The sequence below is a fragment of the Centroberyx affinis genome, unplaced genomic scaffold (genome assembly GCF_046629955.1).
Source record: "Centroberyx affinis isolate AG114_WGS23_722 - 3 ecotype Tasmania unplaced genomic scaffold, CSIRO-AGI_Caff_v1 ptg003379l_1, whole genome shotgun sequence".
In the NCBI taxonomy this organism is placed as follows: Eukaryota; Metazoa; Chordata; class Actinopteri; order Beryciformes; family Berycidae; genus Centroberyx; species Centroberyx affinis.
In genome coordinates, this window is record NW_027281368.1 from 113277 (window position 1) to 174224 (window position 60948).

Genomic DNA, 60948 nt, shown 5'->3' on the forward strand with positions numbered 1-60948 from the left:
CAGTTTGAGATTACTAGTCTGAATGTAAAAGCAAAAGCTGATATCTAGAGCTGCAAGCAGGAGATTTATTTGCATTCCAACACAACAAAAATAGATTTCAGTATTTCCATGACATTTAATGAATCCACAGCAATACACGCAACATTACTCTAATAACAGAACATTTTGGGAATCCCCCTGGACAATAAAAACATCTAAAGCAATTATGTTTCAGGTGTGTTTCGTAGAGTCTTGTGACAGTAAGTCCACTGGAACCCATTACCTGTCTAAATCAATGAAGCACACACACCAAAGGTGCGAAAGAGAGGGAAAATTTCTCTCTCCTCAGACTCAGTGCTACAAACAGATGGAGACAGAGCAGCTCCTGGATCTCTGACAAACAAAATGCACATCCCCATTCTCCAGTCCCCACTGGCCAGCTGCATGAAGCAGGGGCCAGAAAGCCGGAAAAAAAACACCTCACCATCCATTTTAACAAACACTCTTGGTCAAGCCGCCACAGACCTCATGCATCCAGACTAGCTCCTCTTTTAGTGATGGTTTGATGTTCACTTGGAGGAGTGGCACTTTAAATAACAGTGCTGACAGCATGTTCAGCGTCATAAGAGAAACAGCATCCAAGAGGTTTTCTTTTTCCTTTTCATTATTTCACAGGAAAATAACTGAGCCATGTGGGGAAAGTGCCACTAAAAGCTTTCACAGTTAAATAGAGCCACAGAGCAGCAGTATAACTTGCCTTACCATCCTCTTTTGTCTTTATTCTGAACACACAACAGTTCTCACTTCAGGATGAAAGTAGCAGTCTTCTCCCACTGGATAGCACACAGCAGCAGCAGCAGCAGACATTAAAGAGCGTTTCTAAACACTGGGGGTCTGAAGGGACCTGAGTGGAGACAAGTATCACAGACAGATTAAGGCTGTGAAACCCAGGAGGTGGTCGAAAGGATATGGGTTAAGGCGCTACACACCAACAGACATGGGATATAAACCCCAAGAGGCTGTCTGAGAGGACAGACACACAAACACTTTAGCAGAGGATCTAGCCGAGCCTACACTGGGGGTATGCTTTCAGTACAGGCGAAGTGTGCACAGCATACATGATGGACTGTGTCATTTCAGTCACAACACTTGACATAATACATTAATAATAAAAGAGTCTTTCAGTTCCATCAATACAAACATTGCTTGTCAAAGAGACATCCTTGGAACTTAGGATTTCCTTTCATTTAGACTTAGTAGAAGGATTTTCAACAAAAACCAAACCCACAGTGTATTAGCTGGTATTCATTTATCAACATATGGATAATATTTTCTAGACAACCTAATGAATTCCTTTTGTAATCAAACTGTCATCACATAAACACAACAAAGTAATGCATATTAGGTTTTGACAAATATCATTTTTTAAAGGTCAACAGCAATATTTTTTTAGACGGACCCTAATGGATAAATGATATGCAAATACAGTCATAAGTCTGGATCAAGTTCGCCAATGTTTAAAGCCATTGCTATGGTTTTACAATAACATAAAGGTTTCCTCTGGAATTGAATCAGAATAGACAGAGTTCTACTGGAGCAAACCAGAGCTGAACAAGGTTCTCTGCGTCTCTAGGAGAGCTGCCGTGTCCCCCTCAAGCTGGACTTTGGACAGGCTTTGGCTCAGCCTGCGATACCACCTCACATCCACCAGGGGGCTCAACCTCATCCTACTCCTCTCCAAGTCCCTCTGCCACTCCTCTCTACACCACTGGAGCCCCTCTACAGAACCTGGCTCTGGGGTCTCCTGTTGTCTCACTCCAGTGCTGCTCCTCCTCTCCCCATCCACCTTCTCTCCACAGAGCAGCGATGACAATCCCTCTTTGAGTGACAGCACCTCTTTCTCCAAGGTCCGAGAAAATGTCTGAGCTGCACCCCGTCTCCCTGTCTCTCTGAGGGCCTGGATGGAGCAGGAAGCAGGAAGGTAATCCAACAAAGAGTCCAGGAACTGGAGCGTCTGTAATTGGCTGCAAGGGAACAATAGTTCCAGTATGTAAATGTTCTTACTTAAAGTATGCGGTATTAAATGAAAATATCACTGTTGCTAAGTTGTTTTTTTCATCTCTTATCATTTGTCCGCTACTTCACACCCACCTCGCCTGTTGTTGAATGCATGCAGTGTGTTTGTGAAATTTGTAATTCCAAGTCATGTAACGTTCCGCTTGCCAGAGGATCCTATTCACTTTGATATTCCATCAAATATCTCACTGACACGCATCCTTGTCAACTTCAAAGCCTTGTCAACCTCAAACCATCAATATAAACTGAGCAGCGCCCACTTCCATTTGCAGAACTATGAATGTGATTACTAGTAGCAAGTCCCCAGTAGTGTTTGAATCAATGCACAGAGCAGCAGCAATACAGTTTGCAATGGAATGGAAAACCTCTCAATTGGTTAACTCATCCTTGGCTTTTCTAACTTAACTTCTAAATTAGCATCATATTACCTTTCTAATAATGCCAATTAAAGGGATTTTTCCATAAAAAGCCATACAATTGGCATTCAGACTATATAAAAAAAAAGGTGTGATGAGGAAAATGAGCCAAAAGATTAAAAAAAACAGATCCCTTTCTAGTTCATTTTGACATAGTTCTCCATCAAACAGTAATGATCAAAACTCAATTTGATCCAAAACATCAACACTAGTACTAGTACACTCAAGTACAACTCTAACATCAATAAAACAGCAACCTTGCCTTGTATCTGTAAATAAAAACAAAATACCTGGAGTGGACAGACAGTTCCCCCTGGAAAGGGGTTGTCTGATGCCAGTGAAGCAGCATGGGAGCAGATGATCCTGAAGAGTTGAACAGTAGATACTGAGGGCTGACCTCTATCCTCTCACACCCCACTGTTCTCTGGATCCAGCCATCTACATCCCCTAAGCTGTAATCAGGAGAGTCTATGTGGAAGACCCAGCGATCCAGCACTGCCAACAGACTCAGCAAATCCTCTCTGACCTCATCTGGCCACAAAGAGAAGACAAAAGTTGTAGATATAACATCCATGCGTCAGCATAGCTCAGCTGCTGATGGTTGATTAAAAAAAAATGAAAAACTCAGGTCTAGGAGTCTTAGTGATTTTAAGTACACCCACTTTACCTGTTTTGAGTTTAGAGTTGTTCAACAGTTGGGTGTGGTTGTTGCTCTGGATGTCTACAGGAACAGGACCACAATGGAGGACCACCGGTGTTGAGTTGTTCACAAGGGCAGAAGACTCCTGTCTCTGGATGTAATGGAGCATGACAGGGCACTTGACACAGCCAGAGTTCAACAGAGGTGTCAGCCTGGTCACTGCAGTCACTGCCAGTCTGCATGTGTTGACATCATCGGGTCTACCGGCATTGTGCCGCTTGCTTCTTTTGGCCGCAGGCTCTGGGAGCGCGGAGGGAGAGGAGGGGGACGAGGGGCCAGGCGTGGGGAGCCAGAACACTTGGCTCTGGGTCTGGATGACTGCAGGCGTTGATCTCTGGCCCGTCTCTGTCAGGATGGATAAACTCACACTGTCCACTGGTCTGGAACAAAAATAAAACACATCACTAACAATCACATATCACATGGACAGTAGGCGATCACATTGGGAATCAATTACAAAGAGATGGAGAGAGTGAATATGAATGAATGGGTGAGTGTGTGAGTGAATGAGTGATTGTGTGAAATGATTAACAGAGATATCCCCAGGTGGTAAATTACATCAGCTCTGCCAGTGCTACAATAAAAACCCACAGCAATACAGAGGCCCTTGAGGCAATTCTGCCAGAAGGAGCTTTCCTCCATATGTGCCCAAATTGAAACCAGAACAGGTGGATGGAGTAACGAGGAATCTGATTGCTTCTCGTTCCCACAAAAAGAGCTTGGAGGGTTATTTCAAAACGTGTTGCCATGGTGACCACCTAGCCACCAAGCGGCTGCTGTGGTGAAATTCATATAAGTCGGGAGAAATCAAAGAAGACAGAAGAGAGACTGACATTCTTATTCACTTAACGCTATTGAAACGGAGAAGGGAACATTATTTAATGGCCCCAACGGCATCACACTTGTGAGAGTACTCTAGTCTTTGACAGAGTTAGAAGTTACATTTGTTTACAACACTGCCTCATCCATGTAGTCATGAGAAACAACTCTCAGGAGTTACTCAGAGATAAACTGCTAGGGAGGGGATTTTACCTTACAGTTGTGATTCACTCTACAGGATCTGGGGGCTAATATCCTAACCGTGGCTCTATTATGTTTCAGTAGTTAAAAATCTAATCAGGCAGCAATGGTAGGAGCTGACAGCTGGAAAGTAGCTCTCACTGGGAACCAACGCTTGACTGGACATCATTAATACATGGAGTAGTAGCATATTAACATTGCTTGTATCATTACCATACACACATGGCTCCACTTGACCAGATGAAGATAGCAACTCATTATGCCTGGCATGATATCAAGTGAGTGAGCATTTTCAAAAATCATTACTGACAAGTGTTAAGATGATGTGATGTTCAATGGGCCGGATTTGGTAAAGCTGATGCCTCAGATGCAGCATTCCATAAGGCTCACAAACTGTTTACTTTACACAGTAAAATATACAATCCACTTAAATAAAAATCACATTTACATAGAGCTGTCAGTAGTTAGCATCACGCCCACAACCAATCGGTCCTCAATGATGCGATGCCACAGCTTGTCAACTTGAGGTGAACACACTGCTGGCATGTCTTGCATCTTGTCATCCAAGGCCTCATCCTTTGACTCATCATCCCCGTCCCACAGAGCAATAAGGCCTTCCTGTACAGAAAGTGCAAAGACTATAATCAACAATGACAGTGTGACAGCATTGACAGCAATGGCAGTTATGTCAGTCATTTCCATTTGAACTGCCACCCATGAGGTACACCAATAGTGGAGTTTTTTTTTATGCAATTAAAAAATAGTGCGTTATAGAGATAATTTCTGTCAAAATATAATTGTATCTACATTTTACAGTATCTGCATTCTGTCAAAATTGCAACATTGACATCATATCATATTGCAAGGTCTACCAATACTCAGTCAGGACTATGAGAAAGGTAAAGGTTCCAGGTTAATAACATTACTATTATACTATTATAACACAACAATTACAGTGGGTTAGCAAGCTGGCTAACGAGGCCTATTAGGGGAAGGGTTGCTGGTTTGATTCCCAGTTCTGACGTGTCCAAAGCTACCGAAATGCTTCTGAACAACGACACCTGTAAGTACCAACCTGCTCTAGCACAGATACACTAAGTAAATACTGTAATACAACACAACAGGCAATGGTTTGCAGTACATTGTTGTAGCTGTACATCTCATAATGCATAAATATACATATTCAGTACCTGCTCATACTGGGTGACAACAGGCTCTCTTTCTGAGACGACATCAGTAAGGGCTTGGACTGACTGCAACAGAACCCTTTCCTTCACCCTTACGTCTCTGTGAAGCTCCTGCAGCATCGTCAAGCCACTCTACATACAAATGGACAGACAGATAACATTTGATTGACATGAGAACACACTGAGTGACTGATAGGGTGAATGATTGATTTGTTCCTTTCAAGACGTCATTCATCTCATAAGAATAACATCATCAGATCACTGATTACACAACATAAAGATAAAGACCACTTCAACAATACTTTGCAGATCATGTCTACCTGTAGTCTGGACTCTAAAGCTTGAAGAGTGAGGAGATAGTTCTCCTGTGGAGGATGAGACGTCTTTCGTGCTCCATTCTCCTGGCCACACTAAAAACAAGTATTTTCCATTAGTCATGATGACCTGCTTCACATTTGCACTTTATCCAGGCAAAATACCCTTCAAAAGCAGGTTGCTTCTTAACTGTCAAGCAGTATTGCCCATGAAAAGGAAAAAATGTCTTACAGAGTATGTAGTGCCACAGAGGTCAGTGATGAGGAAATTATCCAATGGCTGTCCTGCTGCACCTTGATCCTCAAAAAACAGCAGCAGCTGGTCTGTTCCATATCCCAGGAAGTCATCAACATGAACAGAGCTGACACCTGACCAGTGGGAGGCTATCTGTGGGAGACAGTTTAACAACGTGGGATGGTAAAAATTGGCAACTGAATGAAACTATATTAAACATGGATAAGGCATGGATCTCACATGGATAAAACCACACATTTGCATACCTGAAATGTTTCCTTCCATATAGCACAGACATGTCCCTGGTCAAAGGATATGATAAATAGACAGCCATTTCTTCCTGTGTTCATCACTCGAATATCTTCAGGCCCCTCGAAGGGGAGCTGGCATACCTCTTTCAGAATTCCATTCTCAAAATAAACTAGCTGCCTTTTAGAAGTTGCTGCAACCACGGAGGATTTCAACACACCGTCCACATGTTCAGCTGAGAGCACCAAGATGCACTGTGTAATGCAGCTATAGGGATGAGGTAAAATCATAGTGCCATCAAACACCTGTCCACTCTCTACAAAATACCCCAGGGTGTGGCTCCTGACTGAACTGCTGGACTGGTCTCTCAAGCCTTCTTTAGAGGAGTTGTGCAGTCCTAGGATGAACACCTGTCCTTTGTGAAGGGGGAGTTCTCCAATAAGACTGTGGGAGAACTGTATGGGTATTTGTCTCACTTCACCTGCCTGCAGAGATGTGTAGAAGACATCACCAGCATGACTCCACAACACTGTGGGGCCCTGGAGAATGGACACACTCTCTCTCATTTGATAAGGGAGTTTAAATTCCATGTGGGGCTCCAGTGTGTTTGAGCTGCTCAGCGTGAGAAGACTGTACTTGAAGCTCTCCCCTTTGTTGCTCTTTGTCACTAAAATGCATGGCGTGTTGACTCTCTTTTCAACATCCAAGGCACATTTACATTTTACAATATCCACGTGTGCTGAACTTTTTCGGTTGATGATAGACACTCCATCATCATTTGCCTTGAGGAAAGTGTTGTCTTCCCGTTTAAATGAAAGGCTGCTGAATATTAACTCAGACGCGTTTCTTTCACTTTCCCTGTGGGCTGAAGCACGTTTGCACTGAAATAAAATTACTCTTCCACAGAGAGATAGCCGATGGGGTTTTCGATCCCAGTCTTCTACGTGCATTCTCTCCATCATGCAAAACAGAGGGTACGAGTGTCATCCAGGTTTGTCCCTTCTTTGTCGGGGGGTAAAGGTTACCGTTAGATAACACAAGGAACTGTCACTCGCATGACAGTTGTGCTACCAGCTGTTAATGACACCTAGCAACAAGTGTACGAGTAGTTTTTGCTGAAGCTAAGTTAGTTGTGAAACTAACTGCCTAACACTGTCGCCGCAAACAGTCAAATCGTTACGCCCAGAGAGTGCATGTACGTGCTAAATAAATATAGATGTAACTTAAATTGTGAGAAACAGCAACGCAGATTAACTGTTTTAACAAAGTGTATACTCATCTCTCTCATACTCGGGCACTGCTCTGCTAGCGCGCCAACAGAAATTGAACGCTTCCTGTGATACCGATCCAAGTGCATTGTGGGTAATAGTTGGTAAACAGTTAGCGTTAGCTGAAGTGCTTAGCTAATCCTATCTAAAAGGAAGCAGCTGTATGGATAATTGCTTAAACGCTTTACTTGTTATCTCGAATATAATTCAACACTATCTCTATCAAATCAAATACATCTGAAGTAAACAATGAAACGGCCACAGGAAGGAGAGGTGTGGCCATACTAGAGCCGAAATGGCAGTGACAGGAGGTCAGTTTCACAGTTCGCACTGATTCATCAACGTTTGCTAGTCAACAAGGAACTACCAGCGAGAAGTAAGCCGGAGACTTGATCATGGCTGAACTTGACCAACACGAACCGGACCAGGTATCGTTACAGAACACTATCTTTTCTCGCCAGTTTCTTTTGTACCCAGTAACGTAGCTAACATGAGCTCCCTGTTGACAGGAGATGGTGAAAAAGATTGAGGAGACGAGACAGAGATTCAAGAATGAGTACCTCCAAGGTAACAGTTACGTTACAGTGGATAAACTGACATTAACTTGCTCATTGGCTAACCAGTAGCTTTGGCATGAATTGTGGTAATCGCCATCTGTTACTGTACAACAAGTTGGCAAAATATGCTAGGTTAACTGTTTACTACTTTACTTCATGTGTGACCTGATTGATCATGTACTCAGAGCAGACAGATAGCTTGCTCTATAGTTATTGTAGTTTAGTCTAGATAGATAACTTATGACTATATGGTCCCCTGGTGGGATTTACACATTGTATTTACTATACAACTCCATGAGCATTATTTGCCAAGTAACATTATTGTTCTGTATTTGTTAGATAAGTTGCAAAGACTGTCTGTTTAAAAGTGAAAGTATGTGTTTGACCTCTATAAATTCGCTAGTCATGTGACTTGCCCTTTGTGTTATGTTTACAGATTCATCAGAGAAATATGACTCCAGAGATGTGGACAGACTTGAGAAAGATGATGCTCTGGTGGAGGGGTACCTGACATGGAGAATATATGTTGTTGACGATGCCCTGAAAATGATCGATGAAAGTTTTCAGTGGAGGAAAGAATATGGATTGAATGGTAGGAAGATATGTTGGTTTTGTTGTAATATCTTGTTGTGCACATCATCTAAAGTTAGAAATGTGGTACATATTTAGATGTTTGTGAGCCAGGCACATAGATGAGTGGTTGTCTTTGTGCTCCTCTGGGATGGATCCAGACAGAGTGTTATTGTGTGTTGAGCACCCATATCTCTATGTGTTCCCTCCTAGAACAATCCCTCCTGTTTCTGTTTTCTGAAGAATTACTCAGAATTGCTGTTTGTTACTCAAGAAATTGCTGGCCTTTTAAGCCAGCAAATTCTATTTGTCAAAAATTTGTTTTTCTGAAATTAGATTTATATAAGTCATTAGTATCCAATTTTCACATGTCAGGTAATCTAAATGCATTATCACATGTTGGACATATTTTTGTTATTTTTATTTGGGAAAGGTTGGTGACAAAGTGTGTTATTTTCTATAAACTTAAGCCATGTTCTGCTCAAATTTGGAAGGAAATGTATTGTTGTTAAGCCTTGACTCACATATGGCCATACATTTATAGTTGCTGTAGACCCATTTCAGCTGTATTTTGTTGTTGTGAAGACTAATCTCCTACGAAAGAAAGAGACAACCTTGTTGAGTATTGTCCAGGCAATAAATGAGAGCACCAGCAAAAAAAATTTTTTGTGCCTTCAAATCATGAAATTGAGGTATGGGAAAGTTTGTAGGAACCTTGTAAACACATTTGCTGTTTGTTACAATGCCATGTTCTGTTCAGCTACAGTTGGTCTAAAGCCTTGAAATTTTAAGCACCAGCTCTAATGAAAGGTTTGCCAATACTATCTGTATATATCTACCTATGTGTTTCAGATCTCTCTGAGAGCAGCATTCCCAAATGGATGTTTGAGACTGGTGCTGTCTACCTCCATGGCTATGACAAAGAGGGCAACAAGCTCTGTATGTACATCAGGTTTTATTACAGACCTACTTACTCCTTAGATTTTTGGCACACACAAGATAACTACACACCTAGAAGTGTATAATCTTAGCCTAAATCCACTCATATCTCATTCATTGCTGTCAATAATGTGAACTGTATTTTTTTTCTAACTTTAGTCTGGTTCAAAGTAAAGCTACACATCAAGGATGCCAAAACCATCGTGGACAAGAAGAAGTATGTTGCTTTTTGGCTGGAACGGTATTCGAAGAGAGAGCCTGGGATGCCACTCACTGTTGTGTTTGACATGTCAGAATCTGGCCTCAGCAATATTGTAAGTCCATGATGATTAAAAAATGCTCGAAAATGTGAATCTTTTTGGTTTTTCAGAAAATTAGCTTTTTGTAATTTGTTTAACTTATTTATTTTTATTTTTTTAATTGATATGCCCTGCATTAATCTGAGTATGAATTGCACTCCTGTCTTCCAAGTTAAAATCCAGATCTTGGAGAGGAATGTTTTTTGAATTTTCATTCCCTCCATATTAAACATGCTTGGCTCTTATTTAAATAAGAGCAGTTCTTTGCTATGAGTGTCATTGAAGCCATGGTGAGCATCCTAATATTTCTCGCTGTTTGAGCCGTAGTCATGGAGGGATTGATATTCTTCAATGGTTTAACACTTTGGAGATTAAAGTGACCTTTAAATCCGGTTGGTCAATCCAAGTGGACTGGCTAATCCATAGACTGACTTTGTCCCAGACTCTCTGGCATCAAGCGCGTTTCATGGGCCAAACTCTCTCCTGGAGAAATGTCTCAATTAAACACACATAAACCAACACATGCAAGGCAGAAAGGATAAATAGCTGTGCAACCCAAATATGAAATTAGCGGATTAGGAGACGGGTTTGGAAACCAGCCTGATTAAGGTTTGGTGAACCACAGTACAGGCTGGAGTAGGCCTAGCCAGTGTGATCTCATTAACGCTCAGCAGTGTGCCTGCTGCATAGCAATGAGACGTGCAGCCAATAATGGAGCCCAGCCAGGCTATAGGGGCTGCTTCCATTGACAGATCTGCAGTTTGTCTGATGGTGATAATTAACCTATTGCTATAACACACACATTTATCACGTTCACCTGAAAGAGAGATTTCAAGCGTGGCAAAAATCTTTCACCAGAATACACGCTTTCTAGATGAGTTTTACAGTATGTTGCTTATTTGTTAGCAATGATATGATTTGATTTTACTATGCTGTGCTTGCTGAAAGGTAGATGAGATTTGTCTATTTGAATTAGACCCCTATATTCGTTCTCATTTGCACATGGGGGGAAAAGCATTTGAGTTTAAGCCATTTAACTCTCCCTAGTTTTGTATGGAAATTGTGCAAAATCTCCTAGAAGGGATCAAGTTAGTTCAATCAAAACGTAAACATCACAAGCTTAAATAATTGTCTATTTTGCAGACGAATGACCATTAGTCACCATTTTTCTGTAGGCTAGTGACATCCTCATCATTATTTCCCTGTAGTTGAAAATTGGATGGGTTGAGAGACTGTTCAGAGAAACTTGTGACAAATTTTCATATGCCAAATTTCATTTGCCATGAACTGTGTCATTGCAGATCCAGACACTGTTAAGAGGGAACAAGCATTCTCCTTATTGAAATCCATGAAACATCTATTATAGTTGAAGCCCTCTGTAAGGTTCCATATAATGTATTAAGTCACACTTTTTGTTTCAGGACATGGACTTTGTGAAGTACATCATTAATTGCTTCAAAGTATATTACCCAAAGTTTTTATGTAAGTAACAAATAAGTTGTAATAAAAATGCAATAAATGTGTAACCTCATTCCCATATGTTACGTTTACTCGTTTACTAATAGAGATTTACAACTAATTTCAAGTCAAACCTGGGTACATTAGAAATTTATGTTATTTAAAATTAATTTATTTTTCTTTTTTGCCCTGTCAGCCAAAATGATCATCGTGGATATGCCTTGGATCATGAATGGTGAGACTCGAACCTACCTTTTCCTTTAAGTTCACACAAGCTTGTATATTTCTATGCCCATCAGAAATGGATCACAATGATGATCTAATCTAATACATCTATTTTCTTTCCATTGTAGCTGCATGGAAGATTGTGAAGACGTGGTTGGGTCCTGAAGCGATCAGCAAGCTCAAGTTTGCATCCAAATCTGAGATCCAGACATTCATAGGCCCCGAATACCTGCCACCTCACATGGGTGGAACGGTATGTCATTAAGTCTCTCTATATGTAGAAGTGTTCTGAATTTACAAATAGCCCTTCTTTACGTCACTCAATTTAGAAACATCCAGTAGTTATGTGATTCTCTGTACTTATCGAGGATATGTGACCACCATAATTTACATTTAGAATTTACACTCATGTAAAAACATACTTGTATTGATATAACTTATTTGGCTACATTCCAGGACCCCTTCAAGTACAGCTACCCTCCCCTTCCTGATGACGACTTCCAAACGCCCATCTGTGACAATGGACCTATTGTCAGCGAGGACGATACAGAGAGTAAAGAGGGTGAATCGGAGGGCAAAGAGACCCTCGAGTCCAGCTTCAACTCTGACGTTGCGGTAAAGCCCAAAAAGGTACAAAATGTTTCAAGTTTATTTGTAGTTATTTTCAGTCCTTTCAGCATGTGGAGAAGCTCTGAAAGACAGCTGAAAAAAGCATGGTGTATCTTATTCCTTTATTTTATTTAATTTAAGGCAAAAGAGCCCCCTGTGTCAAGCCTTGACTTTGTTAACAAGCGCAGTCTGTGTGTGTGTATGTGTGTGTGTGTGTGTGTGTGTGTGTGTGGGGGGGGGGGTCTTAGTTTAGATCACATCTTCTATAAGTCCAACTCTCATAGCTGAATCTGGATCAGTAAGTATTCAACTTTTGGATAGAAATGCTAAATTGAATCAATAAATACTGTTTCTGTTCAAGTGAAGGTTGGGAGCAGGACCGATGTTTCCATGGTTATAAAATGTGGCGTAATCAGTCTTGAGTTGTTCTGTGTAACCTCTCTCATTCAATCTAACAACAATGGAAGGCTTTACTCATTAACACTAACACTGTAATGGTGTGAGCTGAGACTGATTGAGTCACAATTAACTCTGCATCTGGCTTTTTCAGGCAGTAGAGTCCATCTCTCTCAGATATGCAGCGGTATCCTGTTCCTAGATGTACTGTAGTCAGACATTCATTTTCGCTTTGATGTGTTCCTTCACTCACATCAGTCTTTAGTTGTTGTTGTTTTTTTAAGTTGAGTCTGAGATTACAGCATGTAATCGGGGCCCCTCTGCCGAGACAACTGTGAATTAAGTGGCAGTAATGCCCTGATTTGGCAGCCGTTAAGCTCCTGCTCATTGTCTCTGTGAAGGTGACTCCTAATGTCTTCGGCTGCGGTTTAATCCTGCCAACAATGCTCAGACATCACAGCCAACCTCACTCAGTGCCTTGCTTCTTTCATCTTCTGAGCTGCTATTAGGGTACACAGAGTGTGTCAAGTCTGTTACTGAAGCCGCTCCCTGCTGTAGCTGGATTGCCTTTTTCGCCACACATCCACCTCACTTCAACACTGGGCTCTTTCAGAAATGTTCACAGAACGGGTCCCCATTGGGTGTTTCTTTTTGTTCTGACTAATGGCTTTGTGTTTGACCTCGTTGGAGACTGGAGTGATGCGGCGGTCATGACAGCCTGTCCCGTGCTTATGGGCTAGCTGGCATGCAGCCCTAATGCAACCCCATCAAAGAGATGCTCACAGCTTTTAGCTTGAATACGTCCATGCAGCCACCGTCCACCTCCCTCTCGCTCTGGTGTCACCAAACTGCACCATAGTTGCGGTCAGATCATCGCTATATGCTACACATCCCCTTTACTCCCTACAGGACTATCCAGCCCTCACCTCATAATCTATTTAGTTTATTTTCTAGCTAGCGGCATGCAAACCAAGCCTGCATGGAAATAGATGGAGGGTGTTAAGGAGGTCATCTCAGATGTCTGGTGTGAGATTTTTGGTCTTGTGCAGTGTTGTGTCCAACCATGATTGTTTATTCAGTTTGTGTTGTTATTTAGTTTTGCAGTTCTTATTTGCTGTTATTTTTGTTGTTTTTTGTTGTTATTTTGCCTTTTTCAGTCTTAGGAGACTGCATAACTGTGCTGTAGTATATAACAGCTGTATGCTAGGCAAACCCCTGTTGAGCTTTTAAGCTATTTGCGTAACCTGCTGCCCATAGGAGACTCCTCTGTATTCACTGGAGACCCGTCAGTGCTGCGTCACCCAAAGCTGCTCCCATGAGCCAACTAAGCCCCAGCAAACAAACAGCAATGCTTCCATTGTAAATTAATACCACATTAGTCATGCACAACAGATTTAGATTTACAAAACAGAGATATGCAAATCAGTCAGTTGGTAGCCTCAACAGTAATCCACAGTCATCAGTTTGAAAGGCATGCTGATGGTCTTACTGTAAGATACAAGCATGGAATCACCTTGCACTCCTTCTTGGGCCTATTTATGGCAAGCGTGGGTCAACCTGCCTTGCATAACCCCAAAGAAAATGGTATGGTAGTGGGGCTCATTGTTGGTACAATATTTAATTCGTCACCAGGGATTGAAACCTATAGCTGTGGTATAACAAGCACTGTAATCCTCTGAGCTCTGATGTTTGGAAATCAAGCATTTTTTACTTATGAGCCGGGTCCATGGGAAACAAGAATATATTTCTTTTTCAGGTTAGCCAGAGAGGCTGGAGACCAAGTGTATGAATATGACTCTGTGTGAATGGTCTCTGAGTGAAGCAGGTTGATAAGCCCCTAATGAGCTAGGCCTTATTTCTGAGTGTGTTAGCCTGCGCTGTGACTAAAACTGAGGCATTGTGTTAATACCAGTGAGAGTGTTTGTAAACACTTCAAGCCTGTCTGAACGCATTCCACAGCCTTTTGCTCAATGCCCTCTTCTCATCCTCCTTGCCTATATAAACAAGAGATATCCCCACTCTCCGGACCTGAATACCTCTGGGTTCCAGCACTGCGTTGATAACTGATCGCTCCGGGAAGCTAATTGCCTTTCTCTCTGTTTTGAAACAAGGGCTGGAGGTGGTAAGGCAGTGTAGGATCACACCCACACAAGGAGCTCAGAGTCCGGGAGATTTCTACAGACTGGAAAGGCAGGTGTACTCATGTGTCTAGTGTTATTTGTGAGTACACCTCCCTCACCATCAACTGACGTCATCACCACTGTGGACTTGTTCGCCCCTTGACCTGTCCTGGACCACCTTTTTAAATTTAACCCACTAAAATGCGTTGCACTTGTGAAACTTCAAAAGTTTGGATTTTGGACTTTTTTTATGAAGGGATCCAACAGTGTAGGCTAATTGGCTGATAAGCTACCTTCTACACAACATCATGTAAACATGGAGCCAAGCCAGTCACTCCTTTCACAATATAATTAGCACAGTAGAGAGAAAAGGTGGTACATTTGTGCCCAGAATCACTAACAACTTCACTATATTTGCAATAACTCCTAACCTTAGATTCTAAACTGTTTGAGTAAATACTGTTGTAGAGAAAGTAGAGAAAGTTACTAACACTCAGCACTAAATTGTTTATCCTTCCGTTTTTATTGTGTCATATTTTTAGCATCAATGATCTTTGCAAAAATGCTTTATTTTTTACTAACAACTGCCATTCAGGCAAATTGTTAACAAACGCTACCTCTGTGCCTTGACCTCTAACACTTTTTTGCAGTCCTGTGACTCTGGAGAGTGCTGATCGCATAGAGAACCCTGTTTTTGCCTTAGTGTCATAATATGTATAATTGATAGACACTCCACATCATTAGAAATTTACTAAGCTTGCAGCTTAAGATGATGTAAAATTATAAACCTTAATTATTTCTTTGTCTTTCATTTAATACCTTACACAATGTGTGTATAAACCATGTTAAAGTTATTTCTTGTTTGGAAGTAAGCTGTGGTCCATTTTATTTCTGATTCTGATCATTTCATTTTATTAATTGATTTTTAAACAATGAATCTGTTTCTCAAAATAAATCAACAATTATTTTCATCTTTGTAAATCTATACTGGATTTAGATAATGTGATTTAATGCCGATAATAATTCCAATGATATTTCTAACACAGTCCTTGACTTTTAAGTCTAATATTTGGTTAGCAGTTGAATTGCTTAAAAACACTCAATTTTCCAACGTCCAGGTACCTTTTAATTTCATTTCAGTATGTTTTGCTTTTTCTATCACATAAGTGCCTGACTGTATTAGACCTGATTTTTTTTAAATGATAAATAAATGGAGACATTTCAGAAGCAGCTAAGCATCTCTTGATATCTTCATTCTGGCAGTAGCGTGGCAGTCAGCCATTGAATTAAGATGACATTGTGTTTGGGTGCTTATCACAGCAGAGGACACACTTCCCTTCTGAGTCATAAATGTTCCCATCACAGGGAGAACCCACTCACCTTTCCCCTGCCCTCCCATCCTCGCCTGATGCGCTCACTCTCCCATCTGTCTCACACAATCTGTGGTCCCAACAACACAGTGAAAAAAGCCCAGTGATTCAAGCATTCACTTCCCCAACTGACCTTCATCTATAATTTCCAACCTTTATGCAAACGCTGCACAATTTCTGTTCTGTCAGCTGTTGTATGGTCTCGTGCTATATGTGTGGCTGATTTGGATGTAGAGGAGAGTTTATGGGTGTTTTGTTGAACTGAAAGTGACAATGTATGAATGATGCATCACCACCTCTGGCCTAGTTGAACTAGTTTCGGTCAGGGGAATCTGTGTTGTCAAAGGTCATGTGTTCTGCATTCACAAATGGACACATTGTTTGTGCTTCTGTGCCTCCACTGGAGGTTACTAGGAATAAGGGTCAGTTGTTGTCATGAGGGTTTCTCTTTAAAAGCAAATAACTTTTGAAGATGGCTTCCATTATGATAACAGATAACACTTCACACCATTATTTCAGATGGACCAGTAATTAATCATTACAGATGACTGTCAAGGCCTTCATTAACTGATAGCTTTCTCAGTATGACCGAGGTCAAGGGGCAAACACTGCATTTTCAGAGAAAGTGCCAGATAACAGTCACATGCTTAAGTTATCAGTGTCCTAAGCCCCTTTCTAATTAAGTGGTCTTTGTTGTTTCAGGTGAATTTCCTGGAAGACAGTCTGAGGTCAGAGGACAATGATAAAGGAGACACAGCCAATAGGACCAAAGGAGTCAGGAAGCCACTGACCACCTTCAAAGGACCTCTACTACATGTTAGGTACATCTGCCTATACGTCACCTTACAGCCAATCATAGTGGCACCATGACTAGAAGCCATTTGTGTCAACACCAAGACACCAAGGTGTAGATGATTGACTTATTGACTCATAGGCTAAAGCCATTTATCGATGTGTTTGTACCTTTATAGCTCAATTGATCTAGTCAAATGTGGGCAGAAATTAAGGATGCCACCCAATCAATTGTTCACTGGATAGAAATTGGTTGGTGTAGTTAATTATTACTGTGCTGCAGTAATCAATGAGAAACATTGACCAATGACCAATTAATCTTTAACCAAGGAGCACTCGTCACTTTTGCCCATATCGTCATACATATCAAATGTGCAAATGAGGGGTCATTAAATTGCAAAGGGTACTGTTCACCTCAACAGGATATTAAAGTCAATGGTGAAGTACAAAGGTTTATAGCAATCACACAATGATGTAATCGGATATTGTTGGTTAATTTTATACTCCACATAAGCTAATGTAAAAACTTCTTAATTTACCAATACAATAATTTTATCATTGTGGTTGGCCTCGTCATTGAGATTAGATTGATTGGGTTTTGGGTAAATACTCAGCCATTTGCATTTGCATTCAGATACTGTATGACGTTACTCCTCATTTTCATAAATAATGTCCATTGAGTTGTGGTTTTACAGAGTAAGGTCTTTGATCTGAGGTTTTTGACAGCTCCGGGCTAAGTATTAAAGTGATAAACAGATTTATATGAGCCTTAAATGCAATTATGTTTCGGAGCTGTTAGCCCTGATTCGAGACTGGGGGGCTTTAGAAGTGGGAGGGGGAGGAAGGCTTTGATCTTCAGTATGTGTTTGTCAAAGGTTTCCGGAGCCTAGAGAGTCATTCTGGGCTCAAGGGAGCACCAGTCTCCACAGCTGTTTTACTGGAGAAAAGAACACAAGAGGACATGGAAAAACAAAAAATATCTTTGTTCTTAACTGTTCCAGTCCATGGAATGTAGCCTAGCTGCACCAAGGAGAAACCTTATAAATACTGAACAGAAATTCTAATATTTTTGCTAATTTGAAAATGAGGCCTATTGGCAGATTAACGGTGTATCGCTGAGGCTGAATTCATCTAATCACAAACTAGTTAGAGCTTAGTGAGATGGTTTGGGACTTGGTTAGAGGGAAACATTGGGTGTGCGCACAGATTGAGTGTCAGAGAGTGAAGCAAAGTGCCTCATGGCTAGTTTGTAGGCCATGGATGTGCTTATGCTCCAGATTTCACAGCTTTGATGCACCATCAGGGCTTTTTTCTGCTTAAACCTGATAATAATGGGGTGTAATTCCTCATGTTCCCTGTGAAGGGGCTCAGATACGGCTGCCCCAGCCACCCGAAGCCCTGACAGCTCCATATGGGTCAGGGATAAATGCAGCACATCAGAGACTGTGAGAATGGCCCGAAGAATTGTAGTTAGGAGCTACGTTACTTGGAAATGTCTCTATGGAAACTATGCAAACAATAGGATGTTGACTCTACTGGTGCTTTCTTTTTTTGATACGAGTCCATATCTAAATTAATGTGCACACACAGGCAGAAACCCTCTATTTGAAAGTATGCGTTTTGATTATTTTGATTTGCACAAAGGCCGGAAAACGTTGCTGCTCACAGCACCATTCTTGAGTCAAGATTTCATAAAGCAGATTGTTTAGCTGATGTGCAGCAGGAAAAGCTAGCAGTCCCTGGATAATCACACCTCACAGACTGCAAGGCCTTCATCTAAGCACAGGAAGCTTAGCAGCCCAATCAATATTGCTAAGATACCACAGAGAAGAACAACAAAGCATGCTGTAAAGCAAATGGAAACTCCTGTCTGCATCTACCAGTTATTTCAGTGTCGGAGTGCCCAAATAGACACTTTATGGCAAAGAATTATTTATTGAGACCTGAGCCTCTGCTTTCCACCCAGACAGCCCATTAATGTGGTTCCTGTTCAAAGATATGTGTTTTTCTCTCTCTCTCCCTGCAGCCCCGCAGAGGAGCTCAGCTTTGGTTCAAAAGAGACAGAGAAGAAATGCCTCATTATCCTGAACAATGTTACCAAAAATCAAGTGGCCTTCAAGGTGTGTGCGTGTGTGCTTGCATTCATGCTTGTGTGCTTACTTATGTGCTTAAGTTTGTGAGCATGAGTGGACAAAAAAACGCTATATGCTGCTATAGTGCAGACTTTCTGTTTGTGTGTGTGTGTGCATGGTCTCTATTCAAGCTGCCTCTGATGTGTCCACAGGTACGAACCACAGCACCTGAGAAGTACAGAGTGAAGCCCAGTAGCAGCTGTTGTGAACCAGGTGCATCGGTTGATATAGTCGTGTCCCTACATGGAGGTACTGCACTTTAACTCTGCACTCTACTCCACTCAGGGCGGATGTTCCCAAATATTCTCCTGAAGTTAAGAATAATTAAGTGGTCCAGTCTATTACCTACCGACAAAGTGCTGACAAAGTGCCGCTTTCTTTTTCTGACATACATATTTCAAGAGTGATAAAAGAATCATCTCTCATCTCCCCAAAACAAACCTTCAGAAACCAAACGTAACGGGACTTGAATGTTGTGTGAGTTAAAATGTTTTGTGGCCTTCACGCACTGAAATGTCAGATGGGGCTTACGATGTGCTGCACATGGCCCAGAAGAATCAGATGATTTTTTCTGGCTTTTAACATGAGGGGTTTTATTATTGCTGTGTGTCTCTAGCACTGAGTTTTATGAAAAAGGCTCTTCTGTTTATGAATCTGAACAATGTTGACCAAGTCAGCTGTCAGCTGGTTATTCCACTTGACTATTTAAACAGTAAGTGACCTAAATTACCCCTCCACATTTAATGAAGAAAGATAACCCTTCCCCCTCGTGTCTTTCGTGTAATTTGATTCAGAGATAACAAAAATATATTCCTACATCAAAACCACAAAGAGCAATGGCCTTATTGTTAAAATTGTTTTCGCAGTCACATGAAATTTTCTTTTTGGTGTAATCTTGTCCTGGCTGTGTTTGTGCAGGTTATCAGGCCTCTCTGCAGGACCGCTTTCTGGTCATGGCTGCTGAGATGGACAACGCTGGAACACAAGAACTTGCACAGTTCTGGAAAGAAGTACCGAAAACCAAGGTCATGGAACATAGGTATAAGACTGCGGTCCTTATTCAGCCATGTCACTTTATTAGCAAAAGAGATTGTAAGACAAGAAGTGACAACAAGTCATGCCTTTTGCAAAGCCATCTTTGGTTTCACAGTCTGGGCCTCAAGTCAGCTTGTTTACTTAATTCGCCATGGTGTCTTGCCACACAGATTTTCACACTACAGTCATGGCACTGGACTTGTAGGCTGCTAATGCCCTCTGCTCTTTCCTGTAGATTACGCTGTCACGTCCTGGAGAGCATTAAACCAACACTGAGCCTTCTTGGGGACGGCCCTGTGGAGCCAGGAACCAATGGGCATCAGGATCTTAACATAGCGGTGAGCTCTGATTGGAGGAGAGGCCTTCATCCACCAGAATGCTTATTATGTTTTTGTTACAATTTATTTGCTACATTTGTTCACTGTAATACTTTTGACTGCCCTTATACATTTTTTTAGAATGACATCTTAGTAGTATTGTTACTAATTTCAGTGTTAATTAACTTAAATTATCTCTTGACTAATCCTGTACAACCAGACACTGGATGATGACTTATATTTTTCCCCAGTAAGTATAATGTGTAGGTTAAATATAGGTTTATTGAGTAGTTCCCCTATTAAAGTCTAGTACAGCACACAGTCATCAATCAGCTCCCTGGATAATCATTACATTCCTAATTTACTGTACATTTTTAATGGTTTGATGTTTTTTTTCCCATGACTTTCATTATGAATGAACTGAACCAAATCTTTTCCCACCAGCTCATGCGAGTCGTTGCCTGCAACGCAAGGTTGGAGCAGAAGCTGGATGGGTGTCTGTGGGTCCAGAAGCTTCTCATTGGGCTGGTGTTGGTCTTGATGGTGCTCAACCTCCAGTGTCTCTACCTATTGGGCACGGCCCGGCGGCCATCCTGACCCGCCTCAGCAGCCTGCTCCTGCATTATCTACCATAGACACACAGACATCCAGTGGGTCTGTGGTTAACCATCTGAGGGATGTCGGTCGTCCTGAGCTCACCAATGAAACCTGAGCGGACCTTCCCCTCTCCTCTCCCCTCCCACTCCCTCCCTCCCTCCCTCCCCATGGGCTGTTGTCATGGAGAGGAGGAGTATTCTCTGGCAGCAGTGAATTTAGGGACGTGAATTTGTAGTAGCAGCGACTCTTTAACCATGTGAGATGAAATCAGTGTATTTTTATGACTGATCATGGCATAATAAATGAAGAGTCTATTTATTGCAAAAGTGACAACATGCAGAAAAATGTAGTTGATTATTTTGTATTTGATTATATTTCTGATTATAATGTACAATATTCTTTAAAATATTATACATATCTATATAAGAATAAACGGGCACTTTTTTGTTTATCTGCTTCTCTCATTTCTTTTATCATTATGTTTGTGCAGTCAGGTATTTACTGAGGCAGAGATAAGAAAAAGGAAGAGTGAACTTGTGTAGTTACAAAGAACAACTACATACCCAGCTATATAAATGTCTCAGCCACTTAGCAGTAACAGCACTGCAACTTCTCTTTCCCCCGTTTTGCATAAATATCCACACTGTTGCCATGCATCTCTTTAATAAAAGCCTCATCAGTGCAGAGGTGTCTAATTGAAAACATTGCAGTGTGTGACCTCACTAAACCTCTCCTCACTTATCCCCAGGAGCCAGGGGAGATCTCTGTCTCTGCTATCTCCTCTATTTGTTTTAATTACCCCGACACTGGCAAACTAAAAATACCAAAGCAATTACTGGTGAGTACAAGGACGTGGCAGAACCCACTCTCGTAGCTCGGTGGGAAGGCTAGATATCTATAACAAGATCCAGCTCAGAGCAATCAGACTACAAGCCGCTGCACAGGGGGAGATCATGCTTTGGTTATTATATACATGCTCTTGGACTTGTCTGGCATCAACATTTGCATCTGGTTTGCAGTACGTGGTTGCTGCTTGCATTTGAATAACGATTAGAATGAGTCAAGCAACAGGGAGTAAACCAACTGAAAAACACTGAGTTTCATCATACGCACTCGGCTATGCTTTGCCTCCACAAAAGCTGAACTCCCTGGAGATCACATTCTGCAATTTGTTTCGTAACTCCTTCTATTTTGGTGGTTACCATTCACATGGTTTCCTGTTTTCCTCCTCTTGCCACGCGATTGTAAAACCTCTTTCTGCAGTAATGGCTGTTTGTTGAAGGAATTGGATAGTTTTAGGAGAACGTGCGCTGGATGTAAAACTTGTATTATGTGTTTTACTTCAACCCTCAGTAAGAAATGCATTCGCCGCTATTTGGGTAGTAAGTGCATGTGCATTAAGAAAAGGAAAATAGAGTGCTTGCCTCTCTAGAGAATAAATGTAAAAGCTTTGGCATCACACGTAGGTGGGCTGACTCTTAAGTGCGTCTGTGCACCTCACAGTACCTGACCCAACCCAGAGTCATTCAGGAGATACACCCTCCAGGTTATTTAAGGGTCATGAATACAAATGTATAAAGCCATGTATAAAGCCATAAAGTTGTAAGACCTTATCAATACTATGGATAAGGGCAAAATATTACACCATTACCAGAGATGATAGTCGCTGTAGTAGTGAAAGCAGTCATGTGACAGTCATTCCCTCAGACAGATTCCTCCCTCCTGATTCTCTAGATGTCACTAATTACAGGGGTCTGGTAGGTCTTTCCAGGGAGTCTCAGAAGTCAGAACTCCTCCACAGTATTGATTTAACATTAAACAGCAGTAAATCGAAACCAGGCTCAATGTGCGGCTGGCCCCAGGTACTCATGCAACGTTTGAGGGGACAATGATTTACTTCAAGTGGCAAATTGGGACAGGGGATCGATGTAAAGTTAATGAGTATTGCAAGTAACAAGAAGCTGTGGGTGAGTTGAGCAACTGTTGCTCTCATCACCATGGAGAGGATCTTGATGTTCATGGCAAACTACCTTGTGTTTTCTATTGAAATAAAGGGTTCTAACAAAATGGTGATCAACATTACTCAGTCCCCATGACAATGGTTTTATTACTTTCATAATGAGGGCTGATATCTCACCTTTTTCTCAACTATACCAGACATCAGTGGGGTGTGCAAGACAGCTAGATGTGAAGGCCACACTCCAACATTGTACCATTGTTATCAATTTCTTCATAGACCAAAATCTCCCTATTCATTGCTGAATACTATAATATAATCCAGTGTGCAGTGACGCAAAAGGACAGGCTGATGCCCAATGAGCAGAAACCTTATTGAAAGGGTTTATTATCCATACAGCAGAAACATTTTCTGCCTCATCACTGTCTTCCTTACCTTTCCATCTATCCTAAACCTTTTTTCTGCTTTCCTTCCCTATATGGTATGTTGGCTCTCTGAGGAGCTTTATGCACAGACAGATACAGAGAGGTCAGAGGACAGAGAGGGTATTTTTTTAGACGTGGAGAGAAGGCATGAACAGCTTTCTTCTACCTCAGAAACTTCTCCAGACTCCGTCCATCCCTCACACTCTCTATAGCTGAAACACTCATACATGCCTTTGTTACATCCAGGCTGGACTACTATAACTCTGTTCTCCTTGGAGTACAGTATGTCTGAAACTCAGCAGCCAGAGGTCTCACCTGATCCAGACCTTGGGAACACACCGCTCTCACCCTCCAGCACTCACATTGTCTCCCAGTCCAAATCACAAACAGTACAAGATCCTCCTGCTCGTCTTCAAGTCCCTCCAGGGTCTTGCCCTTCCCTTTCTCACTGACCTCCTCCATCCCAACACTCTTCTCCTCTCGGTCCCCACTTCTAAAGCTCTGCTCTATAGGTGATAGGGCCATAGGTTTGCTGGCCCCAAGCTGTGGAACACTTTGCCCCAGGATCTTTGTGCCGCCACCTCCGTTACTTCATTCAAGTCTCGTCGTCAAACTTCTCTTTTAAAACTTGCCTTCCCTCTGTCTTCTTAAAGTGTGAGCTTTTTGCTTTGATCATTGTTTTGCTGCTGTTTTGTTGTGTCTGTTTTGTTATCGTCAGTGTACTCAAATCCTTTACTTAAATAAAAGTAGCAATACCATAATGGAAAAATACTTCATTAAAAGTAAAAGTTCGGCATTCAAAAGTATAGAAATATTAGCAGTAAAATGTACTCAAGTATCAAGTCCTAATTCTGAAGAACGGTCCCTTTCATTGTATTAAATTACTGATGCATTAACCTGTAAGGAGTATTTTAATGTTGTAGGTAAAACCACTCCATATACTGCTGGGTCTTTTAAACTCTAACAATGTAACATATTCTATGAGCTCATTGTATGTTTTGGTTGTAAAATATTATTCTACAAAGTAACTTGTAACTACAGCCATCAGATAAATGTAGTGGAGTAAAAAGTACAATATTTCCCTCTGAATTGTAGTGAAGTCTCACAAAGTAAAGTGCCAGTACCTCAAAATTGAACTTAAGTACAGTACTTGAGTAAATGTACTTAGTTACTTTCCACCTCTGGTTATTGTACATTTTAATGTCTTGAATTTTGTGCAGTATCTTTGGATACCAGGAAAGGTGCTTAAAAACAAAATGTAATGTATTGCTAGGAGCTTTTGGGACATTAAGAACACTCACACTGTGCTTTCATTATCAGTCATATTTATGGGACTTGTGTGGACAAAATTATTCAGAGCATCAAGAGCAAGAGAACGTTGTATATCACATGAGATGTTGCTGCTTCAGGCAGAGGACAAACAAATGATTATCATAAAATCAGCCACCACAGTGTAAATGCTAAATTTGGGGGGGGAGTGGTGACCTAAATCTGAGATCTTATTCCTAGGCTTGACTCACAGGTTCCTACCATCTGAATTAATAGGAATCAGAGATGAATAGTTCACTACTCCACACTGACATCGCATCACGTTTATTACCTTGATGCATGCGAGACCCCAGGCCAGTGTCTTCATGGCTTGTCTTGAATGAACTGTGGTTTTTAAGGAAGAATTAAACAGCCAGGGTGTAATTGTATTAAAATGTATTCATTCCTATGATGGAATACTTCAGTGGCATTGTTCTATATGATGTGTGCTGTTTTTATCTTTTTTTTTTCTGTATGTTGCATACTGAATGTTTTTTGTCCCTGTGTTGTGCATCATAAATAGCCATAGATCACACACTGTAGGTACAAATAACTTGATATCAATTTTTAATCATGTTTCAAAGGTGCTTTGAAAAAGCAAAGCAAAGCAAAGCAAACATAAAACATCAACTAAAACATAAAACATAAAGTTCCTTGTTCCAAGATTTTGAAGTCCCTATATAAGTCCAATGTGAACTTGACAATCAGTTAACACTCTAATTTCATATCAATTAGTTTACAGCAGTCTATCATAAATGAGAAACCTTATCACCACCATTATAACCATACAGTACATGAACTATGAAGTCCTCTTCCATCAAGATGATGCAAGTACACCCCCTATTGACCTACAACTGAAATGCATAAAATTTGAAGTAGAAAGGTTTTGAAACAGACAAAAATTTCAATGCCCCCCCTGGTCTGATTGGTAGAGAAGATACTTTTTCAGTTCTGTGGGGAGGTGAAGGTCATGAATCCCACCCAGTCTCTCCTTGCCCACAATTTTCCTGATGTATAGCCGGCACAGCTGCATTAGACGGGACTCTCCTGAGAAGGCATCGAGGGCGGGAGAAGCGGGAGCCATGACAGAGAGATGTTTTGATTATTAGCTACAGTTCGGCCACGGAAAGCTCCACAGTCAGACTATTTGATTAGTTTTGAAGGAATACCTCCTGCTTCTCCCAGCAGCCTCTCTGCCAGGCTGTTGGGAGGCGCGAGGTCCAGTGGCTGTTTGCCCTCTGTGTTCCTGAGGGAGCGATCTGCCCCGTGGTCCAGCAGGACAGACACCAGCTCAGGACTGGACAGGCGGGCAGCAATGTGCAGCGGGGAGTCACCGGACACACTGCTGTTCACACTGGCACCTGAAGGAGAGCAGAACCCAACAAATGCGACTTTAATGCCATGCCACACACTCACTACACTGAGGTTTGATGTTCTTATATTTTGTAAGTGGGAAATTCAAATTGGTAAAGAATATGAGTTCTGTAAATGGTCTCCTTTTAGACTGAAATTAGATTTTGATTATCATTATTCTAGCACCACTTTAACCTCTTTTAATATTTGCATAAAACATTTTGGGAGCATTTCCTTCACTCTTAGTTTGATAGGAGGCATTTACTTAGGTCGTGAATATTCAAATCAAGATATCCAAAAGAATGATTTCATTTAAGTACACACAGCATAAATTTCATGCAAGCAGAACCCCATGAGAAACAGAGTGCGGTTTGTTTTCCTGTTACTGTGGCAATATTATTTGATTTGTCTGACTTAAAGAAAATGTGAGACTTATCTTTTGTAAATCATTTATAACAGTTGAAGTACTAGCCCACTCTTCAACCTGAAAGGTGCAGGGGGGGGGGGTGACATGCGACATTGCATTTACAAAACCACTGAGTTACCAGGACGCCCCCCCCCCCCATGTATTTCTTTCTAAAGTAAAGATAAATTGAAAATAATTCATACCGAGCTGAAGCAATTTCCTCGCAGTACTCAGATGCTGATTGGAGCAGGCCATGTGGAGAGGGGAACCTGATTGGTCAATATGCTGATCCACATCTGCACCGTGCTGAACGAGCGTCTCAATGCACTCTGGGTGACCTGGACAAGAGATACCAGAATCATCAGAATGAGACGTGGTGCACATGAAAGGATCTGCTTAGAAAACTGCTTGCATTTGGCATCCTGGGCAAGAACCTGCTATTCTTTTACTTTGTATCCCACAACAACACGCACTTTTTTATATCTTTCACACAGCTTGTCTGATGTTTTAGCATTCTCTGCGTATTTTGTAGAGACTGAGTAAACTGCTTCAGCGTAGATTATGTGTGTACACGCTGAGGAATGCGACATCTAACCTTTGGCTGCAGCCCTGTGCATTGGAGAACTGGACTGGCTGGTTCCCATGGGAGTGGCTCCATGCTGAAGGAGCAGCGACACACAGGTCACATGACCCCGGGCACAAGCCTCCGACAGGGCCGTCTTTCCATCCACCGTCGGAGAGTTCACCTGGTGTGGACCAGCAGACGGGTTTGAGACAAATCTCCAGACATTCTCCGCACAAATCATTCAAATCAAAATTTCCATAATGAACAAGCCATGGAAAAGTAATGACACAAGGGGAAATTAATGTTTTACTTTGTCACATGCAGACTCTGACATATTAATATTGTGCATGTCAGAATTCTGTGTGATAGTAATATCGAGTTACAAATAATATTAAGATGTTAAAGCTAAAATCCTCCATTGATTATTATATACATATATAGCACACTTAGATTAGCTATCAAACATGTGACTTCGTATCCAGTGCACTGTAGTTGTTTAACAATAGCAGTATTTTTGTCTGCAGATTTGTGCTTGTTAATGTGTGACTGTGTGTCTGTGGCTGCATGTGTATGCATGGGGGCGTGTGCATCTGTGTTTTTTCGTGTGTGTGTGTGTGTGTGTGTGTGTGTGTGTGTGTGTGTGTGTGTGTGCGTGTGTGTTCGGTTAATCTCCTACTAATATTCACCCCACACACAGTTAAATCCAGCAATAATTGATATGGTTTCCTTCTCACCAGAACATCATAAAGTCTTTCGAGGGAAATATAGTGGTGATGATAGACCACAAAGCACACTATCTTGATTTGGGGTTGCCTTAAATTCAGTCATGTTCACAAATCACACACTATAATGCCTTACTGACATTTGCCCCGTTTTCCACCAGAAGCTTGGTGCAAGCCACATGGCCTTGTATACATGCTCCATGCAGGGGAGAGACCTGGTCCAGAGTGCTCAGATTCACACAGGTGCCCTGTGAACATTACACAGCACACCTAGATTTATTTGAATAGATGCATATTGACTTGACCTGAACTACAAAATCCCACAAGGCTTTACCTGAGCAATGAGGCTCCGCAGAGTGAGGATACGTCCGTTAAAGGCTGCATCGTGAATTGGAGACCAATCTGATTCAATGTCTTAGTATAGACATTATAGATAAAACATATGGTCAACTTAAACAGTATCATACATTCACATAATGTAAATGGCATCATAATTTACAATGACATGTTGAAACTTTCTGTGTACAGCAGTATATATTCCAGCTGCAGCCAAAGTGCTACTCACCACTCATCAAAGGTTTAGAGAAAAAAACAGCAGGTCCAGTTTGACATGTATTGTCTCGCGGATTCTCTTTGTGCCCGGCAGACATAGTTCACAATAGAGTTCCGAAAACTGTTTTATGGCCTGGGTGTTTCACCCCATAGATTTTGTAGAGGCTGAACTGTGACTTTGTGTCAAAACACATCTGAAATGCGTCTTGTCCTCATCTGTTTTCAGTGTGTTTGGCATCTCAGGTCACAGCACTGTGATGTCATTTCCCTTTAGACAGAGTGTCTGCCATGCAGGAAGCAGGGTGTTTGAGTATAGTGGTTGGTTCTCAACCAGTGAAGGTGCAGAGAGCGAGAGAGAGAGCCAGGGCCTGTTGGGCAGGTCTGTAATTTGACACCGTTAACACATACCATCCACACCCATCCCCTCCAGCTGGAGAGAGATGGGCGGTGTTGGGGGTGGGCATTGGTTGAGGTTGAGTGGAAAGAAGGGAAATGAAGTGGAAGAAAGGGGTGGGGCTCATAAATTCTTCATCTGGTGCATCTGCATTTTCATAATTTGTATGTGAGATGCATGTCATGCATTATGGGTTTAAAAACTGGGTGGGCTATGGTTGAGCTTGATGATTGTTTATCCTTTTCCATTTTGTTTCCTGTTTCATCAAAAATGCATGTCTGCAGAGTCCACTTACAACCACAACAGTAGAACTTTTACATTTGCTAGGCCCTTCTTAAGGTCTGCTATATAAACCAGAAAATCCACTAATATTTTAGGACAACCCAAACGTTTGAGATTTATGTATGTATTAAGTATGATTTTGGGGGAGGTAGGGTGGCCTAGTGATTCAACTGTATGGGTTCAAGCCCCCATGTCAGCAAGCAGCCGCCCTGCTGAAGTGTCCTTGAGCAAGACACACATGTGATTATTAATTTAGGCTACTGTTAGTGCAACAGCAGCAGACGGCTCTCTCCGATCACACTTACAGTTCTTCCCATGGAAATACAAACAAGTGCCTGCACGCCCATCCTGTTCCATGAGAGGCATAATCCTCTGTGATCCATGGGAAAACATTTTGAAGAGCCGTGCCGACCAGCAGATGGCAGCAACAGAGAGCAGACGTGCAAAGACAGCAGAGAACAGCAGGTCAATATTCTAATTGTATTCCTTATGGAGTAGTTAATCCCTGGCAGCAGGCTACAAGCTTACCATACAATTGACTTTGTGCCTTGTCAGAGAAGGTGCATATGGATTAGAATGCCATTGTACAAACCCAATGAATGTCCTCTCTGTACTGAATAATGAAAGCCCTTGATGCTTTGTTTCCCAAATAAATCTGCCTCAAATGTTCACCCATTTTCTTAGATCTCAGTCCAAACGAGCATATCCAGCAGCTGCTGTGACCTCTCCTGTATCTAGAGGTACTACATGTCTGATTGGCTGCAAAGCAGAGGTGAAATTAAGCTAAATAACAAATTCAAATATAGGCTTAATCATGGTGCAAGCCGCTGCAAAACCATTCATCTCATTCATCTAGAAAGCAAAGTGTACCAGAAAAGATTTTAAACTTTTTCCTTATTGTCATGAATCTAAGGAGGGGGCTATGCCTAACGTATTGACAGGCTTCCCATCCCTATGCAGGCACAAAAAATATGTAATTTTTAACCCTATGTAGCACAGATCTGACATTTTCATGGCCATCTAAACAGAAAGAAAACGTAAAATTGGATCTTCCCCTGTTTAGACAGCAATTAAAAAAGCTTCTTTCCCAAAAACGAGATTTTGTGTTAATGCATAAATCAATTCCTAAATTAGCTTTTTACAACATTTTGAGTGTTGTCTATACACTAGGAATTGATAGATGAGGTAAATCAACCTCTTTTACTTCTACATCTGTGTTGCTACCACATACAGTCACTGCATTTAGCAATACACAGGATGTGATGTAACAGTTCTTTGTGCCTGAATCCAGGGTGAGCATTCATACAGACGCCCAATTCAGATATTCCATGAATGAGGTACTAACGCACAAATGGTGACCTTAGAGAACATCAGGCTACGCTGTTATACATCTACAAGAGCATCAGACAGGCAGCACCATTCACCAGCCACCTAATCTAAATGTTACAGTGTTGACTGTGTGTTCAGATTCAGAAAGCTTTACTGTCCATCACAAGCATGACAGACAATTGTCTTTGACATGCTTCATAAAAAAGACATACCACATAAGAACAATAACCAGACATAAGGGTTAAAAACATACATAAGATTAGAGGTAAGTGTGAAACTGAACTGCACCAACAATCAGGCTACGGGACGGGAAACTCTTCTGGCTTGAAACGGCCTGCTGAGCAGTTCAGAAACCAAATTGTATCAGAAAACAGTAAGGTTTTTTGTGCAAGACAGTTATATCAAGAGCTAAGAATGGATCCCAGCTGATACTACTAAGAACAATATATCAGCAAGCACGCTACAAACAAGCAAATGTTAATATATCAACAACAACAAATCGGAAACTGGATACATATTTCCATAAACTGGAAATATGGTTTCAAATAGTGGAAAGACAAGCCCAAACTAGTGTCGATGTGGCTTATACTTTGTAGAAAATATATATCAGGTCATAATTCAGAGTGCTTTTGTAGCCTACTTCTGTGACTTACCCAAAGACTAAGGCTTGGATTAAACAAAGACGTCTCATGTGAATAGACATAATGATATGACTATAGCAACTGAAAACTTATTATAAGCATTTTCTCAGGTGTGAGTCCAAGCAAGCATATCCAGTAGCTGCTGTGGCCTCTTCTGCAGGATATCTAGAGGTAGTACATGTCTGCAAATTAGAGGAGAAACTACGCTTAATCACAAATTGAAGTCTTCATCAGTGTGTAAACCAAAGCAAAACATCTCATACATCTAGAAATCAAAGTGTACCAGACAAGATGAATCTAATAAATGACATAATTCTACACTCCTTCCTTAGTTTCACAAATCTAAGTAGGGTGCCAGGTCTAACTTATTCATAGGCTTCCCATCCTAAAGCAAAATCACTAGTAATCCAAGCCTAGGGATAGTGTGTCTGTGGTAATGAATAGTTTGTAGTGACTTTATCGTACTTTATAGTATTTTTTATCTCATAGAGTCTCATCATAATATACCGGGACGTACAGTATTACTGTGTCTAGTATCCTCCTATAAGCCTGCCAATGCCAACTTTAATGATGATGATTTTATTTATTTTTCGTAAGGGATAGGCACACCATTTCATTCTGAAATAACTAATTAAAAGTATGACTCGCTGCACTAGCCTAATTAAATACCTTCAATAGCAGTTACACTCACTACTCTCGCGTCACACAACAGTCTTTTGTCGGTTTCTTCTGGTGTGGCACAGTTAAGCCACGGCTGGAGGGATTAAATGGAAGCACATGATGATTCAACCCCGTGATTTCTGTGAGAGTTAGGCCCTGGACTCAATGATTTTACCCCCTCCTTTTCTTTTCTTTTCCCTTTTTCTCCTGACACCGTAGCCTACTTCTCCTAACAGTCCACGATGGCATCCCCACGGCTGGAGACTTTCTGCTGTCCGAACCGAGACGCAGCGACAGAGTTTGTGGTCACCTTCCAGCCCGTCCTGTTTGGGGCATTAAGTATCGGCAGCGCAACGTTGAGTCTCATATTTTCTATTATACAAATTTTGCCAAAACGCAAGGGCTACAGAAGACTTGGACAATATCCTCTGCCAAAGCCTGCGTCCTCGTCACGAATACTGTTCATCATCAGTGTATGTGACATATTGGGATGCACAGGTAAATAAACTAACATTGCTGACATACTTTATAAAAAAAAAGAGGGAGAAGGTTTACGAGCGACTCTGCGCCCACTTCACAACATCCTATCGCTAGATTTACGCAGGCACGCAACTATTTTATTTTTAACCCCTTGTGGCACCTGTCTGACCTTTCATGTCCAAACAGAGAGGAAACATGACATTCCATCTTTCATGTTTAGACAGCCATGAACAATCTGATTTATTTGCGAAAAATTATAGTTCATGTTTGTAAATCGAGCCTAAGTGAGATTTTTGGAACATTTTGAGTATTGGTGACTCTTGGAATTGATGAATGAGGATTTTAAGTCAGTCAACGTTGTGACTTCTATGTGTCACTGTGATAATGAATTTCATTTCAGCTGGAAACGAGGTTTCAAACTGTAGAAAGGCAAGTCCATGCTAGTGTTGCTGAGGTGTTGATGTAGCTCCCTGCTTTGTAGAAAATAGGTCTATATTAGGTTGTAATTCAGAGTGCCGGTGTAGCCTCTGTCTTATTACAAAACTAAAAATTTGATCAAAGACCTCTCATGTGAGTAGACATAATGAAATGACTCATAGCTACTGAAAGCCTAAAATGAGCATTTTCTCTGTTGGTCTATATGATGATAATGCAGGCTGCAGCACTATGAAGGAACTCATATGTATTCAGTGAATGACATACACAAGGCTGTCTGTTATTTTAATATTGTTGCACTACTTATGAAAAGAGGTGATACATGAACTGTTCATTCATCACTTTGCTTTTACACTTGGTGATAGAGAAGACAAATGCACTGGTGTATTTTTATGCAGGCTACTTTATGATTCATTTACCTCTGCAAGCGAAAGCACTTAAAAACACTTTAAGCATACCCATGACACAATTTAAAATGAAATACACAGCACTGCATCACATAAAGTTCCTGAGAGAACTCGCACTTTTCCAAGCCTCTCTGCGGTGAAGCTGGAGAGCTTGATGTAGGAAATGGAAAGACCCTTATAAAACACACCTGGAGGCTTTTCATATTTCCATTACACACAACTACAATTAAAAGGATTCCATGACAGAGTCAAATTAACAAAGCACATAATAATACAGAATGAGAAAGAACTTTGTTGTGCTTTCTGCTTTAATTGAAACCAGACTCTTTTTTTTGAATGCACCCATTGCCCATGCAATGTAATGACTTTTCTCTTTAGTGTTTGCATTTGTTCACCACCTCCTCTGGTTGCATTGGGTGTGAGTGGCGAGTATTATTTTGAGACCATGTGGTTGTTTTCCTGTTCCAGGTATCATTGTAAGGTCATCCATCTGGCTGGGCCTGCCAAACATCATCGACCGCATCTCAGTGGCCAACAGCAGCGAGGCTTGGCCAGAGGTCTTCTGTGTTGGCAGTGCAGTACGTATGGTGCTTGTTGATAATGCTGGACAGTTAAACGGTCCAGGGTTAAGGCTTTATCTGTGAGCTAAGCAAATGTACAATGCAGGGAAATGCAGGCCATATTAATTTATTTGATTAACTAAAGCTTTATGCATGATAGATGACAGTAAAAGGACTGAAGTGGAACAGTAAACAAGTCATTTCTAGTTCAAGGAGATTCAGCAGCTTGTGAGCATTTCTTCATTTCTAGACCATGTGAAGATCCTTCAAAATCCCAATTCCATAGATGAAACTACACAGAGCATTTTAGGTCACAAATTGATTTATTTGGTCTTATGTACGCTGACTGAAACACGTGCACAGCAGGTCATACAAGACCAGTGACATCACATCTTACTTCAAGCTGTAAAAGCCCAGAAAATCAGTTTATCTGATAAACAAAACATTTGCCCTATAAGACTTCTCATTATCAAAGAGATTTTTTTTTATTATTACTGATGTCTCTGTTTCTTCATGGTCTGTATAGTACGGCATGTTGTAATAAATGTAATATATGTGCTGCAGATGTGGATCCAGCTGTTCTTCAGCGCTTCTTTCTGGTGGACCTTCTGTTACGCTGTTGACGTCTTCCTGGTGGTGAAAACATCTGCAGGAATCAGGTGCCTTCCACCTTGTCCTCCTTTTACCACCACTTATTATCACTTCACCGTCACTGCCTGTTATAGAAAGGAACACTAACATTTCACTAACATTAGGCAGAATGTATGAAAGTTCTGTCTCTCCCCTTTCTCTCTCACTTTGCTTCGCTGTCTGTCTAACGTAGAATTAATGCCTCTACTTTCACTACTCTATTTGCAGATGCTCTGAAACACATTTGAGCTGTGGGGGGTTCAGAAAATAATACGTTTACTGAAGTTGCACCAAATAGTTTGAGGTTGCTATACCTTGAGGAGAAGAGTCAAGTAGTTTAATATGCTGCTTCTTGTGTTTAAATAGGTTAACAATATATTCCGACTCAGCTGGTGCAGCGCATTGTTTTGTTTGTCTGCAGTGAGAAACAAGCGGCGCTACAGTGTGGTGAGAGCTCATGTCTCATGACACGTTTCTCTCCCCATCAGCACCATCATCCTTTACCACATGATTACATGGGGTCTGGCTGTGTTGCTGTGTGTTGAGGGTGTGGCCATGCTGTACTACCCATCCATCTCCAAGTAAGAGACTCACACCCTGGACTTACACCAAGCCGATGTTGTCCTTTAGATATTGATTACAACTGTTGTCCTGGGATACACAAAGATCATGAATTTATTTGTTTGTTAGATTGACTGTTCTCCTGCAGGAACATGAGAGCATCAGAAATGACTTTGCTCCAGCTTTGCAGCTATACAAGCCGATATAGCCCTACCTAAACTATTTTGTCAGTATTATCTCCATAGAAAAACCACTGTTTAATCCATGTCTGTGAAACTGGTGATGACTGTTGTCACACTGAGTGTTATCCCTGATGTTTGACCACACTGTGCTACTATGATTTTACATTGTCAGAGGGCAATAGCTTTTTTGGATGTAGAGGCGTTTTGCATACAAGAAAGACTTACAAGTCTCAGTATCTAGTTTACATGGTAGTGTACTTGTGTGATTTCCAATGCTGCTGTCACTGTGTTCCCATTTTTGTGCAGTTGTGAGAACGGCCTGCAGCATGCCATACCTCACTACGTCACCACATACGCCCCCATGCTGCTGGTCCTCATAGCCAACCCTGTGTTCTTCATTCGTACCACATCTGCAGGTCAGTTCCCTGCCCTCTTCTTGCACAGAATAGTCTGTCATACATTCATATGGACACAAATAATCACCACACTCATCTTTTCTATTTAGTGACATCTTTACTAAAAGGACGGCAAGGAATCTACACAGAAAACGAGAGGCGCCTGGCCACTGAGATTAAAATACGCTTCTTTAAAATAATGCTGGTGTTCTTTATTTGGTATGTCACTTTCTTTTAACAGAAGGGATAATGCAAAAAAATTATTCATGGGATGTAAAGTGAGCTTTACAGTTCTTTTTGTGTTTCACATTTTCATAATTGCATTGTATAATGCATGTGGAGAGATTCCATAAAATGTGAACTGCATGTGAAATTTGTTCATTATGGAGCCATCTTGCTGTGGTGTGTAGTAATACACGCCTTCCAGTAATGTGACTTACACAAGGCAAACTTATGAAAAGTCACATGTGCTAGCCTCAGTAAGAGGTCAACCTAATAAACCTATTTATCCACAGTAATTTCAGGATATTAGAGATGGATATCAGCTGCATATATGTATGTTGAAAAGAAGAATACATTTGGACCTTTTTTTTGCTGGTGAATATAAAATAGAATGTGAAATAATTATTTTGCTTTTACGTGTTTAAAATGCCGCCTCACTCACAGAGAGTAGAGAAAAGCTAATGAGATATTTCCTCCTGGCCCTGGTGTTTCAGCTGGGTGCCCAACATCATCAATGAGAGCCTCCTGTTCTTCCTGGAGATGCAGGCAGATATTAAAGACAATAGTCTGAGGAACGTCAGGAATGCAGCCCTCATCACATGGTTTATCATGGTGGGTTACAGCACATAAACACACAGTATATGTAAAGTATACAGCAGTTTTACCACAATGACTTGCATTGTAGGCCCTTTTGAGCATTCTGTGTTTTTACTCTTCCAGGGCATCCTGAACCCCATGCAGGGTTTCCTCAACACCCTGGCTTTTCATGGCTGGACAGGATTCGATGTGGACCTCAGCCTGCAGCGGAGGAGGGAGTTGGCCTGGGACTCGGTTTCCACCTCGGTGCCCAATACGGGCGGCTACAACCCCATGGTGGGCACCACTCTGCTGTACCAGAGTCATGTCCAGGAAGCCAAGAAGAACATGACCGGCAACGGGCAGCAGCCCTCCGACGCCATCAGTGTCCTCTCAGAAGGTAATGGAGCCGGCAAGGGCAGTGACAATTACAGCTCCCCAGTATATCAGGGCTGGTGAAGCCTAAACCTGACACACTGCTCATCAGCATCCTCCAGGCTGCATGGTGTCCCCTGAAGCTGTGGCAGGACCGCCTCCCCTTAATATGAAGTATGTTTTCTTTAGATGAGATTATTATGGCGTGATTTCATCCACCGAGGAATCTGCTCCTTCCATCAGAAAACAGGATTTATCTAGTAGAGCAGGTTTTAATTGTTGCAATTAAATTATGTTTGATGGTATAGATTAGGAAACATTGGCCCAGGATATGTAGTTGTATTTGCGTAGTTAACAGTGTAATTATTACAGTGTAGATTACTTACGTGGAATTTTTCATCATGCTGCTAAAACAATATGCACAGAGCAATGGCAATGCTATTAAATAGGTCGATGAACCAGGTAAAAGATATTGAGGTACACAACATTGATATGGATTTATTGTATCAAAATGCAAATATTTATACTCTCATTCTAGCAACAATGAGGGCAAAATATTGAATGTATTTTGGGATGATTTTCTTAAGTTTTTATAGTATTTTCTACTATCTAATAGTTGTGATATGTTCCTGTGCATCGTCTAGATAATGTTCAAATACTATTCACTGTTTTGTTTCAGCGTTCAGGGTCCCTGACATGATAAATCCTAAGAAATAAAGTTAAACTTTTTAAGGCATTTATGTTTTTTATTCATGAATGTAGTCCTGAATCTGTTTCTCACAAAGTCAAATGCAAATTTAGATCATATCTTCCACCTATCTTGGTAGTGAAAATGTATTAAATTACAAATTTTTCAACTAAAAACAAACAAAAAAAAAGGAATTGCATTGTCAGGATATTTGTCACTCATATTCCCAAAATACATTTGTGAGTCAAATGTATTGATGAATGGATACATAATAAAACACGAATATCTCGACGGGTAAGCAGCGACTGTCGAGATGTTTTTATGTGTAGAGAAAGAGATGGACTCTACCACACACACCAGTAATCTCCCCCTATTTTGTCCCCCCCTATTTAGGTTCAGAGTCTAGTACAGTTGAAATCCACATTTCCAGCGAGCTTCGAGACTATGAGGATGTAGACGCTGATGGAGAATCCTTGGAGAACTCTGTGAGACACTAGCTGGGGTCACCAACTACCTGCCTCCCTCTCCCTTGTTCTGTGTGATCATATTTCTCTTTCAGTTATATTTTTGTTTTAGACGTTTGCTCTTAGCTGCTCCTAAATCATGAAAACACCTGGGCCATTTTCTTTTCTGTAGCCTGTCTTCCAGTTTCCTATGGAGATTTTCCAGCAATCAGATGGTTTTGATAGTTCATTAGTTGACATGACAGAATAAGTCTGCCTCTTGATTCCAAGCATTTCATTTCTTCCTAGCACTAAGCCCTTTTAATCAGTCTGCAAAACAGTGTGGTGTTACATTATTGACCCATCAACTGTACTTGAATGGTCCCACTGGTACTCCACTGTCTCATGTAGCAGTCAGATAGTCAATAGAACAAACCTGACGTTTTCTTATTGATGAATAGAGGCTGACCTATAAATTTGCCTTAATTACTTGAAGATACAATTCTTCAAGAAAATGCAGTCAGTACGATGCACGCTGGTTTTGTGTTATGCACTCGTAGTATTAAGCTTCCTAAGCACAGGATCATGTAATAAGCTAATGAGTGTCTTTTTTTTAAAAAGAAGTGTAATTGTGTTTCGACTTTCCAAAGTTCCAGCTGTCCATCTTGTATTTTTACTCATATCTATTTTATACAATATTAAATATCAAGAATGTTTCTTAAGGTTTTGTTGGTGACAGCGTTCTTTGATGTCTTTTGAGTGATTGCAGAAGACTTGTGCCATTCCCAACCCTTCTTTGGTCCTTCCCACATTAGATATTACCACCTCAGTTACTTGAGCTAAGGAAATCAAACAAGAAACAGACTCCGCCAAGTTTTCCGATATCAAAATAGAGTGATTTATTTGAGACATTGAGTGACTTCATCGTTTTGTCTTGAAACAGATGAGCGCACCCTGGACTAGGGTGCGAGAGAGATAGTAGCTGTCACAGCACTTATTCCACACTGGGCTCCTTAGCATGCCAAGATGGCCACCAGCCACAGCCCAATTCTCAGTCTGACACAGACAATAATGGCTCTCAGCAAATAAACAAGTTAGACAACAGTGAGCCATCCATCAACGTCCAATTCTGACGTAAAGAAAAAAAAAACATAAAAGAAAAAAATAAAACCCTGGCCCTTCACTTTCAGCAAAATCCAAACATTTGCTGAACCCACCATCAGAAAAAGTGCACTTCACATTGCTCTAACAGAGTTTGACTGAAAGGGAAAGGGACCAGCAAAAAAGGCATATCAAAGTGGTGGCATGTTAGTGAAGACAGTTTTTACATTAGACCCCAGTAAGCAGAAACAGACATACTGCACACTGTTAAAGCTCAGCCCACCATACAGGCATTTCCAATCAGAAGTCACATCTGACCAAATCTGATCAGCTGGCAGCATTATGTGGGACCTAAACTTAACTGGACCAATCATAACCTTTTTAGCAACAGCAGAACTTTTGCTTGACCAACCACTTTCTAGTCATAATGTGCGCTGAATTTTCAGTAGACTGATCAGGGGAAAGTGCCAAACGGAAACCATGGTAATGTTACTTATGCAGCAGTTTTTCCCCCAGACAGGTGGGTATGATGCCCTCACAGGTATGCTTTAACAGGATCTGTGCTGTCCTGCTCCACACAAAATGTCAAATTAAAGCAACAAGCCAAGCAGAAGACGATGATGACAGTTACATCCCCATATTTAGCTCGTTCACCAAATAATTCCACTGAACGAGGAGCAGATCTCTTCCATGGCTTGCGACGGAACAGCGATCAATAGAGGAGAGAAAAAAAGTTGTTTACCTCATCTGTCTCAATGCCACCAGTGACTCACTGGACAAACTAACTTGATGTATTGTATACGACTGGCCAAGCCGAACATACTCTGTGACAAAAGAAACTGGTCTGACATGCACTTAATTTTAAAAAGGTCTTGTAACGGAATACCAGCAAAGAAAAGATGTGAGAGCTCTAGCCAGTAATGAGCCCCTACATGATGGCATTAAAGTGTACTGTATATAAACATATATACACAGTATATAAGTCTGTGTATTCATCTAATTTACATATCTTTACATTCATTAAATTTACATCCAAAAGGGAGAAAATTCTCTTTATAAACCACACTTTTCACATCATGTAGACTCGTCCACAAAATTACATTTCCTAATCCCCCGAGTGAATCAAACAGGTCATTTTAAGAGGTTAGTTCTTGGCAGTTTTTCTTTCGTTGACCTTGATGTTAACAAACATGAGCTAAGAACTACCTTGTAGCGGCACATTTCATTTTGTCCTTTTGTGGAAAAAAAAAAAAAGATCAGCAAGAAGTACTCTTGAAACAAACTATTCTCCGTTGAGGAGAAGTTAAGCACCCTGTCAACAGAGAATGCCAGTGCTTCACTAATAATGTCACCTTCATCATGTCTCCAATCTGTTAATTTGGACATGAAGCAACATTTGCGCAGAGGAACTCTAAAACCTTTCTTTCATAATTTGTTGCCCAACACAGCCGAACACTGGTGTGCCTCATTCACACCTTTCTCTATATACAAACTCATCTGTGTGTTTCCATCCTTCGCCATATAACAGCTGGACCAGTGGCCTGGAGGGATCATAGCACTTCCTCTTTAGAAACCTTTTAAAACGTGGATGCACCCAGGGAGTTGGATTTAGTCCAGTCTTGGGGATTTCTGAGACTTCCGTTGTGGTCTCCAGTAGGCATGCGTATTATAAAACACACATCCACAAACTGTGAGGCTCACTGGATTTAGTTGGTTTTGGTTTCTTAGAGGCTGCTGCAGTCACGTGGTTTTCGTCCCGTGAGGGTTTTGTTCCACTCCACCTTACAGCCCTTCTTGAGCAATGAGTGTGTCCGCTGATGTCAGTAGAAGGCAATTTGCTGCACATTCCAGAATTCATCTTCAAAGTCTCAACCGGCTATTTTCGGAGATCAAGAACGCATACCTGGAGGGTAAAGATTACAGGATTAATGATTTTGAATATCATTTTCTTTTTTAAATCACTGTTCTCCAAGTGCTAGTCATGGGACTTTTCAATCAATGTTATTTTATCAAACAGAAGCACTGAGTAAATAAAAGAGCTGCACATGCAAATAACAAACCATTACAAATCTGAAAAAAGTAATCAAAATGTCCATGGCTTACCGAGCCGTCTGATGCACTTGCACCAACTTTGTCCCCGGTGCTGTTCCAGCAAACCTCGAAAATACCACCTGTTCCCCTGTAGCTGTGCACCAAGGCTCCAGTCTGAAACCACAGAGCAACCGATAAATGACCGACTCCACCGAGTGACTGCAATCAATAAATCTTCTCTTCTGCTGGTTGCAACAGCTTGAGTCGTAGTCGGACACTTACCATGGTGTTCCAGATGTGGACGCACTTATCGAAGGAGCCGCTCGCCAGGTGCTTGCCATCAGGGCTGAAGGCCACACTGTAAACTGGCTCCTGGTGCTTGGTCAGCGTGTGAATACACACGCCCCGCTCCACATCCCACAGTCGCACCGTCGAGTCGAAAGAGGCGCTGCGGGTGTGGGAGAGACAACAAATTTAAGGGTCATGTTTTCTTTCAACCGCACACATTGGATAGAACAGCAGCATCAGAGATTCTTAATCCTGTTTTTTTTGTTTTACTTAAAAGATGATCCATTTAGGCAATTCTTAAAATATCCTTGTCAGATGAATTACAATAATGGCATATTGTATAGCTCCTGTGAGCTGCTCCCTAATAGCACATTTCATTCATTTCCTTATTTCATTCATTTCCTTATTTCCTCTCCCTGGTCCTTTTGACGCGTAACTTGGCAGTCTACTGGGAAGGATTTTTATGATGCAGCAAATCAAGCCCCAGAACTCCCAAACTGAACCAAATGAAAGCAGAAAGCACATCTTTAGGGGCTACAGTTTGTCACGGCAACAATCATGTTTTTACTAGCATCAGAATGTCTTGTCCCAAGGAATTTCACAGCGTTACATTAACCCCACCATCCTACGCATGGCACACTGGAAACATGCCTGGTACAGAGGCAGCAAAAGTCGTACTTTGACGGCATACAAACAAAATAAGATGTGTGAACTTTTCAAAGTGAGACACTGTGAACATCTGTCACCCTGAAACTGAGACACTGTTGAAAGCAAGTGATAATGAAAAAAAACTGGCTGACTTCCATTAACACATCTTCATCACCGAGATATTAATAGGCAAGCCTAATCTGCTACGGGTGCCCTTGGCAACAATTGAAAGTGAGCTCAGAAGGATTTTATGGAAGGAGCGAAATTGAAGTCAATTAAAAATGTATGGCACACATTCAGCGGTGGCATTTACTTAAGATTACCAAGTTCCTTACAAGCTGTGCCGACAATGGCAGTTTTTCATCCAGAGTGAAATATATGCACGTACGCTGGGATGTCAACGAGGCCTGTAAATGCCTGTGGTATTTGAACTAGAACATTTATACATGCATGCACGTCTGGGTCAGGGCGTAAGGCTGTGGGCCACTGACAATTACTAGCACTGGGACTTTGCCTGGGACACGGTTTCCTTTTGAGCGCCAGGGCCTGACAGGCATCTCCTTCACAGGCACACAAACGGACACAGGCGCGCGCACACACACACACACACACACACAAACACTGTCTGTTCTGAGCACACAAACCTGAACATTGTCTCAGAATTGAACAAACTTGGGTGGTGCCCTGTGGGATACTGTATGGGGTCTGTGTGTGAGCGATTTCCCACCTGGCGAGCATGATGTTGGAGTTGGGGTTGCTGGTGCCGGGGCCTGTGGGGCTCCACTTGATGGTGTAGATCTCTTTACTGTGAGCTTGGAGGTCATGGACACAGGAGTCCTGCTTCATACTCCAAATCTGTGCAGGAAGGCAACAGCAGGAACAAATACGATTGAAAAACACCAATCACCACTCGCCTTTGTTTTTTTTTACCTCTCTGAAACTAAAGAGTCTTACCTTTAAGGTCATGTCGTCTGAACAGGAGGCAAGCAGCATACCTGATGGATCCCACTTTATGGCATTAACTTCATTCTGCAAAACACAAATCAAAAATATACCATCAGAGTAAAATAACAGACTCATTACATAAGTTCTATTGTTTGCTTGACCGCCTATGGGGTCAGGATAGTGTGAGGTGTCAGAAGAGGAACACAAGAAGTCCTGTTTACCGTGTGGCCCTGGAAGGTCTTGAGAGGCCGGTCGCTGCCGAGTCGACATACATGGATGCACATGTCTGTGCTGCAGGAGGCAAAGGTGGTATTGTTCTGCCAGTCGACATCCAGCGCTGGGGCTGTGGAAGATTCAAACACACAGGCCCACATTCATTAAGGGTTGTGATGCTTATGAGCGCACAATACACCTCTTGATTGAGTAGAAAACAAAGCGTTTGTGATGCACACTGGCTTTACCTGAGTGAAAGGGGAACTGCTGCTTGGCCTCTCCTGTGTGTGCATCCCAAATGATTGTCGTCTGGAAAATGAAATCGTACATTAAGAATCATGAGGGCATGCTGTATTTCTGTATGAAGGATTAAACAGATTGCCACATAAGAGGTTCTTTAAAATGAATACTGAAAGACTTCAAAAGTAGTGTAAAAAACATCAAGGATATTACTATTGAAAGCAGCCATCAGCAGCAAGCACACAAATCCATGCTTAAGGTAATTTATGAAATACCTTATCAACACCAGCACTGAGAATAGAGTTCCCCTTCTTGTTCCACTTCAGTGCAAATATTGGCCCTTTGTGCTGCCCCAAGGTGCTTGCCAGATTTCCTAATGGATAAGAACCATATCAATTTCTTTTAGAAAGGATCCTTCAACAAATTATCATTGTTATTATTCACAATAACAATGGCATTAAACGGTGCTGACTCAGGTAACGATACTACACCACAATAAAGGAAGACATACCATCCTTTGTCCATATCCTGGCAAATCCATCATACGACCCTGTTGCTAGGAGAGTCCCATCGCTCTTTTGGACAAAAAGATAATAGAACTGTTATTTAACCATCCTAAACTGCACAGTCTGTTTGCCACACGGTAAGAGAAGAAGAGGATAGATGTGGATGGATGATTGGGAACCTACATTCCAGTCTAGTGAGGTGACGTCTTTGTTGCTCGGGACGTCCTGGCCGCCTTCTCGGATACAGTGGCGCAGCACCAGCTGGGTGGAATTGGAGTTGCTATTCTCGTTTAGGTTCCAGATCCTGGCTGTGGAGTCCCCCGAGCTGAAGGCAATACCAACACACCAGGGGAGGTCAATATATTGTTGGGAGTACGAGCTGTCAGAGTTGGTTCTTATTAAACCGATAAATCAATAATAACAAAACAGCGTTCACATCTTTCTACATTAAAATCAATACAGTACAGCGTAATTCAACCAGCGTGCGTAATTCAAGTAAACCCTCCAAGCTTTAGCTAATTCAATTCATGCACATTTCAATGCACTGAGTAATACACACAGGAGTGGAATGATGATGAATTAGGATCCAGAGAGACTCACCCTGAGGCCAGCAGGTCGCTGACAGGGTTCCAGGCACAGATGAACACTTCAGATTCGTGGCCTCTGAGCACCGTGGCTTTGCTGGCTGGTATCTCCACATCCATATCCATCTCCATGGGCTCGTGGTTATCTGATAAGATGTGAACACACACACACACACACACATGCAGACATACACACACGCATACACATTTGTCAGAAGAGCTAGGGGGTAATAAAAGAAAAAGAACATTTTATTTTTTCTCGAACAACAAATGTTTATTCATGCCAAATGTTCAAAGCGATGACGGTCACCTTTTGAATAATGGGGAGACATCTTCAGAGAAAATCAATAACCATTTTTGCTGGTACATGCCGCTGTTTATACTACTCCAAGTACTGACCTACTTGGAGGACAAAAAGCAATCATGGTATAATCAAAGCCCAGAACTAACTAACCATCCTAACATGGGACTTTGATAGCTTGATGCGCTTTTAGAGATGATTTTCTGCAATACCATGTAAAGCTGATGCCTCCCTGCATCCTCAGACACTGAAACCTAACTCACATTGAGAAAACTCTTCCTGTTGCCACCCACACCTTCGAATTAAATTCCTAAGGGATCTGCTGACACAAACATCCGCTCCGTTTCCTCTTGTCTAGGGCTTCACCTGATCTACACCTCTCCGGTTTCACTCGCTGAACTTAGCTTAACTAAACAGCTGCTAATGAACTCGCATTCTGTGAAAACCACACTGCAGCGGGGTATCATGTCCTTCCAGCACACACTTTAAACTACAAAGATACTTTGCTTTGAGGGATGGGCAGAGTGGTTGGACAAAATGTCCCTCCGTTTTGTATAATGTTTTTTTATGTGTCAAACTGTCATATGATAATTTGGAGATATCATCTGAATTTGGAAAGCTGCGGCTGATTTCGTAGGCGTAATGCATCCATTAGCCTGCCTTCCTTGTGACAGCACAAGGCAGAAACACAGCCCACAAGGAGCAGCCCCCGCCTGCCATGTCTTTCAATTCTCTCCCCTCTCCCACACACAGATTCACTCCATCACAGTGCATATTTTAAAGTCTTATATTTAGAAAAGTTAATGTAGTCAGTGGATACTCGATTATTTGTCAAAATTAAAAACTGAGAGTGAACATTGTACTTTCTTTCCTGAGCATGACACAAGGTTGAAACATTTAAGTACATAAACTATAACAGTAAAAACATAACAATGCGTTTTATTCACTCATATCCATTTATAATGTGCCTCTAGAAACGTACAGGAGGGAGAAACTTTTTTTGTGCTTAGCTGCTTGAGCTAGAGGAGACAATACTTTTTTTCCCCCCAACCTGATTATCATATGATCACAACTTTCCTTTTATAGAGATGAGGCCGATTCCTGCTGTGATATATTCGGCACACTCCCATTAAGAACAGGAGATTGAACTTACTCATGTTGTGAGTGCCATTCTCCTCCCCATTGATGGTGGCTTCTCCATTCTTTGGTGCATTGGACTGGTGGCCGGAGACGGATGCAGCCATGGCACAGGCGGCCTGCTGCTGGGCTAACTTGTCGCGGAAGGCCTGCTGCCGCGTCTGCACCACGTCTGGCATCACCGCGTCGATGAGGGACAGCGACTCGATCGGCCGACCATCAAACACTGTACCGTCCTACCAGGGAACAGCAATCAATGATGGTTCATGAATTTATTACACTGACAATGTGAATATAAATCAGTATTTTAGAGTAGAATTTGCTGTAAAATCGTATTGATCTGGAGTCCATTTAAATTATCATATCTATTAATTAGTAAATAATTCACATCTATTGATAGTGATGTGTGTGTGTGTGAGGCCAGCCAGCCCCATTAGCCACTTCACTTCAGAGACAACACAAAATCTCAGATGTGGAACCAGAGACAATATGTGTGTAGTTGAAACTGTGGCCCGGCTGACAAGACTTCTAGCATGAAGATGACTGAAAATGCCATGAACGTTGCTTTGCAGGAAACTGACTTCAGTAGAAATGTACATTGAGTTGTTGTAGAGATGAATGTAGTGAGTATTTTGACAGTAGCAGTCTTTGTATCATTAAGGGATCGCAGACAGCTCTGGTAGCCGGGGGCACCGGCGCCCTGCTCTCACCTCATTGATGCTGATCTCTGCCTCCACATACTGAAGCCCTTTCTGCAGGATGGAGATGAGGGCAGCAGGGGGCACTAGTGTTCCATTGATGTTGGACTGGCTGATGTGGCTCTCAATGCCAAAGGTGAATGCTGAGTGAGAGAAACCTGAAAACAAAATCCAATTCACATTCATTAACTGGAGGGTGCCAAGCACAAGATGTACACAAACACAACACAAATATTCAGAGGCGAGCCTCGTCTGATCCAAACAATGCTAATGGTAACTGTAAACAAAAACCAAATAGCACAACAAAACCAGTATGACATTTGAGCATACTATAACACAGGCCAAAGTCAATGTTGACATCTCAGAGCTAGCTTGCTTTCTGCCAGCTTCAAAGACAGTCTAAATAAAGACTAATAAAATGCATCAGCTAGGACCTTAATAATTCATCTGCACCCTGACAAATAGGTTAGTGTGAAAAGCATGTTGACACCTATACATGAGGAAGGAAAGTGATATTCTCTGCATCCACAAAGCATTTCCATTAGAATGGATGAATGGCCTGCTTATTTCCATCCAGTCACAGAATCATTTTGATGGGTCTCATGAAACATCCAAAATAAGAATGCTAACAGGTCAATGGGAGTTCACTGGTATGTAATTGTTGTAATGAAATGAACAGCACAAATTTGTGCTTTTTCTGTAGAAATCTATTGTTTGATAATTGCATCTTGTGGGCATTGGTAAAATTAGATGCCGGGAGTTTGGATAACCAAACACTACAAACTGCAACCATCTGCAAGTTTATGTGTCCCCAGTAAAGCCCCAGTAAAATATTTTCAGCAGACAGCAGCGTCAGTGTGTTCAGCAGATCTTTGTCTGTCAGACATACCTGATTCTTGGAGGTATCTGTAGACCAAGAAGTTCACTTCGTCACTGGTTATACTCATCTTAGCCCACCAAGACGGAGGAGGTATGTAGGAAGGCTGGGTTCACTCTAGAAAAAATAACACAAGAATAGGAGATTTTGAGGTTAATATTCATTCCCAGTCTCACAAGATAACATGTAATACATAAATTTCCATAAGAGTACCCCTCTGTGGGCCTCCTATAACATTTTGACAAATGACATATCTATCATGTTCCAATTAAAATAGATATAATCACTGCACACTGCATGAATTATGTCTTGATCCATGGCTAGCAGTGCAACCACGTGCAAACTCACTTTAACACACGCACACACACACACACATGGGATGGCCCTGACTTGCAGCCTCTATTAGTATGTGCTTCCTCTTGTCTTGCCCATTGTTGCATGATTCCTCCCTCTGACAATGTCAATGGCTGGGTCACTTAACCTGTGAATCCAACTCTAGCACTGGAGCTAAGTATTTCCAACCTCTTTTCTCTGACCTAATGGCAGCATCTATATCCATTTGGCTTCCACAGAGAAGTGGATGGTGCCTCCCATTAGTGACCTGGCCAACCATCTAGATGGAGGAGGCCTGATAAAGCAGTAAGGATATTAAATGCCAGTCTGCTGTCCATCTAGTAAATTACAGAAGAGAGCATGAGGCTAATTACTCATATAGAAGCCAGTCTGACTTTCCCTTCAGGATTGTTTTCAACAAATAAAACTGTTTAATACCCCTTATGTTAACATTTCAATTGAGATTGTCTCAAAACTGGAGGGAGCTGAACGAACAAAAAAGGCAATTTAGGTTTTATTAATTCCATCAAGTTTTTGTCCTCAGGCTGATGGACACTTCGAGAATACTGAGTAGTTTCCCAATGGCTCATGCATTCACATTACCAACATAATGGAAATGGAACTGGAACTGCACTTACAAACAGACACTCACACACACACAATACAGTAAAATACAGTAAAAAATCCCAAATTGTAATTCCAACAAGGAGCTAGGGAAGGAAATGGTTCTGGAGCAGGGTAAAGATTTGACAGCGATAAATGTTAAACTTGATTCAAACACACACTACAACCTGAGAATGAATCATGACCGTATGTCAAAACTATTTCCTGCCTTACCTGTGGGAGATAAAAGGGACAGACATTTTGTCCAGACTAGACAGAGAAATAAAGGGGGGGGGAGGGGGGTGTCAGGTATGAAGAATGCATGCTTGTCTAACTTCCATTCCAAACACTTTCAAGGCCCACTCAAGTTCCCCTTTGGTAGCATAGCAACAAGAAGGATCCAGCAAAATAGACAGAGAATAGTGTTGTCCCAATTACCAGCGGGCATACTGCCAGAGGGGTTGAACATGTTACTCAACATGAATTATTCACTCCTTCACCTTGGGATATTCTTTCAGATGGACTCTAGCTTTATTGTACCACAGCACACATGCTAAGGGCCTGCAATGGAACAACCTCTGCAATTGATGGAGGCAGAATATGAAGTTTCTTATAAATTTTCCAACAGAAAGAGATGGGGCTATTAAGTCGAGGCTGGTGTGAGAATAAATATCACATTGAGACAAACTTTTCCTGCAATACAATCGCTAGAAAACATAATTCAATCACAAAGAAATATTACCAAACAGAAACATTATTGGTTTCAGCACAGCATTTCATACTTTCTAATTATTATTATTACTATTATTATTGGGTGGCCACTGATCAGTAGGGTAAATCAGTGGGCATGCAATTGAAAAAATAAACAACTCATTAGACAAGAGCTCTTTACTTCCCACTTCCAGAAACCCAAACAACCCTGGTTATTTCAGCCTTTCTACCTTGGCCGTGTGTCGCCCACAGCCCGCTGCCACCCTGCTTCTCTTTGGCTAATTAGATAACATGAGGGGCTTGGAAGGGGCTATCCACATCAAAGTGGAGAGCTGCTGCTCCCAGGGCCGCCGCCACTACATACCAAACAACTGGAAACATAATTAACAGGCGGCCTGGAGGGGCTTGAGTCCCAACGGGGAAAGGCAGCAGCAATAATCCCTCTATCAGATGGGCCCATGATGCCACCATCCATTACACCACTCCCTGGGCATCCAGGCCTCCCTTGACAAAACACTGCCTCTTCCAGGGAATCAGACAAAATGCTAACTTCAGCACTGGCTCGCAGGCTTATCCACTGTGAAGTGATAAGTGGAGTCAGAGTTTGAAGACATGATCCCTTTCAAATAAGACACCGCACAGGTAAAATGGAAGCACTTGCGAGGCTGCTACTACAAAAACTTTCTTTTTCTCTCTGTATTTACACAGGAAAAATTTGTAGAGCATGTGTACTCTCTTACAGCAACTCCCTTTTCCACCCTCATTCACACTTGGGACTACAATTAATACCCATTTTACAATGGTATCAACATTTTCGGTTTCACATGTAAACAGCTGAATGTAGAAGAAGAAAGACATTGGATAGAAGAGACAAATGGACACCCTACTGAGCCAATGATGAGAACCCCTGCCGTGGTCCTCAGGCTCATTGGGGTCATCTTTAACATGTTTACTGCACTGTAACAGCAATTACTTAACAGTGTAAACCACACCAAGCTCCCCAGCTCTTCATCCAACCTTGCACCAGAGTGCAACATGGCCTGTGGCTGTGTGGAAGAATAATAAAGCCCTTCATACTGGATTATCATCTCATGTGGGCACCACGATTTGAGTTTACTCTTTAAATTCAAAAATTCTTTGGAGCTATCATGACATTGAACTTGACACGCAACATGTTTGAGTGTTATGATGCCTCCCTGTTGGAAGGCACAAAAACATGTTATAGCTTGTCTGATAAGATGAAGGAAATCACTGTGTGCCTTGCAATTATTGTAAATCAGTAACACTCAAAAAGAAACAGTGCTGCTGTTCAAACCCTATGGTGAAGCTACTGATATGCCAGTCAATAGAGGGATGTGGATTTGCATGTGACTGAAATTATCAGAGTTTCTTATTTTACAGGAACATTACACTAAATACGCATTTTTAATTTTGAAAACTTAAAAGGTAACCCATGTAAGATAGCATCAGTTATGATCACTACATTATGTTGCTCCTGAGAGCTGCTTTCTGTTGTCATATTTCATCATTTTCCTCCCTACTGCTTTACATATATGTTGCTAGCATTAGCATGTGCCATCACAACTAATTTCACAGCAATGTATTGATGAAAATCCATGGCATATTATCGATGTACATCGCAGTACATTTTCTGTAATGGAAGCAATATCATTTCAGTATAAATGTAGGCTATATAAACATATAAACATTAAGATGATTTCTTTGTTTTTTTCCTGAGAATCCATGCGTGTACATGACCATACTAGCACTGTGGCTAATCTGCGATCATTGGCTGAAAGGGTTCATGAATAATAAGTAGCTGGCTCCCATGGCTGCACGACCCATTTACGACACTTGCTGCCAGCAACGCTGTCAACTGCCACTTCACCTGCTGTAATTTCATCTAACTAGCTACAGTTAATTAATAAAATAAGACAAAACAAAATTAAATAAAACAATGGCTCCTAGAGTCTTTGATACTTCCACACTCAGCAAAACACCACTACCACAAAAAAGTTGATGACTGAGGTCACCAGACGCACATGAATTATTCATAAGGTAATGGACAAAAACTTGCATAGTATCAAAAATAAAACATTATCAAGCTTTACATCTAGAGGAAGGAAATACTACCTGGGCGTAAATTCCAGCCACAGTTGGAGGTTTCAATCATTTACAAGACACACTTTTATGATCATTCTCCATAGAGCCCCATTCTATCTGGTCTCTGCGAGAGAGAATAATACTACCACATTTAACCACTAGGGGTGTCTCATAAAACGTCTGTCGTAATACTAGATGAGGCAAACATTGTGTAGACGCACACATCTCCATTAATTCCGTTACTATACTTACTGTTTACTATCTCAAAAATTTGGTTCTGATATCATTTGGCGTTGAATGCAAATCGTATCTAGGGAAATAAGTCGCGTGATAACACTGATCCACAGGGATTTTTAGAAGGGAGAGCGGGCACACTGGAAAAAGGGCTTAACATTCACTGTGGCCAGAAATATCTTTTAAGGTTCAAGATGGTTCTGAGACCGATTAACCCTCAAGCTTCTTAATCTTAGCTAACATATGCTCACAGAACCACTCACAAGGTTTATATAATTGAATATCCTAATTAAAATAACCTATTTATTATAAGTCTAGGGTTACACCTATCATAAGCTCAGTGTATGTGATAAGAAAGCAACAAACTCTACTACAAAGACAAATTTTTGCTTGCTAATCTGTCCTAAAATAGATCAGGATAGTTTGTGGTGTGGACTCAAGGACACAACATTGCTCTGCCCAATTTGGAAGAACAAAGTAATTGATTGGAACAGCACAAAAGAAAGCACAATCCTTTTCAAAGACGGTTGATAGCAAATATTAAAACAGTCTTCATGTCAAATTTCAGCTACCGTGGTCACAACAATTAATGTAAATGTAAATAGCTATTTAGGTAGAATTCTAAATAGGGCTCATCCCCCCCAATCACTAAAATAGAAAGATACAATTTGAACACAAACATCATTTGATCTAAAAAAAAAAAACTGGTGCTGCGGGATACAGCCAGCCATCTCCTGTACATGTAGGGTTTTGAAAGAATGATGTAGAAAAACAGGACACTACAAAAAAGGCAGTTTAAAAAAAGAGAGGAAGGCTGAGGCACATTCTATACTAGCATGCCAGGACCCCATTTTCTCCTGAACAGTCACCTCCTGACAGATGTGCAAACAAGACCTGGAAACAGCAGCCATTTTCTCTTGAACTGCTCTGCTGAGTAAAACCCGCCTTTGAAGCTTTTGGTTGGGCTGCAGTCTTGGAGGAGGGGGGGGGGTGGTGGTGGAGGGAGTGGGGGAGGGGAACATAGGGAGGGGGAGGGGGGTGGCGGTGGGGGAGGGGAGCAGGGATGATAAATAATGATCCCCCACACAGGTAGTCACAACAACCGTTTGTGCATTATTCTTTGCCTTTCTCAATGAGTCACTTAGCGACAGCCAATGTAGGTCGGCGAAACTGTGGGGGATGGTAGCCTATAGTCTCTAGGGGAAACACTTCTCCCACGCCTGCTTTGGGTGGCAACACTTTCAGCGTTTAGGCCTACTGGTTCTTTCAGCAGCTAACAATGAAAAGGGTCATCAGGGTAACAAATTCCACCGCCACAGTGTAGGATATAGGTGAGAGGTGTGTTTGGCGCTACTACAACCACTGATACTGCAATCCTGCCCAGATCCTTTGATCCTGACAGGGATTACAATGAGCCAAATCCTTGATATACTGGGTATACATAAATCACACTTTGAAGCGATTGCATCATCTTTGGTGGGTTTATGTGAATAATGGAAGCTTTTTTTTTTTTTTTGCAAGGCCCAGTATGAAACAAAAACATGTTTAATGTACGTTTTTCTCATGCAGTAGCATAACAGACGTTAACGTGTGCCGCCGAGCCTGTGGTTTATTTTCTCCCAGGGGAATGGATGGGGGATGGTGACAGATACCGAGGATCACTGAAAGGATTTATCATGATGGCTTCTCATCAGGACCTATGATCCACCCACATGCTGAACCCATTAGCATCTAATAAAAATGACAACTCCCACTAGCATATTGGCATCATAACAACCATGGGACCTCAGCAGGCAACGCAGCCTAAGAGAACTGCACCTGGGTTGTTTTCCCAATCAGTACGGACAATTCAATATTGCGATGTATCGCGATTTATCATGGCACTTTTATTTCATTGGACTGCAGTAAAAAGCTCAAATTTCATGTATACGGGGAACAAAATGTCTAAATCAATTATACTGATGAGTAAAAACTTCGGAATCAACTACTAGGTGAAATAAGGACTGTAACAAAAAGGATTTTTTCAAAATTTGGTCAGAAAGTAATATTTTTGCAGTAAATAATAGGTTCTCTGTTCCCTAAAAATAATGTGCATGTGATAATAATGCAACTGGTAACAATCAAAATCAAACAAAAATGGAGCAAAATGAAAAAAAAAAAAGAAAAGCAAAACAGCCTTGGTGGTAATGTACCTCAGAGGGCAGCACGCCTCCTCTTACCACAGCATTGCAATAATGTTGTAATTTTACAGACCCAGATGAAATTCAAGGTCTTTCAGCTCTCTTTAAATGACTACTTTTTCCATTTTCCGAAACACCATTCTCAAGAATATTATGTGGCCTTTCAATAAAATAATTGAAATGCACATTTTTCATTAAAATCTGACCACGGGATCAGCTTTTTGCAATGGGAACAAAAATGTCACTGTATTTAATCATCTGGAATTTGAGAAAGCAAACTACCAACACAGGCTACTAAAAATTACGGTACGTTAATGAAAATTTCTCATCGACTTTGCACATTGCTCGTCATAGGATTCTACTTGCTAACTGGAATTTACACCAGGGCAATTGCAACCTCAAGTAATAATTCATTCTCTCATTCTCGCTCTAGTGCGTGTGTGTATGTGTGTGGGGGGTGTTATGCATGTAAATACTCTGTGGAGGGGACTGTGGGACACAGAGAAAAATAAGTCATATTTCTCAATCTGAGAGCAGCAACACAATTACCTAATACCGCCTCACCATGTTGCCTAATGCTCCTCACAGAGAACAAAGCAGGAAAGCCCCCGTCAGAAACACTGTACGCCTGATCTGTTACTTTAGCCTAAGACAACAATTAAAAACCCTTTCATCAATATGACCTCGCATTCATGTGACCAGATTCACATAAACTGAACAATTCATACCAATTGAGGGAGATATAGATTTGTTTTTCCACTTAAGTCGGTGTGCTGGGTGCAACATAGTTCACTGCCCCTTTTTAACCCATCAAGGACACTGAGTGAACAACTGAACTCATTCTCTTTTAAATAATTAATTTGCCACTGTGCAACAAAGACAGCGAGTAAAATGAATGAAGCGGTTTTAAATCTAGGCCAACACAACAAGACAATGCCACAGGCTTACCATATTTCATGCCTTTATGTTGTGTGACATGATAATGAGTCAAAAGTTCCTGACAATAGCATCTGTAATAGAGATTAGATTATGAGTTCATCTCATCAACAACAACAAATTCAACATTGGATGTATATTTGTTATATATATATATTATACAGAAGACAAAAACATGGTGTACTGGCTGCACATTGCTGAGATATTATGGATGCGACCATTATCTTGACCGATGATAGGAACCTAAACTCATGGATACTAAGTCCTCATGCAACCATATTTCTTGACAAGCCTGTGCACTAAAATTAAGGGATAGGGCTTTTACTGAGAGAAAAACATTAAGTGAAGCGTTTAGCCAGTTAATCATTTCAGCCATAATCATTTTTTTATAGGGTGCTGTAAATATAAAATCTGTATCTACAACGGCAAGCAAGAATTACCGTCCTTGAGAATGTATTTGTCAACACAGAAGCCTCAGCCAAGCAATTGTTTTCAGCAAGATGCCCGGCTTATTGAGGATTGCACAAATAAGCTGTAAACACAGTGATACACCGATGTAGGCAATAAAAGTGTTGCTATGGTGACCAGAAGATCCTGCTTCTCTGTCAACAGCTGCTCATGCCACCCTAAATGCCCCCCCCCACCCTCCCCCTCCACTCTCCTTGAGCTTTCCTTCCATCTGACATCGGGTCAAGCAGGCAAGGCGGACGAGTGCGCTGAAATACTGATCTCCATTCTAAACCATGACTCTTTCTTCGCAAAGCACATACACAGTAACATGACACTAGCGCTACACACAAAAGATTTCCTTTCAGTGGGTGTGTGTGTGTGTGTGTGTGTGTGTGTGTGTGTGCGTGTCCTCTGCACAGTGCCCATCAAGCAGCTGACTGTACACAGAGTATATACTGAAAGCATGGCAACGCTCTATTCCTCCACATTCTCTATGATAAAGCATTAATCCCCTGCAATAGAAAACTGACCTTGTAATATTTCACAGTGCACTAACAAGGACTGGAGCCCCAGGTGAACACAACCAAAACATTATACATCTAGTTTAAGGCACAATTCCTGAGATTCTTTACAGTAAATTGCTTGGCACGGATGGATTCTCACTAAACGTGCCTAGCATTCTGCCCTCCTCGTCTCATTTAGCAAATGATTAACCAACTCTTGCTGTAATGATTTACAACTATCAATGTAATTGCAGAGCTATACACCTCCGCCTGCTACTATCTGGTTGAGGTGCACGTAGTACATTAGTGCCAGAAACAGGAGTGTTTTGTCTGTTAAGTGTACGTGTTTATGTGAACCACCAGTACAGCCAAACTGTGGTATCACTATGACATGTTTCAGACTACAAAGAGTAGGAAATGGCAAACCATGCTGTAGCAAACATGAAACTTTCACTGGTATTCTACAGATGGTCGTTTCATATCCGGAGCAGTGCGCTGAAAGCCACTATTCAGGGTTTTCCTCAAAAACAAGATAACCTTACCAGTGGCTGCCCACGGCCATGACTGCAGACAGATGACCTGCATGAGGATACTGAGAACAGCAGAGAAATCTTTATGACTGCATCATTAATTATTAACTAATATTTCTTGTTATCTTATGTGAGCATATGAACTGTCTCTAGAAAAGGAAGGCATTTCTTTTCAGCCAATGATTGATATTAAAATCAAGATAATATTCAAATATGTGAAATCGTCGACTGTGATGATATTACTTTCATGCCTGTTCAATAAAAATGTCACAGTAATAACTCGTAGATCATGCATTTAGTCACTGCTGTGTTGTAGGCTGAACTGGAACCTTAACCCTGTCACTTGTCCTCTAATCATTTCAATAAGACATTGAATGACTAGTTCACTTCACACCAGGCCAACTGATTGACAAAAGGTGTTTCATGAACCTATCAAGTACACATAATCACGCTTAATGATTGGTCGCTAAGTTAAAATGTGATAAACAGGAAACTAGTTTGCCATAGTTCAAGCTTGTTCCTGTCTTTTTTATTATTATTATGTAAACTATATAGAAGAAATGTTTTCAGACAAAGCATAAGTGTTGTGAGCCATTATGTAAAAGCCATAGTACAACTCAAGGATGTTCTTTACTGTAGCTACAACTACTTTGATAATGCTGATGACATCCTACATCACAGTGTCTAAAAGTCTCAAGTAAAAACTGCTTTCTCCAGTATTGTTGCTTTTTGAAAATGATGGTTTTAATTACACACTTCTTCATAAGGTTTCCTAATTTCTTTCACCATTATCTCCCATGTTACGCAATTCACAGACTAGCTGACTAGATAAGCTTCATGGCTTTTGTACGAAATCAGGAGGGGATGAGAGCGAGAGTGAGACTAATTTGAAACAATATTACCTTTGGTAGAAAATGTTCAAATTCTGGCATGCACGCGCTTGGATGAGTATCATCCACTAGTACCAATAGTGACTCTACTCAAACGCTTTCATTCTGAAAACCTAGTCTAAAATTACACTTCTGACGCAGGCACGGACAATGGCAACGTGGACCTTAATATTTGTCTAATTTCCTCGTTATAATCATCAAGAAATAAGATCGCCTGTTTGCAATTACAGACTAACCTTGGAAAAACTGTGTCCATTGATCCTGAGGGCCGTTAATGCTGGAGATTGACTACTGAGCATAAATTTACAGACAGATGTGTGCTAAAGTGAAAATGTTCCATGAAAATGAAATTTAACTTTAAGAATCTTTATACAAGGACACTGAATATATTAATTACAATTAGTGTAGACATGACAACAGGAACCGATTAGCTACTAGACACTAACCAGAGCTGGAAGTTAACACCCTTGAATGCTTGTGGCTTCCTCCCACTAGCTCTCACTTAAACACACATGGTCTAAGAAAGGTCAAGGCACAGCAGACACAACAATAAGCAGAGCCACCCTAAATCCAAAATAAGTCCAAATAAATAACTATAGCCTTGAACTAGCCAGTACTTGGATGTGTGTTATTTCAGAGTAACTGCTAGTCTGCCAATTGGCTGGTAGCCCATGCACACTGCAAGTCTCTTTTGGAGGGAGAGAATGGCTTACCTCCCCCCATGGCCTATCATAAATAAATACTGCTGCAGAAATATTTGGACAGTCAGATACTGAGCTTTACAGCAGCATGGGCTGACATGGGCTTTCTCTGGGACTTCCTTGCCCTGCTTGTGAATAGGGAATAAATCTCTGTTTTGAACGCATACAATCTAACACAATGTACCTTAGTTTTCCCACTGTCTCTTGTGTGCCTCTGCCCACCAAGTCAGGTCCACAGTGGTTAGACTTCAATGACTTATCAAAAACAATTTAGAGAAAAAATGAAAGGACCGACTACAGGCCATCAGAATAATGGATCATGAACCTACACATATTGTTTGCCGTCAGTTAATTTCAGTCCTCAGCACAGTTAACACTGAAACCAAAGGCAAGGGGTTTCATCTCAAATCAGTCACCGAACAAGAGGTAGATAGACAATAACCTGTGGGCCAACTATGTTATCTATTTATGCCCTCCAAGGACTGGATTCAGAGGTAACTACGTCCATCTTTTGAAACAGCCTATCAAAGAAAAACAATATAATCCCATCAGAACAGAATGTTCACTATGTCTGATCTGATTCAAAGTCTATGCAGCATCAAGAAAGCTTACAGTTGCTCTCTCTGTCAACACAAGACCATAAGCTCACAATGAGAGGCACTGATGACTTCTGACATTGTGACACACCAACAGCATTTAGAGCTCCACAAATGGAAAAAGGTAAAGTTGTCTGAGACAAGCAATTAAGACATAATAAAACCCCATTGTTCCTTTAATAGATGGCACTAAACCTGTTTTCTAATGACTGTAATTGGGTTTTACTGCAAATCATCAAGTCTAGTAACGGAAAACCGGTAAGAAGTCTGGTATGTTCTTTCTTCATGTACAAATTCACTGAAAATGAGAATCAGTCTGAGGTATGACAGTTGTGGTATCTCTGTAGTGACAACACTAGTGAAACCTAGTGGGTGTCATCCAGCTTTATGACCAATAGCTCACTATTCAATAAACCCCAAGGTGGAAAGGAGGTGGCAGCAGCAGCCAAAAACCTCAAGTCAAGTCCAGTCAGTATCTTGTCCTCAGAGAGGTGCTGGGACCACCCAAATTTTCTCCTCTACAATATAACTTTCTCATTAAAATGTGTCCATTTGATTTCAACAGCATAGCTACAATACACTGACTGGAGTTGGGTACAAACAATATCCAACAACAGCCCTTAGGCCAACAAGAAAATTACTTAGGCATAAATCATTGGTGCCATTAAGTATAGGAGTGGAATCAGGTTAATATAAGCTTCCAATAGCAGTGTAGTATTGTGTAGTTTGTGCCGTTACTTGGGTTTGAATTGATCCCTCTCATGTACTGCCTCAACATAGGCTTAATCATGAACACTTTGATCCTCAGTTCCCAGACTAGACATGTGAAAGTGGTTGAACATGCTCTTTCACATCACTCAGTTAACTACAGAGAACAGCCAGAGCTGCAAACTGGAAAATAAGAAGCATTAACATGACAAAATACTTCCAGGCTTCTTTATACAAGTAAAATGTTTCATAAACTGTTGTGTGGACAGGTGGAATCAGCATGGCCTTCAGCTTCATATTTAGCTGTTTGTTTTTTTTCTTTGAACATTATATAATGCTGTCGTTGGTGTGCTTTAAGATAAGTGTAGCTGACAGAGTAAACAGACAACAGCTTTACAATGTAGCCATGCTGTAACATAAACTATCCCTTGAAGAGCTGGTGGCAATGTCTAGTACAGCTGAATGTATTTCCCCTCCCCCACTCATGCGCTTCCTAAGTCTGCATGGCACAATAAATGTGTATCATTCACAGTTCAGTTTGACAAAAATGACTGAAAATGGATCAGTGCAACTTAAGAGGGTGCAGCCTGCCTAGTATGCTATTTAGGGCAAATTAGATACCATTATAATTCAATACAATGGGGACAATCTCCATCCTATAAAAAGTTATTGTATTTTCTGAAGTAGCCTAGTCAACAGCTCAACTAGCGAGATTTAACACGAGTGAATATAACCAGCCGAAGTGAGATAGTTTAGATCCCAAACAAGGAAAAGGACAATTAAAAGACACAAGCAGGAATTTCAACACACGTGTGGAGTGACTACTGTGTGTGCCGGCAATCTCACCATCAACGCCATATTCACCCATTTCAGAAAGTCATTATCTTCTTTATACTAAAACCACATAAACCTGAATACAGTGCAGCCTAAATCATGACAGCGGAGTTTCTCCCTTACCTTTATTATGAGAGTGAACTCGTGGTGTCCGCCACCTCTTCCTCTTCCACAAGGAGAACCTCCAACTTCAGTGAGCTAGCGACGACTTTCCTCCCATTTTGCTTATTATCATCTTTCAAGTTCCGACCGCAGGTATATGACTCACTGTCGGCTATTCGGCGTGCTATGGAGCGTATTTACACACACACAAGTGACTTACCACGTAGACTGTAAAGTTAAAATAAACACGAGTTTTGTGGCTGGGGCTGCAGGCTACACAGTGGAGTGGAGTTTCGGCGTTCTGAGAATGGAACGTAAAGAGACAGCGGCAGGCGCTGATCGGCAGTGAGAGAGAGACATAGACGGAGAATGAGAGAGAGAGAGAGAGAGAGCGAGAGAGAGAGAGAGAGAGAGAGAGAGAGAGAGAGAGAGAGAGAGAGAGGTACTGACCTTAAACCTGATTATTGAAAACATGAGCCCCCTCTATTCTAAGGCACTGATACAACCAATATTTACCAAGCACATAGGCTAATTAATTATCTCACTAATTGCATTTATGATCTATTTTCTACCTCATTGCTCTAACTGGCTAGATCATATGCTAAAAAAAATGCAGTTTGTAGGTTATATGGTATCACTACTGAATGGGCACAGCTTACATAAACAGATAAACACGTGCTGCTGGCCCACTTCTGTTTGGAGGGCTAAGTCTTGGTACCGTCGCCACTGCACTAACTGTATATATTTATTTGATATTCAAATAGCTTCAGATGTGTCACCAAAAGGGGGGAAGCTCAGTATGACGCACATTTGACCCAAAAAATTAAATAGGCGATGTGCGGTTATCCAGTCAGTGTCGTTATTACACCCTTTTTGAATAAGCGTGCTAATCTATATTATTACTTTGACATTATCTTACAACATGAGCAGTGTGCTGAATGTGAGGCTACAGCCCTACCATGTATCTGGCCTCTGAGCCGCTTCCCCTCCCCCCGACACTCTAGTATTTTTCGCCTGCCCGGTCACACAGTGGTTGATTAATTCTCCTTTCGCCTTGCTCAGTCATTCAGATTTGGAAAGTAAATAACAAGTTGACATCATTACGGCTCTACATTGGTGTGACACATTCCTTTGGTTACCGTACACACCGAAATATGTGCGCATGACATATGCCTCGATTGCAATATTGTAGTAGGCTAGTGAACGTCTAGTCTCGAGTCAAAAATTATTAAGGCGCAAGGGTTTGATAGGGAACATAATGCTATATCCAAGAAAGGTTGAAATCTTTTATTTAAAAAAACCCAACACAGTTTGATGGAAAATGAGAACAGCATAATAGCCTATTTAACTGTAAACTGAATGCATGTCATGATGCATGGTTTCAAATTAGAACTATAGTAATCCTATAACAAATATTTTAAAAGATACTATGTAAATATCACAGCAAAGAAATAAAAAAAAAATCATGCAGGAAATATAGGTCAAAAAATGATATCACAATATCGTACAGTAATACCACAGGAACACAATATTTTTTCAAAATATAATAAGGTCTAT

The 60948-nt window shown here is 41.2% G+C and overlaps 5 protein-coding genes across 7 annotated transcripts; 2 read left to right on the forward strand and 3 right to left on the reverse strand.

The window, feature by feature from the left end:
• Nucleotides 1–1491: 1491 nt before the first annotated feature.
• Nucleotides 1492–7448, reverse strand: fancb (FA complementation group B). The gene is made up of 8 exons (XM_071538954.1): nt 6194–7448; nt 5925–6080; nt 5699–5788; nt 5382–5510; nt 4640–4809; nt 3139–3551; nt 2762–3002; nt 1492–2003 (listed from the first exon to the last, which is right to left on the reverse strand). The coding sequence occupies exons 1-8, from the start codon at nt 7136–7138 to the stop codon at nt 1568–1570; spliced, it is 2580 nt and encodes an 859-aa protein (XP_071395055.1). The 5' UTR covers nt 7139–7448; the 3' UTR covers nt 1492–1567.
• A 157-nt stretch (nt 7449–7605) lies between these two features.
• mospd2 (motile sperm domain containing 2) lies at nt 7606–21311 on the forward strand. 2 transcript variants are annotated; one of them, XM_071538955.1, is made up of 15 exons: nt 7606–7872; nt 7954–8011; nt 8438–8593; nt 9424–9510; nt 9670–9824; nt 11231–11291; nt 11464–11502; nt 11621–11745; nt 11949–12122; nt 16690–16808; nt 18806–18899; nt 19064–19160; nt 19830–19950; nt 20182–20284; nt 20708–21311. In XM_071538955.1, exons 1-15 carry the CDS (start codon nt 7840–7842, stop codon nt 20858–20860), a joined length of 1575 nt encoding a protein of 524 aa, XP_071395056.1. In that variant the 5' UTR covers nt 7606–7839; the 3' UTR covers nt 20861–21311. The 2 variants fall into 2 exon arrangements, with proteins under 2 accessions (XP_071395056.1, XP_071395057.1); XM_071538956.1 differs by having other exon boundaries at nt 7957–8011.
• A 3798-nt stretch (nt 21312–25109) lies between these two features.
• LOC139660753 (ankyrin repeat and SOCS box protein 9-like) lies at nt 25110–28411 on the reverse strand. Of its 2 annotated transcripts, XM_071538972.1 has the most exons (7): nt 28162–28411; nt 27931–28010; nt 27737–27844; nt 26905–27055; nt 26513–26647; nt 25720–25911; nt 25110–25597 (listed from the first exon to the last, which is right to left on the reverse strand). In XM_071538972.1, exons 1-7 carry the CDS (start codon nt 28244–28246, stop codon nt 25455–25457), a joined length of 894 nt encoding a protein of 297 aa, XP_071395073.1. In that variant the 5' UTR covers nt 28247–28411; the 3' UTR covers nt 25110–25454. The 2 variants fall into 2 exon arrangements, with proteins under 2 accessions (XP_071395073.1, XP_071395075.1); XM_071538974.1 differs by lacking the exon at nt 27737–27844.
• Nucleotides 28412–31696: 3285 nt separating this feature from the next.
• gpr143 (G protein-coupled receptor 143) lies at nt 31697–37462 on the forward strand. Its single transcript, XM_071538977.1, has 9 exons — nt 31697–31952; nt 33245–33354; nt 33901–33995; nt 34455–34547; nt 35016–35125; nt 35215–35323; nt 35821–35938; nt 36047–36302; nt 37359–37462. The coding sequence occupies exons 1-9, from the start codon at nt 31697–31699 to the stop codon at nt 37460–37462; spliced, it is 1251 nt and encodes a 416-aa protein (XP_071395078.1).
• Nucleotides 37463–38291: 829 nt separating this feature from the next.
• tbl1x (transducin beta like 1 X-linked) lies at nt 38292–60385 on the reverse strand. Its single transcript, XM_071538953.1, has 16 exons — nt 60350–60385; nt 59413–59575; nt 46990–47094; nt 46113–46258; nt 45419–45638; nt 43981–44110; nt 43564–43705; nt 43386–43449; nt 43150–43247; nt 42883–42943; nt 42643–42764; nt 42431–42505; nt 42204–42331; nt 40823–40988; nt 40613–40714; nt 38292–40412 (listed from the first exon to the last, which is right to left on the reverse strand). The coding sequence occupies exons 3-16, from the start codon at nt 47045–47047 to the stop codon at nt 40386–40388; spliced, it is 1539 nt and encodes a 512-aa protein (XP_071395054.1). The 5' UTR covers nt 47048–47094; nt 59413–59575; nt 60350–60385; the 3' UTR covers nt 38292–40385.
• Nucleotides 60386–60948: the final 563 nt, after the last annotated feature.

What these genes read in the sequence shown, in the direction of transcription:
- fancb (XM_071538954.1), bottom strand. Translation starts at nt 7,138, where the DNA reads ATGATGGAGAGAATGCACGTAGAAGACTGGGATCGAAAACCCCATCGG. An exon ending in TATGGAAGGAAACATTTCAG is followed by an intron (nt 6,081 to 6,193) that starts GTATGCAAATGT and finishes TGTCTCCCACAG; the next exon opens with ATAGCCTCCCACTGGTCAGG. An exon ending in CTAACTACTGACAGCTCTAT is followed by an intron (nt 3,552 to 4,639) that starts GTAAATGTGATT and finishes TTTTTGTTCCAG; the next exon opens with ACCAGTGGACAGTGTGAGTT.
- mospd2 (XM_071538955.1), top strand. Translation starts at nt 7,840, where the DNA reads ATGGCTGAACTTGACCAACACGAACCGGACCAG. An exon ending in GAAAGAATATGGATTGAATG is followed by an intron (nt 8,594 to 9,423) that starts GTAGGAAGATAT and finishes TATGTGTTTCAG; the next exon opens with ATCTCTCTGAGAGCAGCATT. An exon ending in GGACCTCTACTACATGTTAG is followed by an intron (nt 16,809 to 18,805) that starts GTACATCTGCCT and finishes CTCTCCCTGCAG; the next exon opens with CCCCGCAGAGGAGCTCAGCT.
- LOC139660753 (XM_071538972.1), bottom strand. Translation starts at nt 28,246, where the DNA reads ATGTCTGCCGGGCACAAAGAGAATCCGCGAGACAATACATGTCAAACT. An exon ending in TGGTGGAAAACGGGGCAAAT is followed by an intron (nt 27,056 to 27,736) that starts GTCAGTAAGGCA and finishes GGTCCACACCAG; the next exon opens with GTGAACTCTCCGACGGTGGA. An exon ending in GCACAGGGCTGCAGCCAAAG is followed by an intron (nt 26,648 to 26,904) that starts GTTAGATGTCGC and finishes TCTCTTGTCCAG; the next exon opens with GTCACCCAGAGTGCATTGAG.
- gpr143 (XM_071538977.1), top strand. Translation starts at nt 31,697, where the DNA reads ATGGCATCCCCACGGCTGGAGACTTTCTGCTGTCCGAACCGAGACGCA. An exon ending in TGACATATTGGGATGCACAG is followed by an intron (nt 31,953 to 33,244) that starts GTAAATAAACTA and finishes TTCCTGTTCCAG; the next exon opens with GTATCATTGTAAGGTCATCC. An exon ending in TACTACCCATCCATCTCCAA is followed by an intron (nt 34,548 to 35,015) that starts GTAAGAGACTCA and finishes ATTTTTGTGCAG; the next exon opens with TTGTGAGAACGGCCTGCAGC.
- tbl1x (XM_071538953.1), bottom strand. Translation starts at nt 47,047, where the DNA reads ATGAGTATAACCAGTGACGAAGTGAACTTCTTGGTCTACAGATACCTC. An exon ending in CAGAGATCAGCATCAATGAG is followed by an intron (nt 45,639 to 46,112) that starts GTGAGAGCAGGG and finishes GTTCCCTGGTAG; the next exon opens with GACGGTACAGTGTTTGATGG. An exon ending in TCCACATCTGGAACACCATG is followed by an intron (nt 40,715 to 40,822) that starts GTAAGTGTCCGA and finishes CTGTGGTTTCAG; the next exon opens with ACTGGAGCCTTGGTGCACAG.